The following is a 72,089-nucleotide window of genomic DNA, read 5'->3' as shown; positions in this document are numbered from 1 at the left end:
GATGAGCCACCTAATGCAGACAGGGAAGGCAATCCACTTTTCTGTAGCGAGTCAGTGGACCACAGGACACATTCCTCTCTGAGATACATTATCAATTTGGTGGCCCCTCCCTGTCCTGCTGCTACTGATGCTGCCAGCATATCTATTCCTCCCAGCTTCACCTCATCATTCAGCAGCTACGGCAATAAAGCCGGTGCATTTCCCTCCCATTTCCTTTCTATAGGTGGCTTTCTCTCTCTTTATAATGTTGTATTGTTCCCACAGCAGTCAATCCTGAACATGTGGAGCTCTTCCTAAACTCAAACTGAAAGGTCAAAAGTGAAAACAGTAGTTTGACCTTTATATTGTGTGTGACACTCAAAGGCTAGAGAGTGACCACCATGGACCACAATATCCCATTGTAAACATGATACAATACTACGTCCGTCTTGCTACAGTAGTGAGTGTCTCCATTAAATAATGTTACTAAAGGTCACTAAGAGGAATGAGGTTTGCTGCTGTTGTCCAAGGAGGGCTGATCGATACGGTAATGAGAAAACAGAAGCACGTGCATAGGCATTCAGGAGCTAGCACTGCTGAAACCCACAGAATAATATTGGGTGAATCTCAATTGCAGGTTCCTCACCTCGAACCGTCTCCTCCAATTAGTTTGGCAAAGGAGGCGAGAGGACACAAGCAATCAAGGTAATACAACTGAAATTGACCCATGGGGCCCCCAGGCCTAGAGGACACTGGTCTGACTGACACCGTCCCATCACCTGGCTAGCAGCCTTCTTTAACAGGGATTCCTCCTTGAGTCCTTTACTATGGAGCCAGTGCCACCTCTGATGCTGAATCCTAATGGAGCTACCCAGGGGAGGAGAGACCAAACGCAGGCCCGATAGAACAAGATATGCACTACATTCCCAAGTTCATGCCTCGTGGATTTAAATGGGATTTCATTAAATGTAAAGTAGAGAATGATAACTTTTACTACTCCCACTGACAGGATTTTTACAAGCAGCCATTTTGCACTAATGACTTGGATATGAAATAGTGACCCTGACAGTAATGTAGTTTAAGTAGCACTGCTGTGGTAACACACAGGTCAAATCACCTTCAAATCAATGATGGATAATTCCTCTGTTTGGGCCCATACACAGCCAGTAGATTTCACAACAAGCAAAACCACAAAAACAGTGTGACATGGGCATGTCATTCTGTGCTATGGAGCAGGGACAGGGAGTAGCTAGCTACTGTGTGTTGCACTTTTGACATGAAAATGGGACAAATGAGGGATGTAGCCTGTGAGCGCACAGCATCATGATGAGACAACAACAGTAATGTGTTAGTGTCAGCATTACACTGCCCACTGTTGACTGTGTGTCTGTAGGATCCATCTGTTTAAGGGGCATGGCTGATGGCTGGCGAACACTGAGCCTAGTGGAGTGAGACCTGATCTGGTGTCAAAAGGAGTGCTTGGAAGGGAAGGTGTGTGTGTGTGTGTTTTGGATGCTGGCTCGTAAAGCTAAAGCGTATGGTGCTGTTTATCTGGACTCACAGTAAGAACCAGGTCTGAGTCACTATTACTGGACCGGATGCCATTGCAATACGGCAATACATGGACTGTGTTTCTACTGTATAATGAAAGAGACAATTTGTTAAGACCGTACAGTAACAGACCTACGGGGCAGCTAAAATAGCCTGGGACCTCAGATATCCATCACACATCAACCTAGCACTTTACAATTCTGGTTAAGGGTATAAAATGGAACTGGCAGTGTCACAAGTAAGGTTAACTATGGCTGTTGCAATATAGGTCTTGGAAGAAAGAGCACAGTATACTTTCAGGGGGTGCATTTAGGCCTCCATAGGAAATATATGTAGACAAAATGGCAAATATGAAACCGTTTATCAGTGACGGACAACCCCTGTGTTGCAGCTACAGTACTGGATATGAGTTAAACAGGATCAATGAATCATGTGAGATTGAACATCATCCATACTTCTCCCTCTGTGTTGGGCAATGTATCATTAGCATAACTGCCACTGTACATGGCGGCGTGTTTCAGCTCCGCCCAGCAGAAGGAGAACACACCCAGCCTTCCCCTCCCTTCCCAGCCGTCACACTGTTAAATGCCCGATGTACTGCATAATTATACATGACACGATATTCAATCACATCATTTCATCTCACACTCTCAAACCAGAAGCAGGTCGTTTCAGAGGATAATTAGGAATTTGTCATTTTCAAGGTGTGGAAAGTCATTAATAGAAACGTCTGCCAGGTCCCAAGATCATTGCAAACCCCTTATGAATCGTTGTAGCCGCGTGCAATGTTTGGACCTATTTGTGTAATGGCTGAAGTCAGTAAATAAAGCCACAGCATCTTACCCTTCCCTATTGAGGTTTGGACCTATTGGTGTAATCAATGGCTACCTACTGTACGGTCAGAAAGCGTCAGTGCCTTTCAAGGGATGAATACAGTTGTATTGCCTCACCCTTCTCTGTTGTCGTCCTCGTCCAGGTTAGAGAGGAGCTGTGACCCGGCCAGGGAGAGGTCCAGGTGGGCCAGAGGAAGGTCCCTGTAGCCGAAGCTGACCAGCTGGACAGGAGCCATGCAGGACGGGTTCGTCTGCTGCACACCATGCTCCTCCACTGGGTCTGGCTGGGAGATGATCTCCAGGTCTGATAGGCCTCCAGCCTGCTGCTCCACCACGTCACTTAACACACGGGAAGAGAAGAAGACTGTGTTAGCCCACTGAGCTCATGCCTCTTTACCTTTTACCTCCACTGGGTCTGGCTTCACCCTCTACCGCCAGGTCCGACAACCCAACCGCCTGCTCCAACATATACCTAAAAACAATGTTGTGGGTCGCTGGAGATCCAGATCCTATATCAAAGTCTGAAAATCAAAACTATGAGATGATGGTGTTCATGTGTTACTTTAAAACAAACAAAACAGGGAAATAAAGCCCATTGAAGTGCTGTAGAGAAACACCAACTTGAATGAGATTGGGGATAAACAACACACCTTGCATCAATGAGGTCTGATTCAAACACAGCACAGTGATCAGAGTAGTGGTAGAGCCAGAGCACCATGACAAAGGGAACAAACTGAGCATATCCAATTATTTGACATGGATTACTGTCTGATATGCATGACTACCTCTGTTGGGGTGGAACAAAAGTTGAAATGATACAAACACAGAATGTTATTGAAAAAGCTCTGCTCTGTCGCTCAATAGAACAAATATCAACATTATTCTGTCTCACTCCTGCCAAGTGTTATCATTTCATTTTTCTGGCACATATATTTTTATCAAACAGGCAGACTGAACTTAAAGACGTTAAATCGGTAATTACACTCTTAGAAAAAAAGGTGCTATCTAGAACCTAAAAGGGTTCTTTGGCTGTCCCCATAGGAGAACCCTTTGAAGAACCCTTTTTGGTTCCAGGTAGAACCCTTTTGAGTTCCATGTAGAACCCTTTCCACAGAGGGTTCTACATGGAACCCAAAAGAGTTCTACCTGGAAACAAAAGGGGTTCTCCTATGGGGACAGCCAAATAACTCTTTTGGAACCCTTTTTTCTAAGAGTTTACGTCAACTGATTTTGCAAACACACACTGAGGGAGCACAAAGCACAAAACCTGATCCTGTCATTTCATTCTCCTCTGTAGTACAGTTACACACCTCTATACAGCCTTGTCAGCACCTCCAGAGTATGTATACATACTGTAATATATCAGAAGTGTCTATTGTGGGCCAGGCCTCTAGCAGCATCACACAGCCCATCCACAAGCCTCAGTTGTGCCCTGTGGTGCATATTTTTAGACCAGAGCAGATGCGGATGTATCATGTCTGCTGTGACGTCACTCCTCTCCTCTACGCTCACAAGCCTTCCATTGTCAGATGAGTGGATCGGAACTCTTACAAACATGAAGTTAGGAACGAGAGAAGATGAGGAGGAGTAGGAAGAGAAGAGGGAGAAGATGAGGAGGAGAAGGGAGAAGAGGAGGAGAAGAGGAGGAGGAGAAGGGAGAGAAGTGGGAGAAAGAGGAGGAGAAGGGAGGGAGGTGGGAGAAGAGGAGGAGGGAGAAGGGCGAGAAGTGGGAGAAGAGGAGGAGGAGAAGGGAGAGAAGTGGGAGAAGAGGAGGAGGAGAAGGGAGAGAAGAGGGAGAAGAGGAGGAGGAGAAGGGAGAGAAGTGGGAGAAAATGAGGATGAGAAGGGAGAGAATAGGGAGAAGAGGAGGAGGAGAAGGGAGAGAAGTGGGGAGAAGAGGAGGAGGAGTAGGAAGAGAAGTGGGAGAAGATGAGGATGAGAAGGAAGAGAAGTGGGAGAAGAGGAGGAGGAGGAGAAGGGAGAGAAGAGGGAGAAGAGGAGGAGGAGAAGGGAGAGAAGAGGGAGGTTGTAAACAGTCTCCCACTGATTCACAGTCAGTGATTGTCCTCTCTCTCTCTCTCTCTCTCTCTCTCTCTCTCTCTCTCTCTCTCTCTCTCTCTCTCTCTCTCTCTCTCTCTCTCTCTCTCTCTCTCTCTCTTTCTCTCTCTGCATGTCAGAGATTTGCTCTCCACTGTGCAGTGCTGTCATGTGCTGTGCTGTAGCTGTGCTACACTGTGCTGTACTGTGCTCTGCTGCTCTGTGCTGTGCCTTTAGGTTGTGTAATTATGAGACTTCACAGGGCTGTGGGGTCTAGGTTTAGAAGGTCAGACAGTGCTCCAGTTGTACTCTAGCTCAGTCATCCTTCTCCACCTCTTCCTCCCCCTCCTCCTCCTCCTCCTCCTCATCTCATCCTCCCTCTCTACCTGCTCCTCCACCTCATCTTCCTCCACATCCTCCCCACCTCCTCCTCCTCCTCCTCCACCTCATCTTCCACCACATCCTCCCCAACCTCCTCCTCCTCCTCCTCCACCACTTCCTCCTCCTCCACCTCCTCCCCCACCTTCTTCTCTTCCTCCTCCTCCTCCTCCTCCTCCTCCTCCACCTCCACTTCCAACTCCTCAAGGCTAAGTAAAACAATATAGACCTCCTACACAATGAAAGGAAACCATCTTGTAGTTCCATTATAAGTGTTAAGAGATAAGTCAACAGTAATGGCCTGTTGATAGGATCAGGGTTGACTCTGTGCAGTTGGAGGGCAGTGCCCATCACCATCACTAGGACCAGGTTGTGCAGTAAAGTGGTTGTGTTGTGGGGAGTCAGTGGCTCGGAGGCACCCAGGGCCTATCTGATCTCTACAGTGACTCACTAACCTTCACAAGGACGATGGACTGGGAGCAGACCACACCCGGAGTGGGTCCTACTGTATGTGCACGAATAAACAAACAAACACAAACAGACTGAATACACACACATGCGCACACACACTCGCACCACTGAACACACACACACTAACACACACACATACACAAATTGAACCCACATAGGCTGCACCCATGCATACTGTGCATGGTAGCATATCCAGGTGTTGTTCTTCTCTCACACATTCACATAAGAAATTGTTAAAGCGGTTAACAAGGATTTCTAAGGAAATGCTCACGATAAGCCTAACGGATAACAGTGTCTGTCTTGTGAAACAGAGAGGTTACATGGTACACACTTAATAAGTGGAGAAAGCTCTCTCTCTCTCTCTCTCTCTCTCTCTCTCTCTCTCTCTCTCTCTCTCTCTCTCTCCTCTCTCTCTCTCTCTCTCTCTCTCGCTCTCTCTCTCTCTCTCTCTCTCTCTCTCTCTCTCTCTCTCTCTCTCTTTCTCTCTCTCTCTCTCTCTCTCTCTCTCTCTCTCTCTCTCTCTCTCTCTCTCTCACGAGCCTCGCACTCACCATCCTTAGCTGAACCCCCATCTGAAATGTTAATGTGGTCTGTTTGAAGGCAAGCATTATGACTAATCCCTACTTAATATGCTCCCCTCCAACATTGTTTTCTTTTTTACACAAGTACACAGAGACCTCCGGGAAGAAATACTAGTCAGGTAGTGACTCTTTTACCTCAGAGTAAGGAGTTGGTGAAATGGTGCTGCCAGCAGTAGAGAAAATATACAGACAGAATATAGACAGATATATACCATCTCGTCTTGGATCAAAACACTACTTGAACCCAGTAGGCTTAAATGATAGTGACCCTGAGAGTTTCCCGATGTGGGTTTCTGTACATGATACAATGACCTTATCAAAAGGGGGAGAAAAAATACAATAAATACTACTGAAGCAAAGTACTTTTAGCATATGTTTTCGTTTCAGTCTCCTCCATCTTCTCTAACCAAAGCTAATTGTATGGATTTATTTTCTATTGATAATGTAAAATTAACAGCCGTACAGAAAGACTCAAGTGAAGGCGAAATTACAGAGGGATTATCAAGGTATTAGAAATCCAGGGCTTAAAAACAAAGGTGTCATTGTACACTGATGATTCATGTTTTCTCTTAAATCCACAATTTGGATCCCTCCACAGCCTCATTGAGGATCTAGATACATTTTCTAACCTCTCTGGATTACAACCAAATTATGATGTGTACAATATTGCGTATTGGATCACTAAAAAATACAACTTTTACATTACCGTGTAGTTTACCAATAAAATGGTCTGATGGTGATGTGTATATACTCGGTATACATATCCCGAAATAAATAAATGATCTCATTCCAATTTTTTTTTTATAGAAAGTTAGCAAGAATTTAGTAATATCCCAGTTTACCTATTTGCTTTTGGTCTTGCCTACATTTACATTTTACATTTTAGTCATTTAGCAGACGCTCTTATCCAGAGCGACTTACAGTTAGTGAATGCATACATGTATTTATTTATTTTATTTTTTATTTTTTTATACTGGCCCCCGTGGGAAACGAACCCACATCCCTACCGGCCAAACCATCCCTACCTTGGACGACGCTGGACCAATTGTGCGCCTACACCTAGTGAACAGTTTTTTAAATTATATGAGAAAAAAATATTCAATTTTATTTGGAACGGCAAGCCAGACAAAATTAAACAGTTGCAATTTCAATTTAATCCACCAGAAATTACAGAACAAATAATGCAACAAATATTGTGGTTAAACTCAAATATACTAACTGATAAAAAAAAACATCATGTTTTGAAAACTTTTTTTAAAAAGGTATAATCTTTGTAAATTATATCATAGGTAGGACTGGTGGAGTTACAGTGGGGAAAAAAGTATTTAGTCAGCCACCAATTGTGCAAGTTCTCCCACTTGATGAGAGAGGCCTGTAATTTTCATCATAGGTACACGTCAACTATGACAGACAAATTGAGAAAAAATAATCCAGAAAATCACATTGTAGGATTTTTTATGAATTAATTTGCAAATTATGGTGGAAAATAAGTATTTGGTCACTTACAAACAAGCAAGATTTCTGGTTCTCACAGACCTGTAACTTCTTCTTTAAGAGGCTCCTCTGTCCTCCACTCGTTACCTGTATTAATGGCACCTGTTTGAACTTGTTATCAGTATAAAAGACACCTGTCCACAACCTCAAACAGTCACACTCCAAACTCCACTATGGCCAAGACCAAAGAGCTGTCAAAGGACACCAGAAACAAAATTGTAGACCTGCACCAGGCTGGAAAGACTGAATCTGCAATAGGTAAGCAGCTTGGTTTGAAGAAATCAACTGTGGGAGCAATTATTAGGAAATGGAAGACATACAAGACCACTGATAATCTCCCTCGATCTGGGGCTCCACGCAAGATCTCACCCCATGGGGTCAAAATGATCACAAGAACGGTGAACAAAAATCCCAGAACCACACGGGGGGACCTAGTGAATGACCTGCAGAGAGCTGGGACCAAAGTAACAAAGCCTACCATCAGTAACACACTATGCCGCCAGGGACTCAAATCCTGCAGTGCAAGACGTGTCCCCCTGCTTAAGCCAGTACATGTCCAGGCCCGTCTGAAGTTTGCTAGAGTGCATTTAGATGATCCAGAAGAGGATTGGGAGAATGTCATATGGTCAGATGAAACCATATGACCAGTAAGAATTCCGGCTCTCACAGAACTGTTAGTTTTTCTTTAAGAAGCCCTCCTGTTCTCCACTCATTACCTGTATTAACTGCACCTGTTTGAACTCATTACCTGTATAAAAGACACCTGTCCACACACTCAATCAAACAGACTCCAACCTCTCCACAATGGCCAAGACCAGAGAGCTATGTAAGGACATCAGGGATAAAAGTGTAGACCTGCACAAGGCTGGGAGAGGTTGGAGTCTGTTTGATTGAGTGTGTGGACAGGTGTCTTTTATACATGTAACGAGTTCAAACAGGTGCAGTTAAAACAGGTAATGAGTGGAGAACAGGAGGGCTTCTTAAAGAAAAACTAACAGTTCTGTGAGAGCCGGAATTCTTACTGGTTGGTAGGTGATCAAATACTTATGTCATGCAATAAAATGCAAATTAATTACTTAAAAATCATACAATGTGATTTTCTGGATTTTTGTTTTAGATTCCGTCTCTCACAGTTGAAGTGTACCTATGATAAAAATTACAGACCTCTACATGCTTTGTAAGTAGGAAAACCTGCAAAATCGGCAGTGTATCAAATACTTGTTCTCCCCACTGTATATATATATACAGTACCAGTCAAAGGTTTGGACACACCTACTCATTCAAGTGTTTTTCTTTATTTTTACTATTTTCTACATTGTAAAATAATAGTGAAGACATCAAAACTATGAAATAACACATATGGCATCATATAGTAACCAAAAAAGTGTTAAACAAAATATATATATATATATTTGAGATTCTTCATAGTAGCCACCCTTTGCCTTGATGACAGCTTTGCACACTCTTGGCATTCTCTCAACCAGCTTCATGAATTAGTCACCTGGAATGCATTTCAATTAACAGGTGTGCCTTGTTAAAAGTTAATTTGTGGAATTTCTTTCCTTCTTAATGCGTTTGAGACAACCAGTTGAGTTGTGACAAGGTAGGGGTGGTATACAGAAGATAGCCCTATTTGGTAAAAGACCAAGTCCATATTATGGCAAGAACAGCTCAAATAAGCAAATAGAAACGACAGTCCATCATTACCTTAAGACATGAAGGTCAGTCAATACCGAAAATGTGCAGTTGCAAAAACCATCAAGCGCTGTGATGAAACTGGCTCTCATGAGGACTGCCACAGGAAAGGAAGACCAAGAGTTACCTTTGCTGCAGAGGATAAGTTCATTAGAGTTAACTGCACCTCAGATTGCAGCCCAAATAAATGCTTCACAGAGTTCAAGTAACAGACACATCTCAACATCAACTGTTCAGAGGAGACTGCATGAATCAGGCCTTCATGGTTGAATTGCTGCAGAGAAACCACTACTAAAGGACACCAATAAGAAGAAGAGACTTGCTTGGGCCAAGAAACACAAGCAATGGAAATTAAACCAGTGGAAATTTGTCCTTTGGGTCTGATGAGTCCAAATTTTAGATTTTTGGTTCCAACCGCCATGTCTTTGTGAGATGCAGAGTAGGTGAATGGATGATCTCTGCATGTGTGGTTTCCACCATGAAGAATGGAGGAGGAGGTGTGGGTGCTTTGCTGGTGACACTGTCTGTGATTTATTTAGAATTCAAGGCACACTTAACCAGCATGGCTACCACAGCATTCTGCAGCGATGTGCCATCCCATCTGGTTTGCGCTTGGTGGGACTATCATTTGTTTTTCAACAGGACAATGACCCAACACACCTCCAGGCTTTGTAAGGGCTATTTGACCAAGAAGGAGAGTGATGGAGTGCTGCATCAGATGGCCTTCACAATCACCCAACCTCAACCCAATTTAGGTGTTTTGGGATGAGTTGGACCGCAGAGTGAAGGAAAAGCAGCCAACATGTGCTCAGCATATGTGAGAACTCCTTCAAGACTGTTGGAAAAGCATTCCAGGTGAAGCAAAACAATATATGGGGGATTGGAAGTGATGCAGACAATTACATTGATGGAAGCTCCAATCTATCTGCAATATAAAAATATAAAAATAAAAATATACTACTATTCCACTATAAGTGAGACCAAGTAAGCTCAAGGAACTATAAATGCCACAGTCAAGTTGAGGCCTAAAGACATAAGCCTCCTCTTCAGCCTCCTTGTTCCTCTCACCCAACACTACACGTCTCCATTAGACCAGACCTGTCCTGGCCTCTCACCATCCCTCCTGATCAACACAGCCATCTGCAATCAGTCATGGCAGACACAAGCTGTTCAGAGCCCCCACACCGCATCATCTCATCCCAGCACAACTGCATGCAAAGCAGGGACCCAGTGTTGTGGCTAGCTGCCAATGGAAGTATATGGACAGTAGTGGCCCAAGACTCCTGTTGTCCTGTGTGGCTCAGTTGTTAAGAGATTGTGAGTTAAATTCCCGCAGGGATCACATTTGTGTACTACAAAGTCACACAGCAGAAAAGCTCAGAAGGATACTTTATATACATGCATACAGTATATAGGACTCACTCTAATACAATGGAAAAAGCCATGGCACTCTGCAGAGGTTATGTGTGCTATTCAGTGGGAAAGACAAGTAGAGTCTCCCTTGGGGCATTGGGACACATGCACACAGCCTGCCCCTTCAGCCAAATGATGGAATTAGAAGTGTTATGGGCAAGGTAGAAAAGGCCATTATTCATGTTGCATAATTGGCAGTACACTGACCATACAGAAGGTCATGCAACTCAGAGCAACTACAAGGAAGATCATCGCACCACTTGCTATGTACCGTTGTTTGTGTAAGTTGGACAGACACATCAGTGTTTCATACAGTGGAGGCTGCTGAGGGGAGGACGGCTCATAATAATGACTGGAACGGAGCGAATGGAATGGCATCAAACACATGGAAACCATGTGTTTGATGTATTTGATACCATTCCACTAATTCCGCTCCAACCCTTACCACGAGCCCGTCCTCCCCAATTAAGGTGCCACCAACCTCCTGTGGTTTCATAATCCAGAAAAGCAACACCAATCCATATTCTACCGTACTTGGTTTGGTTGGACTAGGCTATGTCCTTAAAGTACCCAGGCTGTGGAAAGCTCTGCAGAGCTAAACACACCCAACCTGGCCAAGTACAAAAAAATGAAGAAGCAGCAGTCTGATTCTAACCACCAGCTGCTGCGGAGAACATTGGAGAAGCTAGCCATCAACATGAGTTAGTGTTAAAGGCTCCACCATATCTAACAGTGTGTTCCAGCTGTACAGCATCTCTAGATACTTGATGTACATCTCACTCCATCCATCCCATGTACATGCACACTCCACTCCATTCAACCCACCCACAAAGACACACAAATCTGCTTCCTAAACCTTCCTTCACCTCTTCCTCTTAGGCTTTGTCTTGATGCCTTTCCTAATATTACAGTATTTGCTAGCCTATGGGTACACTCCATCAGCCTTGACTTTTTCCAGGAAATCTCCATAATGATAAATGAGTCTGGGTTTCAGGAAGCTGTAGGCATGGCATATTTCAGACAGGCACCGTGTGACCAGTCTCATCTGACCTTTACAGATACCAGGACTGGGAGACACACTGATGATGAGAGACCCTCCGAGAGCTGCTGTGCTGTACTGTCAGCAGAGGAAAGGTCTCGGCTCTTTACAGTCGGACTAAACTGTGGTGTGTTTGAGGTTAACTGAGGCAGTAAACTAAAGAGTGCATAGAAAAATGATTAGTGAAATGGGAATGGGCTGCATTATGATATAGAAAATACACACATACAGTACGTGTCTCTTGATTTGTAATATGTTAAACGATATAACTTCCAGAAATGATTTTCTAGGTATAAAATCATCAGGAATGAAAGAAAGTACAGTTTCAGTCCAGACATTTGCAAAAATGCCAACCACCTATGAAATAGCACCCTCTTCACAACAACAACAAAAACTAATTGTTCGGGCTACTAAACCTAGATGCATGTAATGGAGATTTCTAACAGATTCCTTGTTATCTTCTGTAATAGATGTAGTCTAATAGATCAACTGACCCAAGCATCCATCCATCCCTGTGTTACTGTTCTGCTTTGAAAATACCCAACTACAGGAATATGACCCTGCTCAGACAGACACCATGTGCTTGTCAACCTCAGCATGCTGAACAACAGAGGCAGAGCCCTCCAACCTCCCCACCCTCCTGTTGGCATTGAATAAACAACAGGGTAAACAGCGACATGGAGAGAAAGATGAATGGTGCTGTCCTGCAACGAGAACCCGGAATCTTAAACAACTGAGCCCAAAGATAGGCTACAGCCCTACTCCACTAACTGAGCAAGACAGAGTGACAGAACAGAATTGGACCGACAGGGCACAGAATAAATCCATTCCCCTGGCTGGCTGTCACACTGACGGACAGAGAACAGTGAAGGAGGGCTTTTCGTGTACCATTAATTTTTTACGCATTTGGATAATGAGCATGGCTAGTTACATACAGCCTGCTGAAGACTAATAATTAAGTCACTGCATCAGCAATTGTTAATTAGTCTGGTATGTTTCTGCAAGGAAATGTTGAACTATCTTGTTTCTATCTCTTTATCACTCTCTCTCTCTCTCACACACACATAGAGTGGGGAAAATAGTATTTAGTCAGCCACCAATTGTGCAAGTTCTCCCACTTAAAAAGATGAGAGAGGCCTGTAATTTTCATCATAGGTACACGTCAACTATGACAGACAAATTGAGGAAAAAAAATCCAGAAAATCACATTGTAGGATTTGTTATGAATTTATTTGCAAATTATGGTGGAAAATAAGTATTTGGTCACTTACAAACAAGCAAGATTTCTGGCTCTCACAGACCTGTAACTTCTTCTTTAAGAGGCTCCTCTGTCCTCCACTTGTTACCTGTATTAATGGCACCTGTTTGAACTTGTTATCAGTATAAAAGACACCTGTCCACAACCTCAAACAGTCACACTCCAAACTCCACTATGGCCAATACCAAAGAGCTGTCAAAGGGCACCAGAAACAAAATTGTAGACCTGCACCAGGCTGGGAAGACTGAATCTGCAATAGGTAAGCAGCTTGGTTTGAAGAAATCAACTGTGGGAGCAATTATTAGGAAATGGAAGACATACAAGACCACTGATAATCTCCCTCGATCTGGGGCTCCATGCAAGATCTCACCCCGTGGGGTCAAAAGGATCACAAGAACGGTGAGCAAAAATCCCAGAACCACACGGGGGGACCTAGTGAATGACCTGCAGAGAGCTGGGACCAAAGTAACAAAGCCTACCATCAGTAACACACTACACCGCCAGGGACTCAAATCCTGCAGTGCCAGACGTGTCCCCTGCTTAAGCCAGTACATGTCCAGGCCCGTCTGAAGTTTGCTAGAGTGCATTTGGATGATCCAGAAGAGGATTGGGAGAATGTCATATGGTCAGATGAAACCAAAATAGAACTTTTTGGTAAAAACTCAACTCGTCGTTTGGAGGACAAAGAATGCTGAGTTGCATCCAAAGGACACCATACCTACTGTGAAGCATGGGGGTGGAAACATCATGCTTTGGGGCTGTTTTTCTACAAAGGGACCAGGACGACTGATCCGTGTAAAGGAAAGAATGAATGTATCGTGAGATTCTGAGTGAAAACCTCCTTCCATCAGCAAGGGCATTGAAGATGAAACGTGGCTGGGTCTTTCAGCATGACAATGATCCCAAACACACTGCCCGGGCAATGAAGGAGTGGCTTCGTAAGAAGCATTTCAAGGTCCTGGAGTGGCCTAGCCAGTCTCCAGATCTCAACCCCATAGAAAATCTTTGGAGGGAGTTGAAAGTCCGTGTTGCCCAGCGACAGCCCCAAAACATCACTGCTCTAGAGGAGATCTGCATGGAGGAATGGGCCAAAATACCAGCAACAGTGTGTGAAAACCTTGTGAAGACTTACAGAAAACGTTTGACCTGTGTCATTGCCAACAAAGGGTATATAACAAAGTATTGAGAAACGTTTTGTTATTGACCAAATACTTATTTTCCACCATAATTTGCAAATAAATTCATTAAAAATCCTACAATGTGATTTTCTGGAGAAAAAAATTCTCATTTTGTCTGTCATAGTTGACGTGTACCTATGATGAAAATTACAGGCCTCTCTCATCTTTTTAAGTGGGTGAACTTGCACAATTGGTGGCTGACTAAATACTTTTTTCCCCACTGTATACAGTTGAAGTCGGAAGTTTACATACACTTAGGTTGGAATAATTAAAACTCGTTTTTCAACCACTCCACAAATTTCTTGTTAACAAACTATAGTTTTGGCAAGTCGGTTAGGACATCTACTTTGTGCATGACACAAGTCATTTTTCCAACAATTGTTTACAGACAGATTATTTCACTTATAATTCACTGTTTCACAATTCCAGTGGGTCAGAAGTTTACATACACTAAGTTGACTGTGCCTTTAAACAGCTTGGAACATTTCAGAAAATGATGAAATGGCTTTAGAAGCTTCTGATAGGCTAATTGACATCATTTTTGTCAATTGGAAGTGTACCTGTGGATGTATTTCAAGGCCTACCTTCAAACTCAGTGCCTCTTTGCATAACATCATGGGAAAATCAAAATAAATCAGCCAAGACCTCAGAAAAAAATGTGTAGACCTCCACAAGTCTGGTTCATCATTGGGAGCAATTTCCAAACACCTGAAGGTACCACGTTCATCTGTACAAACAATAGTACGCAAGTATAAACACCATGGGACCACGCAGCCGCCATACCACTCAGGAAGGAGACGCATTCTGCTCCTAGAGATGAACGTACTTTCGTGTGAAAAGTGCAAATCAATCCCAGAACAAGAGCAAAGGACCTTGTGAAGATGCTGGAGAAAACAGGTACAAAAGTATCTATATCCACAGTAAAACGAGTCCTATATCAACATAACCTGAAAGGCCGCTCAGCAAGGAAGAAGCCACTGCTCCAAAACCGCCATATAAAAGCCAGACTACGGTTTGCAACTGCACATGGGGACAAAGATCGTACTTTTTGGAGAAATGTCCTCTGGTCTGATGAAACAAAAATAGAACTGTTTGGCCATAATTACCATCGTTATGTTTGGAGGAAAAAGGGGAAGGCTTGCAAGACGAAGAACACCATCCCAACCGTGAAGCACGGGGGTGGCAGCATCATGCTGTGGGGGTGCTTTGCTGCAGGAGGGACTGGTGCACTTCACAAAATAGATCATGGCATCATGAGGAAGGGAAATTATGTGGATATATTGAAGCATCATCTCAAGACATCAGTCAGGAAGTTAAAGCTTGGTCGCAAATGGGTCTTCCAAATGGACAATGACCCCAAGCATACTTCCAAAGTTGTGGCAAAATGGCTTAAGGACAACAAAGTCAAGGTATTGGAGTGGCCATCACAAAGCCCTGACCTCAATTCTGTAGAAAATGTGTGGGCAGAACTGAAAAAGCGTTTGCGAGCAAGGAGGCCTACAAACCTGACTCTGTTACACCAGCTCTGTCAGGAGGAATGGGCCAAAATTCACCCAACTTATTGTAGGAAGCTTGTGGAAGGCTACCCGAAACGTTTGACCCAAGTTAAACAATTTAAAGGCAATGCTACCAAATACTAATTGAGTGTATGTCAACTTCTGACCCACTGGGAATGTGATGAAATAAATAAAAGCTGAAATAAATCATTCTCTATACTATTATTCTGACATTTCACATTCCTAAAGTAAAGTGGTGATCCTAACTGACCTAATACAGGGACTTTTTACTAGGATTAAATGTCAGGAATTGTGAAAAACTGAGTTTAAATGTATTTGGCTAAGGTGTATGTAAACTTCCGATTTCAACTGTACGCACACACTGGCACACACACACACATTCTCTCTCACACACTCTCATCAATAAATCAACCAATCAAAAGACTTGAGGATAGCAAGAAAAAATGGCAAGGTAAGAGGAATTTGTGAAAGAGTGGCGAGACTGTGCAGAATTCCAAATGAGCTGACCGATGAGGTGTCCCTCTGCAATATCATTGACCTCTGCCTCTGTCTGTAACATGGCCGCTGTTGTTTTCTCTCTCTCTCTCTTTCTCTATCTCCCTCTCTTACTCTCCCTCTCTCTCTCACTCTATCTCCCTCTCTCTCCCTCTATCTCTCTCTCTCTCTCTCTCTCTCTCTCTCTCTCTCTCTCTCTCTCTCTCTCTCTCTCTCTCTCTCTCTCTCGCTCTCTTTCTTTATTTCTCTCTCTCTCTCTCTCGCTCTCTTTCTTTATTTCTCTCTCTCTTTCTTTCTCTCTCTCTCTCTCTCACTTTCTTTCTGTGTGTGTGTCTGTCTGTGTGTGTGTGTGTGTGTGCGCGTGTGTGTGTCAGTGTGTTTGCGTGCGTGTGTGTACAATACCATATTTGTTATTCAGGAAGAGAGGTGACAGGAGGTCAGAGAAGTCTGTGGGAGACGTCTTACTGAGCACAGATCATGTTCTTGGGGAGAGAGACATCTTACTGAGCACAGGTCATGTTCTGGGGGGAGAGAGAGATCTTACTGAGCATAGGTCATGTTCTGGGGGGAGGGAGATCTTCCTGAGCACAGGTCATGTTCTGGGGGGGAGATCTTACTGAGCACATGTCATGTTCTGGGGGGGAGATCTTACTGAGCACAGGTCATGTTCTGGGGGGGGGGGGGGGGGGGGGGGGGAGAGGAGATACACACACACACTGGGTGGTGTAATGTACTATACTTACTGCGGGTTAGCCATGTTGGTGGATGGTTAAGGAGAGAGGAAGAGGAGGAGGTTATGATCTTCACAGAGTTCTCAGTCAGGCTATGCCTCTCTTAGCTCCTGAGTTCACCACACCAGATAGACTCTGCTGGACTCATGTTGAACCTGGGGATTGCATTAAATATCAATTACACCTGACATGTATTACAACCATATTACATCCTTATTACACTAAGATGTTTATGAGTTCAGTAAAACATTGTATAATGGCACCAGTATAATGGCACCAGAAACAGTATGGGGATACTGACACAATGAATAACTATAATTGTAGCTTGAAGAGTAACCTACAGCGGCAATTCTTCAAAGTAAAAGATGATTTATTCTATGTCTATGGTAAGAGCACATCACCTGCACGTCTGGTGGATAATACTCATGAAGAGCTGCTCTCACCATAGAATGAGTCCATTGTTGAGTTATTTCTGTGAAAATCCATTACGCTCGACACAGGACATGCATGAGTGAAAACCTACCCAGGTGCTCGGTCTTTATTTAGATATGATTGTTGACAGACAGTGACACATTATTATGGCAACCCCCTGAGAGTATGGTAGGCTATGTATGAGTCATTCAATAACACTTTAAATGCAAGACATACACTACAGCACCAATACTTTTAAATGGAGAAGATGTGAGAGACATTACAGGTCAAATCTTTCTGTGTTGCCCCTCATTACATTTCAGATGGTGCTGGTGAGAAGGTATATTGAGAGACTTCTTCTAAAGACTACAACAACTGAAGGTTGTCAGCACATCCCAACTTACTGTATTAAGGGTTATGTTGAGCAAATTCTCTTGAATACCCTTTTTCGACCACTGCGTTTGAATGTTGAGAGTTCATAGACTGTGCTTTGCCTGATCAGCACAAAATATCAAGTAGAGATCTGTCCACTGGTCTCTGCATGACCTTAATAAGCTACAGTAGCCTATCAGTTCAGATCCATCTCTCCTCTGATCTTCTGTGGGAATGCTTCTCATATAGCACCCTACTTACTATATAGTGCACTACGTTTAAGTGACCCTATGTACGCCATTTGGAACATGCCCTGGGTCTCACACAGTTCATTGAATTGTAAAGTAGGCTAACGGCCCCCTTACTTCATAATTTAGCTTCATTTTACAAGGCTTTTCTGTTACATCAAATTCAAAGCACAACTCAGCCCCATATCCACGTCAAAACCAAACTGACAGGTAGCCTGACATGCAAATCTTTCCCTCCCTCTTCGGGAACTAATAATAATGTAATCCTACTGGAAATAGTAATTGAAACGGACTAAGCCAAGCATTAATCCACGTTAGGACTATACTTAGTCGCTGTAGTACCTGAATATAGAAGCAGACTGGAGAGACTATAGTAGCCTAGTGCGTAAAGCAGGGTTGTCCCCGTTGTAGTCTACACCCGGGGAGAGCCCCGGCAATGTACAACTAATCTATTATTCAGTTGAACCAAAGAATAACCTTCCTACCTGTCTTGATTTACATTGTTGACAGTCTAATCGAGCCTCCCGTTGGCCGCGTGCTCGTTATAATGTCTCCCTCGGTGATGATCAGCGTGAGTGAGGCTCGTGCTCCAAGCTCGTGGCGATGTGTAGGCTGCTGCCTTCCTGAGCACTTTTACATTGGACAAGCACCCCTGCCGCCGCTGCTGCTTAGAATCCTGAGCAAAACGAAAAGACTGGAGCCGAAATGCAAGCACTATCGTCATTCAGCAAAATCATATTAAGTGTCCCTGACTGACCATCAAATAACCAGCTAACAGCATCATTAGAGAGAGGAGGAAGAAAGGTCAGAACGTTGTGTGTGTTGTGTTGGCTACACCGCTCCAGATTTACTAGTGAGGGTTGAGGGCTTCCCCCGCGATCGCAGAAGGGACTCCTTGCTGCGGAAGGAGCTGTCCAGGTGCTGAAAACGTGATTAACCTCCGGCTTCTCTAGTGCCACGCTGGGATACCTGGCTCTCTCTCCCTCGCAAAACCGAGAATAGTAGCCTAATCCTCGCGAAACGACGTCAAAAACATTGCCGTTTGTTTTCATGCGGAATAGTGGCAGTATCTTAGGCTATAACAGTGTCATTGCTTGCTTCGGTCACGACTCACATGTTTGCTCTCCGTGGATTCTGAAAGGGGGGTTCTAGTTCCAAATCCTGATGATAACCGAATGAAAACTGAGGTTCAGTCACCTCTCTTGAATTGTAGGCCTATAGCTTTATGCCTGGGTTGCCTTTCTCAATCTACATAGGCTTTAGGTTTTTTATCGTTTTCTACATTCAAGATACTATGGGAATATAAATTATCTTTCTACCAATTGGCTTAACAGTTTGTCATTCACCAGGAATGGCCAGTCGATGGTTAGAGCGCACATCAATCAATCTCATAGAGCCTTCGCAGCCTTTTATCAAACACGCCTGCTTGTCAAGGAGCTTAGGCTTTCGGAAATTAAGGAAATGGTCGATATGAAATAATTGTAGTCTATGATAGAGCAATTCTGAACAATTGGGCATGTTATATAAGAAGACTATATATACATTGGAGGCTTACTATTCTATTAATCTTTCATTTAAATGTTAATATCAGTACATGGATACCTAAACCTGAAGAGTCCACGTATGTGACTCTTGTGCTGGGGTTATAGAGAGAGAAAGCAAGAGAGCAAGGAGACATTTCAATGGCAGTCATTTATTGAATTTGAAATAAATCAAACATATATAATTTGGCACACATACAGTTGAAAAGTGCTTGTAACCTTAAACATTTTGCTCATCATATTAAAGCCAGAGAAAACTATTTAAATAACCATTTTAAAAGAATCCCATTAGCTCTACACAGAATGGTTGTGTGGTAACATTAGGTGATATACAGTGCCTTGCAAAAGTATTCATCCCCCTTGGCGTTTTTCCTATATTGTTGCATTACAACCTGTAATTTAAATGGATTTTTATTTGGATTTCATGTAATGGACATACACAAAATAGTCCAAATTGGTGTAGTGAAATGAAAAAAATTACTTGTGCGTGCATATGTATTCACCCCCTTTGCTATGAAGCCCCTAAATAAGATATGGTGCAACCAATTACCTTCAGAAGTCACATAATTACTTAAATAGAGTCCACCTGTGTGCAATCTAAGTGTCACATGATCCATCACATGATCTCAGTCTATATACACCTGTTCTGAAAGGCCCCAGAGTGCAACACCACTAAGCAAGGGGCACCACCAAGCAAGCGGCACCATGAAGACCAGGGAGCTCTCCAAACAGGTCAGGGCCAAAGTTGTGGAGAAGTACAGATCAGGGTTGGGTTATAAAAAAGATCTGAAACTTTGAACATCCCACGGAGCACCATTAAATCCATTATTAAAAAATGGAAAGAATATGGCACCACAACAAACCTGCCAAGATCGGGCCACCCACCAAAACTCACGGACCAGACAAGGAGGGCATTAATCAGAGGCAACAAAGAGAACAAAGATAACCCTGAAGGAGCTGCAAAGCTCCACAGCGGAGATTGGAGTATCTGTCCATAGGACCACTTTAAGCCGTACACTCCACAGAGCTGGGCTTTATGGAAGAGTGGCTAGAAAAAAGCCATTGCTTAAAGAAAAAAAGAAGCAAACACGTTTGGTGTTCGCCAAAAGCCATGTGGGAGACTCCCCAAACATATGGAAGAAGGTACTCTGGTCAGATGAGACTAAAATTGAGCTTTTTGGCCATCAAGGAAAAAGCTATGTCTGGCACAAACCCAACACCTCTCATCACCCCGAGAACACCATCCCCACAGTGAAGCATGGTGGTGGCAGCATCATGCTGTGGGGATGTTTTTCATCGGCAAGGACTGGGAAACTGGTTAGAATTGAAGGAATGATGGATGGCACTAAATACAGGGACATTCTTGAGGGAAACCTGTTTCAGTCTTCCAGAGATTTGAGACTGGGACGGAGGTTCACCTTCCAGCGGGACAATGACCCTAAGCATACTGCTAAATCAACACTTGAGTGGTTTAAGGGGAAACATTTAAATGTCTTGGAATGGCCTAGTCAAAGCCCAGACCTCAATCCAATTGAGAATCTGTGGTATGACTTAAAGATCGCTGTACACCAGCAGAACCCATCCAACTTGAAGGAGCTGGAGCAGTTTTGCCTTGAAGAATGGGCAAAAATCCCAGTGGCTAGATGTGCCAAGCTTATAGAGACATACCCCAAGAGACTTGCAGCTGTAATTGCTGCAAAAGGTGACTCTACAAAGTATTGCCTTTGGGGGGGGGGTGAATAGTTATGCACGCTCAAGTTTTGTTTTTTTGTCTTATTTCTTGTTTGTTTCACAAGAAAATATATTTTGCATCTTGAAAGTGGTAGGCATGTTGTGTAAATCAAATGATCCAAACCCCCCAAATTGCAGGTTGTAAGGCAACAAAGTAGGAAAAATGCCAAGGGGGGTGAATACTTTCGCAAGCCACTGTATACTGAACTGTGTTGTCTAATGAACATAATGAAAGTGTATAAGGTGACAATGTTCCTAAAATATATCTGCTATAAAGCAAAGTTAGTTATCCAGATGAAAACCTTAGCAGAGTGTATAGTATTATTTGGGAAAAGTTAGGTCACAGAAAACTATGAACAGTGATCTTCCATTTCCCCCATTAAAGAGTATCAGGAGAATAGCCTGTATGCTATGCTGCAAAGTTCTACCTTACCATAGCTTATTCTAAACAAAAAACAGAAGTAAGCAATCAAACCCATTTAGCCAAACACATAGGTTGGTAAAATTGCACATTCATCTCCAAAGAACTGTTTTGAACTTCCACATCTTTTTTCATATGTTCATACCTTCAGAAAACAAAACAAATACTGTCATAAGGAATGTCTTCAGAATTATAATATGTTCGTAAATTCAATGAATGAAGCAGAATATTGTACAGAATCCCGACTACAAAACTATGTTTGTACATGGTATGTTTATCACACAAATCATATAATAGCGGGAATACCCTGTTGGAGAGTGGAACACGTAAAATAATAACATGAATTTTAAAACCATCAGTTCCAATGAAGCAAGAAATATGACCTTACAAGGTAGTATGAAGAACGACACAGCAGAGAGAAAGATTATGTCTAAACCACGGAATCCATTTGAGTAAATAGAACTAGTGAGGCAATTCCACGTTAACAGAATGACAGCACCAACAGCACAAAGCCTCTTTCTGTTACCAAACTTTGCATCTGCACTGTTCTTCAAGTAAATGTTTTTGTAAATTTTTCTGTGGAATTTGTCAAAAGTCATCCTTGTGCATAGAGTTGTATGGTTTGTTAAACTTTGCAATCATTGGTTTTTGTTTGACATACATTTTCAAGTGAAAAATCTGAGTCTCAGCATCACTCTATTACCATGGAATTGCCCAGTGTGTGAAATAGTCTTCTAAAAGGTAGTAGGAACAGGCCTTGATTTAATTGCATTTCAAAAAGGTTTTCTCCATATCTAACACTAAAAGAGGGGCATGTGTCAAAGCACATACAGGAGAAAACATTGAAATCAAGACAAACGAAATTTTTCTCAAAGGTTCAAAACATGTTTCTTTCCTTATCTTCCTAAATAAAAAGTGCCTGATCGGTATTCTCAACAATTATTTATAATAATTAATAACAATTATATTTGTTAATTGGGTAACAAAAGTGTTGGTAACTTTTCACCACAAGGTATAAGAAACCATCTGGTCAAGATTATTAGTTAGTTTCAGTTATATGTTTTGAATATGTGCATAACATTTGGGGAGTAATCGGGATAATATATACATGTTTTACATGGGGAAGTCCACTGTATTATTTTGTAACAGAGGACTGAGATGAATGGACAGTATTTTCTTCTCTGATTCCCATCAGCACCTTGTTAAACTCACTAACATATCAGCAATATTTCCTATTCAAGTTCCAAACTGATCAATGCATGATCAAGTAAGTATTTGCTTCTATCGCAGCAGATAAAACATTGCAATTCCCCCCCAAAATTGACAAACTTAAAACTTTACATTGGGAAAAGTTGAACACAACTGAAAGAAAGACATCTACATGCTGTAATCCACTTCAAACACCATCACATACCACCATCGCTGAGAGATAACAAGAATGTTGTTGATCCTGATCGCTAGTCTGAACTAGACACCAGGGTTGTATTCATTAGGGCGCACAGTTTCAAAACATTTTGTGACGTAAAACGGGTGTTTCTTATTGGGCCAGTTAAGATAGTACCTCTCCGCTTCGTACGGTTTTCTTCTGTGTCGTACCTAATCAATAGGAACCTGAAGTGAACAAAACAAACTGCAGTTTGAATGTAAATACGACCATCGACTCCTCAGCCAAGGTGAACTAGGGTCATAACAGTGGTGTATCCATGCTGCAGACTGTCCGTATCCGTGTCACACAGAGTATAGTCCTCCTTCACGATACGATCACACCCGATCTCCCCGTTACCAAAGAAGCCAAACAGTGGGATGTTGGGGAACACCTTGCGGAAGGTGTCAGCCTCCACGTTACGCTGGTTGTTGTAATAGTTGTGTCCGCGGCCCACGCAGGCGAACATGAAGCCCAGGGTGTTCCTCTCGGGGAGGTTGGCGGCTTTCAGCCTCCGGATGGTGGCCTCGGCTTCCTTGGGGCTGCTCACGTCCTGCTCCAGGAGAACACTGGCCCCCTGGACCCTGGGACCGCTCAGAGCCAGACCCACCACGCCGTACGACCCCTGGCCACAGCTACAGAGAAAGACAGACCACAGTCACATAGCTGTATAGTAATAAACTGAGCTAAACCCTAACCCTGGGACCGCTCAGGGCCAGACCTACCCCGTCACACGTTCCCCAGCAACAGTTACAGAGAAAGACGGAGGGACAGACAAAAACAAAGTCACAGCTGCATAGTAAGAGTAGGGATTCCCAAACTTTTCATGTCGAGGCCCTCTGAATATGATGAGCATCCGGCTGAGGACCCCCACCACCTTAAAAAACATGTTTTGCCGCTGGGTAGATTACTAGAAGGTCGCAATAAAATGACCCCCTGTTTGGGAACTCCTGACCTTTCTCAGCATTGAAAAGAACAGTACATGTTACAGATCATTCAGGTACTCACCACTCTCTTTCAGGGGAGAAGACATTCTCCACGTGGCCCCCAGCGATGAGAGCCTTGCTGCGTGCCAAAGGCTCCAGGACCTGGTTGAGGAAGCGGGCCGCTCCAGGTTTGTAGGCCTCATAGCCAAACAGCAGCACCACACGCAGATCAGGGTTATTTACCAGCCCTGAGGGGACAGGATGACAACAAAGAGAGTTCAGAGAGATAATCATATTATGGTGGACAGTTGGCTAGAGCCAAGGATGTGTTTAGCATACTGTAGACATGTTTGTTGCCATCTCTTTTCTGTAAATATTGGTATTTATCACTCACACTCATACACTAATCCTAGTATCAACTTTACACTGCAGGGTTTGTATTGGGCTAGAACAAGACCTGCACTGACACTTGAAAATACAAGACAGTACTGACCAGCTTAATGGTTGACTGTGGTACCCTTATGTGGGAGAGCGGAGCAAGGTATATTTCTGAACTGGTCATCATAACTTCCACTCCCAGTCGGTCACACCAACCTGCTTCCTCCAGGTGTGACTCTGAGATGGTGCGCTTGCAGAAGTGAAAGGGGCGGATGTCCACTCCCTCCATCCTAGGGAACATGATAGCGTAGCCAGCCTCTCCTTCTTGGAACTCCTTCGGTGGACCCGAGTGGGAGCCACTGGGAGTTACTGTGGGGGAAGATGAAAAGACACTCAGCAACTCTTGGGAGGAATAAAAAATATCTATGTTTTATGGTTAAAACCAACACGTTTTGGTAAATGCCTTCTTCAGGGTTACTGTGGGAAAAGGTAAACGGACAAATCATACTGTCAACCAATGTCCTATTTCCTTATATTGGTCATTTATCACTTGTATGATGTACATTTAAAGTAGTTAGCTAGCTAACCTTAATGCATTTTAACATATTGCATTGCTTTCCACCTCTCTGGTTCTCTGAGCACTCAATCTATGTGACTAAACACCATTTAACAAATAACAAATCAATATTACCCAGCTAGATTTTTAGTTCACGAGCAGAGATACTATCTGCATACTTGGTTGATGAAGTGTCACTTCTCTCTAGGTTAGTGAATATATAGAGGAATACAGAGCACAGATCCTGTTGTCAGTCCTGGAAGACTAGGCTATCGATCGACATAAGAGTCCCCATGCTTCCCTTCCTAGCTCCAAAGCAGAGCAGAGCACCTTATGCTATTAAGGCAGGGGGAGATTAATGTGGACCATCCCCTGTTGACAGGTGACACATTCATCTGTGATATTATTAATCTGTGAATTATGGCACAAGAGCTAGCTATCGGAGGTTAGTGTTGAAGGAAAATGACGTGTTATAACATATTATAATACATTAAGTAGTTACCACACGGTGTTCTGGTTATTAGGGATTAGGAAGGGAAATATGAAAATACTGTGGTTCTTACAGACGACGCCAGGAGTAGCGATGCCCATGATGTCACATCCATTGGGGAACAGCCTGTTCAGTTCCTCCACTGAGTTTGGACTGTGGTGGGTCTTGCGTGCTGCAAGAGGGGATACAGGTTAAAACATGCCTTACATTTAGATTGTTACTGACCGAGTCTCTAGTATAAGCAGCAGGTTTCACAACTTGGCCTACAACTTTTAACAACTTACAAGTGTTTAGTAACATAAACTAAATGGAAGTTAGCTAGTAGATAAGAGGCCACTGTACTTTTTACTTCTCGGACCTGGATTAATACAGTGTGCTTTATTACAGAGTAGTAAATGTAACATCTTACCCTTTTTCTGCTTGTAACAAGAGTCTTGTCCACTGACGGTCTCGCTGTCCACCATAACCAAGACTGTTTTGGGCAGCAGGTATACATTCTGCAAACATTAAGAGAGAAGTGTTTCTACAGTGTTCAATAATGTCTGACTCCACATCCTGCACACAGACTGTCTTCCACTGTTACACTGTAGGTGCCAGGCTATAACTTTACTGTGTTCTACTAGCCAACAGCATACAGAAAGATATGCATTATGTAGAACAAACATGCCTCTGGCTAATCTCGGTTAACCCAGAACTAAAGTCTTGCATAATTGGTCAGATGCTCGATTAAGTTCTGGGTCTGTACATGTTAAGAGAAGCGATGCTAGAACGAGGAGTGGAACCGGATTGAGGAGATCCACCCTCTCTCTTTGCAAGTTACGTGCAAATATATGGGCCAAATGTCCCCTCCCCTTCCAAAATTAGAAGAATGCTAACACCTGCGAAATCTTGATTTGTCCAAATATAAAACCAGTGAGGAAAAACCCAAGCACCGGAACTATTGCTGCTCGTTATCAATCAGTGCTCATAGTGTAATGACAGATCTACGGTACCATTTACAGTTGAAGTTTACATACACCTTAGCCAAGTACATTTAAACTCCGTTTTTCACAATTCCAATGACAGATCTACGTACCATTTATGTTTATGTAGTCTGTACACGAGAGATTACTCTCTGGCATGCAATCATGTCTGTTCTATTCATGACACTTCTATCAATAACTTATGAATGTCCTCCTGAAAGAGACCCTGTTGTAATTTCTTGTGTATTTTCAGTAGTCAAACTGACCTCCACTTCTTCAGCCAGGCTGTGGCAGAGAGCATGGCCGTCATAGTTGGACGGTCCAGAGGCAGACACCCACGTCAACTTCTGCTGGACCCTCAGTACTCTCCGTGCACAGTTCATCCACAGTCTGCAAACACTGCACAATAAGGAAGACAGTCGTCGTTAGCTCTCACTCATCCTGGCATGACAAGGAAGTTGTCTAAAGAACATGATACCTACGACCAGTCTAGGGATAACTAGCTAACGTTAGCTAGATTCCAAGCTTTCTTAGTTAGCTAATTTATCAGTCAGACACTAATCTGTAATACAATAATTATTACTAACATAAACTGTTGTGCTACATGTTAGCTAACTAGCGTTTGCTAGTCTCACATGGCTGCACGCCTATTTTGCAAACAAAGCGTATACAGTTGACATACACATTTAGTGTAGATTGCTAGTTAGCTACATATCTTCAGCTCCAGTCCTGTTTAGAACTTGAAACGTGCATTGTTGATAAAACACTGTGCTGGCTAACGTTAGCTAGCTAGCTGACTGTGGCTAATCGGTCAGTGTTAATAGGAATCCTTGGGACGTCCCTACCCTAAACCCTAACAGGGGGGATATGGACGTCCCAAGGAATCCAGATAGCACACACCGTGGCTAATCTACCTAGCTAACTATCTAACGTTAGCTAGCTAGCTAGTCACTTACCACGCAATTTGGAGCAGCGATTTGGTTGGTACAAACGTCAAAATTCTCTCCACTACTTCTGCCACATTACTGAGTATATATTCTGCCGTGCTTTCATCTGAAACGCCAGAAAAATCTGTATTTCCATCCATATTTCCTTCTCAAGATCTTGGCAGCTAGCTACGGACTTGTCTTTTGACCTTTCGCTAATGTAAATTGCATAGCTAAATATCGAAAGCAGTTTTCGGGAGAAAATACACTATTACTGCCACCTAGTGGTGAGTACACTTTATCTGCCTAGAATGTACATAGTATATATCTATATTTTGTGCCATATATTCATGGTTTAAATCAGGGGTGTCAAACGTACGGCCCGCGGGCCGGATTAGGCCCGCAAACGGGTTTAATCCGGCCCGCGAGATGATTTAGGAAAAAAAAAATATATAAATTTTGTTTTTGTTTTTTGTAAAGTATAAAAATGCGCTGCAATTTTTCAATAAAATAAACTGCTGTTCCAATTGCGTCCACTGGATGGCGCAATAGCAATTGTGTTAAGCAAGCAAACTGTTTATACCAGGGCAGAGCAAGTAGGTCAAGCACGTGCAGCCAATGAGCTACTTTGTTTTGCCCGCGATATTTATTACGGCTTCTACTTTTAACATTATGTGCTTTGGCACCCTCATTGCCCCAATATGTCTCTGTCAAAAAAGAGAAAAGTGGACGCAGAGTGCAGAGTGTTCCAAGAAAAATGGTCATCCTATTAATTCACGGAATTGAATGGGAAAGCTGTATGTTTGGTGTGTTCAGAGCATGTTGCAGTGCTGAAAGAATATAACCTTCGTCGCCACTATGTGAGTCTTCATGCCGACAAATATGACAACTTTCAAGGACAGCGGAGATGAGAGAAGGTGAATGAACTGTTGGCGGGTCTGAAGAAACAGCAGTCTGTGTTTACTCACAGCCGAGACATCAGTGACGCTGCAGTGAAAGCTAGCTACCTCATTGCTAATGAAATCGCAGTGGCTTCAAAACCATTTAGTGAGGGTGAATTTGTAAAAACATGCATGATGAAGGCAGCGGAGATTGTGTGCCCTGAAAAGCGGCAGGCTTTTGCAAATATCAGCCTGACAAGAAACACAGTTGCAGACAGGATTTCCGATCTTTCAGTGGATTTGGACAGCCAGTTGAAGCAAAAAGTAAAGTCATTTATTGTGTTTTCGGTTGCAATTGATGAAAGCACGGACATTACAGATGTTGCACAACTGGCCATTTTCATCCGCGGAGTTGATGACTCATTGACCGTCACCGAGGAGTTCGTGGAGTTGGTGCCGATGACAGATACAACGACAGCAGCTGATATTTTTACCGCACTCGTCGGCGCGCTGGACAGGGTCGGAGTGGACTGGTCCCGCGCTGTCAGCCTGGCTACAGATGGTGCGCCCTCAATGATCGGGAAAAAAGCAGGCGTTGTGACAAAGTTCAGAGAGAAAGTGCAATCTGCAAATGGAGGATGTGATTTTTTTACTTTTCACTGTATTTTGCACCAGGAGGCTTTGTGTTGCAAGTCATTAAAGATGGATAACGTCATGAAGGTGGTCATCCAAACTGTTAATTTCATCCGATCCAGAAGCCGGAATCACCGCCAGTTTGACAGCCTTCTCAGAGAGAAAGACCACATCTATGGCCTGCCATACCACACTGAGGTAAGATGGTTAAGCCAAGGTGCTGTGCTGAGGCGTTTCTTTGATTTACGAGAAGAAATTGAACAGTTCATGGAAGAAAAGGGCAAACCAGTGTTAGAATTTCATTCCGCAGAATGGATGCAGGACCTTGCATTTATGGTGGATGTTACAGAGCACCTGAATAACTTGAACAAACAGCTGCAAGGGCGCAACAAAGTTGTCACGCAGTATTATGACAGCATACGTTCTTTCAAGTTGAAGCTGTCATTGTGGGAGACGCAACTTGCCGGTGGTGATGCAGCTCACTTCCCCTGTCTGAAAAATGTGTGCGCGACCCAACATGTGGCAGACATGAAGCGGTTCAAATATAAAATAACGGGACTGTTACGGGAGTTTGAGCAACGCTTTCAGATTTATGTTTATATGTTTTTATGTTGATGTGCTATTGTTTTTAATTGATTTTATTTTATTTGTATATTTAACCTATTCTTGACTCTGTGGTTCTTGCACTTGTTTGGGGAACAGGATTTCATTATTTTTATCTACATTTCTGCCTGAGAAATGACACCCTGATATAGTTATGTGATCTGTGAAACAGTTCTGTTAATCACTGAGGCATTGTGTGTTTGTGTGTTCTTTTTCTTTAGAATTTTCAAATAAACTTGACGTGTTTTATGATTAATAGTGATGTTGTGCTTTTGGACACTGTCCTCAGGCTCCAGCTTTATGTTTATATGTTTTTATGTTGATGTGCTATTGTTTTTAATTGATTTTATTTTATTTGTATATTTAACCTATTCTTGACTCTGTGGTTCTTGCACTTGTTTGGGGAACAGGATTTCATTATTTTTATCTACATTTCTGCCTGAGAAATGACACCCTGATATAGTTATGTGATCTGTGAAACAGTTCTGTTAATCACTGAGGCATTGTGTGTTTGTGTGTTCTTTGTCCTCAGAACTTTCAAATAACTTGAGGTGTTTTATGATTAATAGTGATGTTGTGCTTTTGGACACTGTCCTCAGGCTCCAGCTTTATGTTTATATGTTTTTATGTTGATGTGCTATTGTTTTTAATTGATTTTATTTTATTTGTATATTTAACCTATTCTTGACTCTGTGGTTCTTGCACTTGTTTGGGGAACAGGATTTCATTATTTTTATCTACATTTCTGCCTGAGAAATGACACCCTGATATAGTTCTGTGATCTGTGAAACAGTTCTGTTAATCACTGAGGCATTGTGTGTTTGTGTGTTCTTTTTCTGTAGAATTTTCAAATAAACTTGACGTGTTTTATGATTAATAGTGATGTTGTGCTTGTACTATTTTGGACACACTGTCCTCAGGCTCCAGCTTTATGTTGTATGTTGATTGTATTAAAACAAAGAAAACAATCTGAAGTTGTTGTTTTTAAGTTATATATACCATGATTTTTCCGGTCCGGCCCACTTGGGAATAGATTTTCCTCCATGTGGCCCCTGAGCTAAAATGAGTTTGACACCCCTGGCTTAAATTGTCAGTACATTGGCATTTGAGCAATAATTGTCCTCATAATAACCAACACTTTATTTCTCCAAAGAAGGTTTTTGCAGTTTCTTTATCACAGCAAAATAACACAAAAATAGTAGGCTAAGCATGGCCCTGGAAATATCCGGGGGGGGGGGGGGGTTCTTCTTAAATTAATTGATTCAAGGAGGTACCGCATTGGTTGATTATAATGATTATATGCATTGAAAGTAGTATTAGCCTGTGTTTACACACGCAGCCCATTTCTGATTTTTTGGGCAAAAGAGCTGATCTAATTGGCCAAAAGACCAATTAGTGGAAAAAGGTCAGAAATGGGTTGCCTGTGTAAACGCAGCCTAAGAGAGCGAGATAATGATCATGGTGCAGCAGCATCACACCAACACTAGAGTGTAGTCTTCACACTCTACATCTGTTTCCAGATCTTTCTAAAGGGCATTTAGAAGTCACATACATTTCAACAAAATCACAGTTGACTTAGTGGAGAGTGTACTGTGATTCTGACTGTACCCCTTATCTACAAGTGTAATCACTGTAAAATAATAGCACAGATTACAGATGTCAGCATGTTTGTGGGTTTTTATTTATGTTTTACTTTTGCATGGTATATTACATTCACATAATAAAATGAACAAGAGACACCATCAAATCAAACATGTATGCTATTTGACAAAAAAACATTCCCGCAGCGATGACATTGGACATGAAATGATCTAGGTTGATCTATTTGAGATTAAATGAACACACTGTACCTTCCTCCTCGCTAAACATTATGTCAGTGTACATATTGCACATGCTTACTTTCTTTTAAATATAAGTACTGTATATCACTGAGGCACCAGCACATACATATGAAGAATGTACATAAAGAAACATGGACAATAAATAACTCAAGAACAAGTTACAAAAGCAGAATAAAAAAGTACCCGTTTTAAACCTTGGCTTCGGTTATGGCTTAATTAGTCAACAGTGATCCTGTCCATTATTATAGCTTTAATAAATCAAGTGCACATTTTGTCAACTAAATCTCACTTTAACATGCAAAAATAAATGGTATATGAGTCAAGTGACAGCTCAGCCATATTATGTCTGCTTTGTTTTCTAGCTAACATCCAGTTCAAGTCCATTGTGTTTGTTTTCTCAGCCCTTCTGAGAGCTGAGAAAACAGTCAAGCCCCAGAGATTTCCACAAAGAGGGCAGGGAGGGGCCCTCCATGGCGACGGCAGGTAACTGTTGGTGTGATCATGGTGTGATGCTGGACCAGGTCAGAGCAGGTGAGTAGTGCAGGTTTGTGTGATGATGGACCATGTTGTTACATTATATTGAGGTCCATGAGTGTCTGATCCAACATTTGACTCATGCCAAAGTTCTCATCATTAGCCTGATAGAGTTTGTCTGTCAATATACAGTACCATGAAACATGTTAAATTCATCACTATGTGTGTAACATAAAAAGGAAGCCTGCAGACAATTTATAACATTTGACCACAATGAAATGACTTAATTAACCAAGAGTTTCACAGACCCAATAATATTGAATGAAGATTGTTATAGCTAAAAAGGTAAAAGGTGGTCCCTGTGTATATCCTTAGTCAACCACAATCAGTAGATATTGTAATAATGCACACTCATATCAAGCCTTATCATACATTGTGGGTCAGTTTCACAGACCCAGATTATGCCCAGAATTACTCCTGTACAATGGACAATCTTTCAGTCATAGACTTACAGTGGGGTAAAAAAGTATTTAGTCAGCCACCAATTGTGCAAGTTCTCCCACTTAAAAAGATGAGAGAGGCCTGTAATTTTCATCATAGGTACACGTCAACTATGACAGACAAAACGAGAAAAAAAAATCCTGAAAATCCCATTGTAGGATTTTTAATGAATTTATTTGCAAATGATGGTGGAAAATAAGTATTTGGTCAATAACAAAAAGTTTCTCAATACTTTGTTATATACCCTGTGTTGGCAATGACACAGGTCAAACGTTTTCTGTAAGTCTTCACAAGGTTTTCACACACTGTTGCTGGTATTTTGGCCCATTCCTCCATGCAGATCTCCTCTAGAGCAGTGATGTTTTGGGGCTGTCGCTGGGCAACACGGACTTTCAACTCCCTCCAAAGATTTTCTATGGGGTTGAGATCTGGAGACTGGCTAGGCCACTCCAGGACCTTGAAATGCTACTTATGAAGCCACTCCTTTGTTGCCCGGGCGGTGTGTTTGGGATCATTGTCATGCTGAAAGACCCAGCCACGTTTCATCTTCAATGCCCTTGCTGATGGAAGGAGGTTTTCACTCAAAATCTCACGATACATGGCCCCATTCATTCTTTCCTTTACACGGATCAGTCGTCCTGGTCCCTTTGCAGAAAAACAGCCCCAAAGCATGATGTTTCCACCCCCATGCTTCACAGTAGGTATGGCGTTCTTTGGATGTAACTCAGCATTCTTTGTCCTCCAAACACGACGAGTTGAGTTTTTACCAAAAAGTTCTATTTTGGTTTCATCTGACCATATGACATTCTCCCAATCCTCTTCTGGATCATCCAAATGCACTCTAGCAAACTTCAGACGGGCCTGGACATGTACTGGCTTAAGCAGGGGGACACATCTGGCACTGCAGGATTTGAGTCCCTGGCGGCGTAGTGTGTTACTGATGGTAGGCTTTGTTACTTTGGTCCCAGCTCTCTGCAGGTCATTCACTAGGTCCCACCGTGTGGTTCTGGGATTTTTGCTCACCGTTCTTGTGATCATTTTGACCCCACGGGGTGAGATCTTGCGTGGAGCCCCAGATCGAGGGAGATTATCAGTGGTCTTGTATGTCTTCCATTTCCTAATAATTGCTCCCACAGTTGATTTCTTCAAACCAAGCTGCTTACCTATTGCAGATTCAGTCTTCCCAGCCTGGTGCAGGTCTACAATGTTGTTTCTGGTGTCCTTTGACAGCTCTTTGGTCTTGGCCATAGTGGAGTTTGGAGTGTGACTGTTTGAGGTTGTGGACAGGTGTCTTTTATACTGATAACAAGTTCAAACAGGTGCCATTAATACAGGTAACGAGTGGAGGACAGAGGAGCCTCTTAAAGAAGAAGTTACAGGTCTGTGAGAGCCAGAAATCTTGCTTGTTTGTAGGTGACCAAATACTTATTTTCCACCATAATTTGCAAATAAATTCATTAAAAATCCTACAATGGATTTTTTATTTTTTTATTTGTCTGTCATAGTTGACGTGTACCTATGATGAAAATTACAGGCCTCTCTCATCTTTTTAAGTGGGAGAACTTGCACAATTGGTGGCTGACTAAATAATTTTTTCCCCTACTGTATAGACAGTGATCCAGTTTATGTTATCTAAATCGAATTGCTGTTTATTAAATAACAATTCCAGATGTTGGTTAACTAAACTAAAATAGGCCTACTCTTAAATCCATCTGTAAGTCTGTGAAACCTGCCCTCTTTACCTGCAATGTGAGCATGCATTTCATTATGTGAACATGCATTTAATTTATCTGATGCTCCGCATTAACTACAGTCCAATTATTTCTTCCTGATAAATATTATCCAGTATTTATTTATTTTGGTCTTTGCCTAACTCTTAGGTTTGTGTCAGAGACACACATTAGCCTATATTTCCATCACAGCATCAGACAAATGTCTATGGCCAATGACATGCCAAGACAATAAAAGCATTTAAATTTTGCACCACAAAGGAAGAGCGCCTTGTTTTTTTTATTTATTGAGCACAGTGCTAAATTCACAACACATCCAGTAATAGTTTAATCCTGATTTAACACCACTCTCAGTTCATTGGAAAGAAGACGGTTTTTCTCAAGCTGCCGGTACAGAGGGTCTTTGCAGTCAGAAAGCAGGTTAAGAGAAAATAGAAAAGAATAGAGAGAAGAAAGTGTGTTAGGACAGAAAGATAGAGACTTGTGTCATTCTACAGTGAGGGAAAAAAAGTATTTGATCCTTTGCTGATTTTGTACGTTTGCCCACTGACAAAGAAATGATCAGTCTATAATTTTAATGGTAGGTTTATTTGAACAGTGAGAGACAGAATAACAACAAAAAAATCCAGAAAAACGCATGTCAAAAATGTTATAAATTGATTTGCATTTTAATGAGGGAAATAAGTACAGGGATTTTCTATTGGGTTCAGGTTTGGAGACTGGCTAGGCCACTCCAGGACCTTGAGATGCTTCTTACGGAGCCACTCCTTAGTTGCCCTGGCTGTGTGTTTCGGGTCGTTGTCATGCTGGAAGACCCAGCCACGACCCATCTTCAATGCTCTTACTGAGGGAAGGAGGTTGTTGGCCAAGATCTCGCGATACATGGCCCCATCCATCCTCCCCTCAATACGGTGCAGTCGTCCTGTCCCCTTTGCAGAAAAGCATCCCCAAAGAATGATGTTTCCACCTCCATGCTTCACGGTTGGGATGGTGTTCTTGGGGTTGTACTCATCCTTCTTCTTCCTCCAAACACGGCGAGTGGAGTTTAGACCAAAAAGCTCTATTTTTGTCTCATCAGACCACATGACCTTCTCCCATTCCTCCTCTGGATCATCCAGATGGTCATTGGCAAACTTCAGACGGGCCTGGACATGCGCTGGCTTGAGCAGGGGGACCTTGCGTGCGCTGCAGAATTTTAATCCATGACTGCGTAGTGTGTTACTAATGGTTTTCTTTGAGACTGTGGTCCCAGCTCTCTTCAGGTCATTGACCAGGTCCTGCCATGTAGTTCTGGGCTGATCCCTCACCTTCCTCATGATCATTGATGCCCCACGAGGTGAGATCTTGCATGGAGCCCCAGACCGAGGAAAATTGACCGTCATCTTGAACTTCTTCCATTTTCTAATAATTGCGCCAACAGTTGTTGCCTTCTCACCAAGCTGCTTGCCTATTGTCCTGTAGCCCATCCCAGCCTTGTGCAGGTCTACAATTTTATCCCTGATGTCCTTACACAGCTCTCTGGTCTTGGCCATTGTGGAGAGGTTGGAGTCTGTTCGATTGAGTGTGTGGACAGGTGTCTTTTATACAGGTAACGAGTTCAAACAGGTGCAGTTAATACAGGTAATGAGTGGAGAACAGGAGGGCTTCTTAAAGAAAAACTAACAGGTCTGTGAGAGCCGGAATTCTTACTGGTTGGTAGGTGATCAAATACTTATGTAATGCAATAAAATGCAAATTAATTACTTAAAAATCATACAATGTGATTTTCTGGATTTTTGTTTTAGATTCCGTCTCTCACAGTTGAAGTGTACCTATGATAAAAATTACAGACCTCTACATGCTTTGTAAGTAGGAAAACCTGCAAAATCGGCAGTGTATCAAATACTTGTTCTCCCCACTATATATATATATATATATATATATATATACATAAAAACATGGGGGATTGGAAGTGATGCAGACAATTACATTGATGGAAGTTACAATCTATCTGCAATATTAAGCTGATCAATCCATGTAATTGAACTCAACTGGTTAAAGAAGTTGAAAGCATGCCTGAGGTTGTTCGAGAGGTTATGGCCGCCGCCCTCTGGACTTCTACAATCCACTGCCTGAGTGGGGTCAAATCCCTGTCCCACTGCACTTCTACACAATATATTTATCTATCACTCTCCCTCTTAATTTCTTGTCTATCCCTGTCAATAAACATTTTGATACTTTTTTTTAAAGAAGAAGCTCTGTGGATGTGCTTTTGTCCAAATGTAAGCACATGTTTAGCTAATACTACTACCATAGTACCATAATGCCAACCAAAGTCTAATCAAAAACAGAAAAACATAGGTTTGTGAAGAGGAGCTTTCGGTTTTATTCAAAGCTGCTCAATAATAAATTAAACACAGAGAAACATTTAAAGACAGGAAATGAAATTAAGAACTACAGAGTAGAAGGGTAAGGATGGCTGACATGGATGGATGGAAAGTTTATTTTACAGAAAGCCAAATGAGTCAGGGTTCTGTACAAAAGATGGTCTATAGGACGGCAGCGGCAGCAGAGGCCCAACGCACGGCGGTGCTGTGGTAAAGAAGAGACGTGGAGACATAGGGGACAGGATGTTGGGCGATACTGCCATATAGTTGTAGTAGAGAGAGGCCTCTCAACCAGCGGGTGGCGTCTGTGATGGTTGTGAGATGATGTAAACAATTTAACTGGAAAAGAATGAGGGGAGAAACATAACGTGTTGGAGGGACAAATAATAGAAAGGCAGGTGACTGATATGACATGCAGGATGGAAACCACAGCATACAGAAGAGAAAGCAGAGCCAGGTACTCAAAAAGGGTTGAGAGGTACACTATTCTGGGGGGTCAATTTAGATGTTTCTAAAAGCTTACAAAAAGGGATTGTGATTGTACAACTTTAATTGTACAATGCGTGTTAGGTTGAGAAAACTATATAGAATCTAACTAAAAAGGCACTAGCAAACTACAAAGGCAAGAGCTATTTGCTGTTGCATGGCAGAAGCGTAAAGTGAGTTGGTATTAGTAGGCACTGAAACTAAAATGTGAGCGGAAAAATCCAAACAGATGAAACAGACAAAACATTTGCTACTAGAGGGAGTAGCAGTAAAATGGTGAGTGGGTGGGGCCTATGCACAACACACAAGCAGACACAAGCAGGTGATAGATTACATGGAGGTCATGTCGTTGAGGGCGTGGTCCAGTTCCTCGCTGATGGCCTTGTACTTCAGTTTCTGTGCATACAACTCATCTATTATGGGTGGAGTGGAGGAGGAGGAGAGGAGTGGAAGAGAACACATCGATGGGGTGATAATGAAGGGTGGGGACAGCAACAGATGATAGACAGAGCAAAGAAAGGAGGTGAAAAGGTAGGAAAAAACAAAGGATTGTCCGAGAACAGAACTGAACGAAATAAAATACAATGTCAAACCAAAAAATAATAGGGTAAAAATAGGATGTGCACAGGCCACTAATGCCCTGTTAGATTGTTTAGACCAAGCAGGAAATTACTAACTGAAACCCTGATGAAGGCACCTTGCTGTCGAAATGTTTGTATCTAATTAAGACATATATTACATCGGAGTGACATAGTGTGTAGCTGCTTTCTTTTCCAGAAGGAAATGACAACATGGTCTCCACCCAAATGATATAGAGCTCCATTGTGAATGCTTTGTCTTTCCACAGCTACAGTAACACAGTCACACCAACAGCAGCATGAGAAATGTCTTTCCCTGGCCTGCATTAGCCTAACAAACACTGACTGTGTGTCAGCCATGGCACTGGCCTAGTCTGCCCAGCACAGAGCTGACTGTGCAGAATGTAGATACAGTATCTGATGACAACACAGAGGAGGTGATGAAAGGTTAGACTTGACAATATTTGCACATTACTCTTTTAAAAATTCTTCAAGCTCTTGTCTTGGTTGTTGATCATTGCTAGACAGCCATTTTCCAGTCTTGCCATAGATTTTCAAGCCGATTTAAGTCAAAACTGTAACTAGGCCACTCAGGAACATTAAATGTCATCTTGGTAAGTAATTCCAGTGTATATTTGGCCTTGTGTTTTAGGTTATTGTCCTGCTGAAAGGTGAATTTGTCTCCCAGTGTCTGTTGGAAAGCAGACTGAACCAGGTTTTCCTCTAGGGTTTTGCCTGTGCTTAGCTCTATTCTGTTTCTTTTTTATCCAAAATTGGTAGTTACACTCTTGTCCCATCGCTGCAACTCCCGTACAGACTCGGGAGAGGCGAAGGTCGAGAGCCATGCGTCCTCCGAAACACAATCCTGCCAAGCCGCATTGCTTCTTGACACACTGCTCGCTTAACCCGGAAGCCAATGTTTTTTTTTTTTTTTTTTTTGGTGGGGGGGTATTTTACCCCCTTTTTCTCCCCAATTTCATGGTATCCAATTGGTAGTTACAGTCTTGTCCCATCGCTGCAACTCCCATACAGACACGGGAGAGGCGAGGGTCGAGAATCTTGCCTCCTCCGAAACACAACCCAACCGAGCCGCACTGCTTCCTGACACAGTGCCCGCTTAACCCGGAAGCCAGCTGCACATTTTTACATTTTTATATTTTAGTCATTTAGCAGACGCTCTTATCCAGAGCGACTTACAGTTAGTGAGTGCATACATTATTATTATAAATTTTTTCATACTGGCCCCCCGTGGGAATTGAACCCACAACCCTGGCATTGCAAACGCCATGCTCTACCAACTGAGTTACATCCCTGCCGGCCATTCCCTCCCCTACCCTGGACGACGCTGGGCCAATTGTGCGCCGCCCCATGGGTCTCCCGGTCACGGCCAGCTACGACAGAGCCTAGATTCGAACCAGGATCTCTAGTGGTACAGCTAGCACTGCGATGCAGTGCCTTAGACCAATGTGTCGGAGGAAACACTGTACAACTGACAACCGTGTCAGCGTGCATGTGCCCGGTCCGCCATAGTAGTTGCTAGAGTGCGATGGGATAAGGACATCCTGGCCGGCCAAACCCTCCCCTAACCCGGACGACGCTGGGCCAATTGTGCGTCACCTCATGGGTTCTCCAGGTTGCGGCCGGCTGCGACACAGCCCGGTATCGAACCCGGATCTGTAGTGACGCCTCAAGCACTGCAACGCCTTAGACCGCTGCGCCACTCAGGAGGCCTGATTCTCCACATTTATCCAATGTAAAAAACACTATTTCAAATTTTGCTACATAAGACCGAATCGAGCCGGTCTGTCACATATGTTCTGTTTTACTATACAACACCTCAGATTTTCACATAGAAAATGCTTCACAATATATGAAATAAAAGAAAAGGTCCATACCCTCCAGATCATCAATGGTCTTCTCAAGCTTGGCCACGGACCTCTCAGCGAACTCAGCACGGGTCTCAGCCTGTAGCACAAGAGGCAGACAAGATGTGATGAATGTCTCCCATCCTCATCACACCAAAACATATGTTCCAACATAGATATAGATATATAATACAATGTCTAGTGTCCTCCACCCTTTCTATGGTCTTACTTTATCGAAGATCCAGTGGCTAACATGCTAACGCTAATGTCCCACTTGGTAAAGTGAATAGGAAACAGGGGCTAATATGCTACGCTAAAGGGAACTCACCTCCTTTAGTTTGTCTGTGAGAACCTTGATCTCCTCCTCGTACTTGTCCTCCTTCTGTGAGTACTGTAGTGACATAGTGGAGCGCAGGTCAGAGAGCCATCATCACAACGCTACCGACATTAACTGGTTCAATGGATAACAGGCAGAAATGAGTGGGCCTACTCAATAGAGTTACCTCACTTTATCTCTATGGCTATACTAGCAGGCAATGGGGATATAACCCCTGACTGCAACAACCTGAGAAGACATACACCTGTCTAAACAGACACCTACCTTCTCTGCCTGAGCCTCAAGAGACTTCAGGTTGTTTGTGACTGTCTTCAACTCTTCCTCTAGCTCAGAGCATTTGCTGGTGTTTTAGGTATGGTTGAAGGAACAGAGGGGAAGGAACAAATGCCAGAGGAGGACCGACGGGAGGGAGAAACAGGAGTTATAACAGGGTAATAAGCGTAATAATAAAGAGTAACAGTAGGTTGTCTCCAAAGCAGTAAATTGTGCTGTATTTTGTGGCTGGTTCCAAAGTTCTTACCCTTCTGACAGCTCAGCGCGCTCCTCTGTACGTTCCAGATCACTCTCAATGATGACCAGCTTACGGGCGACCTGTTTTCACCCATAATAGGACAACACATCAGTATACCACATTGGTGCACCAAGCAATCAAAATGTTCTATGTTTAGTTTTATGTACAGGTCTATATGCTGTCAGTTTCCCACACACGCACGCTCTCATGCACACACACACACACACACACACACACACACACACACACACACACACACACACACACACACACACGAGGACCTCAGAAGTAGCCAATATAATAAAGTAGCAGCCTAAGGAATGTAAGGAAACTCACCTCCTCGTATTTCCTGTCAGCCTCCTCAGCGATGTGCTTGGCCTCCTTCAGCTGGATCTCCTGTAGCTCCATCTTCTCTTCATCCTTCGATGCCCTGTTTTCAATTACCTTCATGCCTCTGGATGAAGGAACAGACAGGGGGGAACATATGTCAGGAATAGGAGGACATTGCAAGTTGTCTGAAGAGATTGAACGGGATCTTAAGCACTTACAAATGTGTCACATATTGTACGAATTGGAATTCATAACATACTATATCATAACGAATTGCAGATGTTTTTTTTTTTTTGCAGGATGCAACATATCATATGAAATGGATGTCGTTGTACACAATTGTGCACAATTTTCAAGGACCTGTTTTTGCTCGGGAGCACTCTAAAACTACTGCCGGAAATTCTACAAAATCTTTATAACACATCATTAACTGAACAATTTTAAGAGTGGAATGATATTACTGTGGTCATGTGGATTGATGTCTGCATGTCATCTATATGCGTTTGGTGTTGATGACTGTGTTTGAGACTGAGACTGACGGGTCTGATGATGTCTGTGTCTACACTCTTAGAAATAATTGTTCCAAAAGGGTTCTGCGGCTGTCCCCATAGGACAGCCCTTTTTGGTTCCAGGTAAAACCCTTTTTGGTTCCATGTAGAACTATTTTGGGTTCCATGTAGATCCCTCTGTGGAAAGGGTTCTACTTGGAATCCAAAAGGGGTTCTTCAAAGGGTTCTCCTATGGGGACAGCCAAATAACCCTTTTTGGTTCTAGATAGCACCTTTTTTTCTAAGAGTGTACTGTATGATACAGAGTCTGAGTCTCTGAGTGCTGCTGCCCACCTCTCGCTCTCATCAGCAGCCTTCTCAGCCTCCTCCAGCTTCGTCAGAGCTGTGGCCAGACGCTCTTGAGCACGATCCAACTCCTCCTCAACCAGCTGGATACGTCTGTTCAGGGAAGCTACATCAGCCTCAGCCTAAGAGAGCACAACATGGAGAAACCACAATGTCAACCTGTTGCACACTCAAACAGTCACACTTTCTTACATAATGCACACCAGATACAGTATCTGGAGAGATGTGTAGTGTAATGGAGGAGGTTGGGGGTCACTTTTGGACACCTCTGTGGGGGGTTTCTTAACACTATAGGGGACTAAGATTTAAATGTGAGGGAAAGGGATAAGGGCCCAGACCATGCTGTAATTCCATCCTAAACTCCAGCATTATATATAACATTACATAAACAAGATTTTATAAACTATACATTTTATATAGGCCTGATTGGTATGTTTGGAATGGCACTGACCAATATAAACATAATAAGATGCCTACACTGTATTCCCAAACAGTTGTACTAGCTCATAAGTAATAAGGTCATAACAGTCAAATGTCGTTATGCAGTTGACCAAACTATAAAGTGTTGAGCTCTGTTGAGATTTATGCCACTTTAATTGAAGAGCGCTCAATATTTTATAGGTAATTTGTGTGGAACGCTCAAAAAGTTTAGGAAGTGTCATGACGTTATCGACGTCATGACGTTCTGGTGGGTGGGTCATCTCTCCCTCAGGAAAGCTGAGTCAGCCATCTTGAATTTGCCGAGATGCGGGGTTGTTTGGGCCGCCCGTGTGGATGTGGAACACAGTTTAATTTGTTTTAATTTGTTTGCAATGCGCACTTTTATGCTGCCCGCTTGAAACCACCACCACCTCCGTTTTTATCATTAGTCTTATTGCCCTCGTTTTCTTAAGCGCCATCTTATCATCACCTCTGATTTGGTAAGTAACTCTGTTTTTTTTTCATTTTTTTTTTTCAATTGAATTTCGATAGTCTTAAATGTGGAACTGGGAATACATTTGTACAATGTGCACAGTGAATATTTGTTGTAAATAGTGTAAAAATCCAAGTAATTGTAACTTTAGAAGTTGTTAAATATGTGCTAAATACGTTACGTTACTTCATCTTACAACGGTGTAACATTATCAGCAGGTTTCCTGGATGAACTACATTTCCCATAATGCATGTTTGCCCGGGACATTGACGGTGGAGGAAGGTCCATGAGTTTTCGCTGTTCGCCGGTAATGCAAGTGCGTACTGTGATTATACTTATTTCAATAAGTGTCTGCCTTACACAGTAAATATTTTACGTTATCGAGCTGTGTGTACGTGTGTGCTAGCGTGAAACGAACAATGCTAAACAACATAATGTGAGTGTGTTATCATTATGCTTACCAGGCCTGTGTATTTCTTCCTAGGCTCAAGTGTGTGGTTGTGAGATCATCTCGAAATCCTTTTAACAGTTCAGGTAGGATGTATTATGAAATAGTGTTACTAATGTAATACATTGCTAAAACCAAGTATAGAGTGTATTTGTTATAATTCATTGGTATTAGATTTAAAAGGTGATCGAATAGCTCCTGATTTGTAATGTCATTAATGCATTTCTTTTGAAGCAATGTTTTTAAAAAATGTACAAGTGAATAGGTTGGTTTACTTTTAAGTTTAAATTTCCCACGTATCTCCTTAAAGTTTTGACCAATGAGCTAACTTGTTAAGTTGTGGCCAATGGGAGAGTGGACTGGTTGCCGGGAAAGAAAAGGGAGGGAAAAGTTGAAAGAAGGGAGAGGAGAGACGTTAGTGGGGTTGGTGAAGGAAAAACGACCAAAGGAAACGATAAAGAGAGAAAAGCAGAGTTTTTTTAAGGGAAATCCTGATTTTATTTCTATAAGAGAGTGTTTATTATTTAGTTAAGAAAGACCAAGTGGAGACTGAAGCTGCCGTCGCATTGTGGAGACATTCGCGACATTCGACATCCTAGAGGTTAGCCTAGCATCGTGCAAGACTTGGAGAGAATTGCTTGTGACGATCAGTTCGGGTTTCCAACAGATGTCTGTTGCTGCTACCGAGTACTGGCTGCATTGATAGCTGTGTTCGCGGTGGATCTTGTGAGGACACCTGCACGGAACTACTATATTTTGCTGAGGCATTATCTACAAGTAGTGAGTAACTACAAATGTGGGGTGGACTTCGGGACTTTATGTATGTCGTCATTTTTTTTATGAGCTCCAACGCGCGCCCAGGGTTTAAGCAAGCTTGCAAATAATTTGGACATGGGGTTGTGGAAAAATCATTGGGGTTTATAATTTGTATTTCTTTTGATGTGATACATTGAACATTTGATTAATATAGATCCTGAACCTTATGTCTGTTGTATTGGTGGAGTCATTTACTGTTTCAGTTTCATTTAATGCATGGGAAAGCATATCCTTACAACAATAACCAAGTCTATAATCATTCTATCTGAAGTTAATACCCTATTTGTCATTCACCCTAGCAAGTTTACAATAGGGATTCTTATTGGAGATGTCCTTCTCACCTAATATCCCATGCTGTTCAGATATTCTAAATAAGGTAATATCGTGAGAGTCAAATTCGAGCCTGGTGAGAGGGTTACACTAATAATTGGTTTTATTTTATGTGTTTCCACAGTCATTCTTTTGCTATTTCTCTAAATGTTTTTATCTCAACTGTGGGGTCAACAGTTGATCACTTGAACCCTTTATTAATACTTTGTTAAATACAAAGAACAACAACAGAAATAGCAGATCTATAAGCACACAACTTTGATGCTTTGCTTGTTAATAACTAACTTGCTTATCTTTTAACATTTTCATTTTTACTATAATTAGTGTACAATGAATGTTTTTGATATTTGTGTAATTATTATTGTAATGGATATTTTTTGTCCATGTAGGAACAACGTGATGTAAATATGAGACGGGCCCTCGTCCTTCGTGCACTTCCTGTGTACCTGCGTGAAGATGCCTCCCAAGTTTTTCAGGACCTGTAATGTAAGTGTACTGGCCTCACTATCAATCCCTTTGCTTAGCTATTCAGTCAGCTTAAACATGACATCACTCAAAGAACTCTAGGAGAACCAGAGGGGCATTCCAGAAAGCAGGTTATGTGAAAACCATCAGTATAGCCAATTGTATTTTTTCCAACAACGTAATTTCAAAGTCCGTGTTTCTAGTTTGTCGCCGCATTGAGTATGAGATAAAATGTTTTTATATTTCATTTTCAGCCGATTTTAAATAAAACAAAATAGCCTAAAATAAAACATTGAACAACATTCAACCACTTCCTTAAAGGCTAATATAAAATAAAGTGATGTTAAATTCAAAATGAAAAGACGACTGCATCTGAAACTCTGTCAGTGATTTATATAACAGCCGCAGCCAGAAAATGTCTGCTTCCTGTTTTCTCCCGTTGCCATGGTGAATAACCGTATCGGAGCTCCATTGATGATGGCTTTTTACTAGTCGTCAGGCACAAGCTCAACTCCGAGTTAACGTACTCTGAGTCAACTTACCTAACTCAGATCAGCTGTTCTGTAACTGAAAACTCAGTTTCACTTCACGGGGTAAGTCAACTCTGAGTTCAGGGTTAGGCTCAGTTTGTTGAACCTCCTTTCTGGAATAGCCCCCAGAACCTGTTTATGAAGTTTCCTTGAGTTGTTATTCTGCAAACTGACATGTAGAAATTACATAAATGAAAAGGTAAGTATAAAGAATTCCACTAAACAAAAAGTATGCTTACAGGTAGGTGTGAAACTAACATAAAATAATAAGCATGTGTAAAGAAAATAGTTTAAACATGTAGCTTAGTTGCAGTCTAAGTGCAAAGTGACCGTAATGTCTAGACATCATTAGCATGATTTGTATCCTTGAGGGGCTGAACTCATTTTTGTATTATTTGTGTTTTATAGTCAGCAGATGGTCCAGACCTCACTGACACTCCGGTGGCTCTCCTGACAGTTGTCACTGATGATACTACTGATGCGGCCCTCTTCAGCCCTGAGAGCATCTGTATTGTCGTGGAAGATGAAATACTTGTGAGTGGTCCCACAAACCTGGCTGACTCATTTCTCCTGCTCTTTGGGTATGTCTATGCACTAGACCTACAGTACCCAAAGAATCTTGAGCTTACATTCACATTTATCCAAAAAGTTGTGATGTGTCTTGAGGACAACAAACCACTGAAAGGCCGTCTACTGACACTGAAGAATGATTTGTTCAATGAGTGAATCACTCAGAATGGACTATTTGTTGAGCTGAGTATTGAGGATGTTTTTAGTTTTTTTCCCCTCTTTACAAATGTAATAATTTGCCTCTTCTACCTCATGTTTAATATGTTACACTGTTTGCCTCTTCTACCTCAGATTTAATACATTGATTGTTAATAGATAAATATCACAACATTGACGTATTGCCAAGCCCAAGTTTTTGTACTGTACTTGTGGGAAACGACTGTTGAATTCATGCACTATACATGTTTAATGTTGTGTGACCTAATGCTTACCTTGATGTTGCCAGTTGAAGTACGGCACAGTAGAAACCAGTACTTTTATTTGAATGTTTTATTTAAAAAAAGTGAGTTGCAGCCTTCAAGGTACAGTAAGTGCCAAAACGTTTTAAATGGCTCCACATTCTAATAGTTGTCATTGCTGTTGAGGATGGATTATAATTAGAATCTTATTGAATTTTATCATGAAGCCTTTGTGAGTTTTTATCATAATGTTTACTGAATAGTGTGATATGGAGACCCAAAATACTGAATCTACCCTCTGTAGCAATGACCACTATCAGAATATGGAACTATTAACACTTAATGTACTTTAAAACACATTTTGTTTTTATGGAGTCATTTCCTTTTCCTTTTTTGTTTTAATTTATGACAAGCACTTTGTTTTGACTGAGCTCCTTTTGATTCGTGCCTTTTTAAAAGCACATTGTGTTGAATAAAAAAAAAAGTTAAATTGTCACTGTGGTGTCACTTTCATGTTTTCTAACATTATTCGCTGATTATAATTGTGTAATGGACCGACATCAGTATTTCAGTTTAGAATTAATTTTGTTTGCATGTCCCACATTATGAGTTGAAGAATATTTAATATTTTGAGTGTATTTCCCACATTTATGAGTTGAAGAATATTTAATATTTTGAGTGTATTTCCCACATTATATGAGTTGAAAAATATTGAAAATTTTGAGTGTATTTCCCACATTATATGAGTTGAAAAATATTGAAAATTTTGAGTGAATTACTCCCTAATTATAAGTTGAGGAATATCAATATTTATAAGATAACATTGAGATAATTTAAGGCAACTGTAAATATAATTTTTATTTTATGTAAACTTAAAACATTTAAAAACATCACTAAAATATTTTTGTGTAATCTGTTACAAAATAATTTTTGAGTTATGTGAACTTATTAGGGTTTACAGTGTACTATGTAAATAGATGTAGCTACAGGAGGCATAGGATGATAGTGTATGATCGACTAGACTGGAGCATGCTGAAACTGCAGCAGCCTTGGCTAATGTGTTTATTTTGGAGCCTGCCTGGCACGTTTTACCATTAAATCATTTCTCACTTTCCCATTTCTTCATCCTTTTACGCGTATCACATGACAGACAAAACTTATATATTTTTTGCACTGTAAAAACATCCATATTCTGTCTATCGTTCTACCAAGCGTGTTGATCAAATGTGTACTAATACTGTCGTCAGGCATGCTGCAGACGAATTGTCTTAAATTATTAGCTAGGGCTTACGGAATCCCTCGCATCCCTCTCCAGACCCAGTTCCTTCTGCAGCCTCTCTGCCGACTCTTCTGCACCGTCTGCCTGCTCTTGTAGTGTTTTTATTTTCCTTTTTACAGCTTCCAGCGACGTTAGCCCGGCCATTTCGCTTGTTTACTGCCTATTTTCTATTGCCTACGCCTTTTTCTAACGGTTCTCGGGCCAGAAACGCGCAACGATGCCGGGATGCGAAAATCTGCTCCCGTCCCTGTGTTTTTTTTCTACAGCTACTGGGGAGGCTGGGACGTGCGCTAAATGACACCGGAAGTAACACATTTCACACATTGCGCAAAATTGTCTCAAAATATCCCGAAATCTTCTGTTAAATAGGTTTTTATTTATTGTATCGTAGTGAGATAATATGACTATGTCATGATGACTTATTGGCCATTAGCCTATAATGCCCCTCCCCCCTTACAGGCTCATGCTAGTGGTGCTGTGATTGCGCATCTTGTTAATTTATTATTGAGGGGGAATTTAACCCATAATAAACGTTTTAAAATAAACATTTAAAATGTCTTTAAAGATATTCATTTCATTTTGAAAGATATCTCATACATGGTGCCAAAAGTAACATGATTATCCCAATTCATAATATTGATAGACCTACAGTGAGGGGAAAAAGTATTTGATCCCCTGCTGATTTTGTACGTTTGCCCACTGACAAAGACATGATCAGTCTATAATTTTAATGGTAGGTTTATTTGAACAGTGAGAGACCAGAACAACGCATGTCAAAAATGTTATAAATTGATTTGCATTTTAATGAGGGAAATAAGTATTTGACCCCTCTGCAAAACATGACTTAGTACTTGGTGGCAAAACCCTTGTTGGCAATCACAGAGGTCAGACGTTGTAGTTGGCCACCAGGTTTGCACACATCTCAGGAGGGATTTTGTTCCACTCCTCTCTGCAGATCTTCTCCAAGTCATTAAGGTTTCGAGGCTGACGTTTGGCAACTCGAACCTTCAGATCCCTCCACAGATTTCCTATGGGATTAAGGTCTGGAGACTGGCTAGGCCACTCCAGGACCTTAATGTCCTTCTTCTTGAGCCACTCCTTTGTTGCCTTGGCCGTGTGTTTTGGGTCATTGTCATGCTGGAATACCCATCCACGACCCATTTTCAATGCCCTGGCTGAGGGAAGGAGGTTCTCACCCAAGATTTGACGGTACATGGCCCCGTCCATCGTCCCTTTGATGCGGTGAAGTTGTCCTGTCCCCTTAGGAGAAAAACACCCCCAAAGCATAATGTTTCCACCTCCATGTTTGACGGTGGGGATGGTGTTCTTGGGGTCATAGGCAGCATTCCTCCTCCTCCAAACACGACGAGTTAAGTTGATGCCAAAGAGCTCGATTTTGGTCTCATCTGACCACAACACTTTCACCCAGTTCTCCTCTGAATCCTTCAGATGTTCATTGGCAAACTTCAGACGACCCTGTATACGTGCTTTATTGAGCAGGGGGACCTTGCGGGCGCTGCAGGATTTCAGTCCTTCACGGCGTAGTGTGTTACCAATTGTTTTCTTGGTGACTATGGTCCCAGCTGCCTTGAGATCATTGACAAGATCCTCCCGTGTAGTTCTGGGCTGATTCCTCACCGTTCTCATTGAGGGGGGGTCAAATACTTATTTCCCTAATTAAAATGCAAATCAATTTATAAAATTTTTGACATGCGTTTTTCAGGATTTTTTTGATGTTATTCTGTCTCTCACTGTTCAAATAAACCTACCATTAAAATTATAGACTGATCATTTCTTTGTCAGTGGGCATTCGTAAAATCAGCAGGGGATCAAATACTTTTTTCCCCTCACTGTATAGGCAACTTAAAGTATTTATTTCTTTGTACAATTTTGTATAAATATTTTTTTACTATAATTACTATCATCATCATTTGGTGTTCTTTCTAAACTGACACAATAAAAATATCTAGATGCATGTTTCCTATAAGAACAAACGTTTATTTATTGGCGTCCCCTACAACATTCTCAATAAAAGGAGAAGTAAACGTTTTCATTTGACGAGTGAATATATAATGTATGGCACCTATAAATCTAAGTTAAAGCTATTTAAAATATTCAAAAACTTCCACCAAACTTTTAACTGAAATTCTAAACAGGCCCCCATTTTAACCCAACAGGTTGCGGGGTGCACATGTTGCACTGCCTAAACCTGTCAGCTGTAACTTGGCCATATAAAGCACACAGCTAAATTTAACCTTCTGCTTGGATCTTCGAGGAGGGTGGCACACAAGGCACATTTTTTAGGCCTACAGTTGGTCTACTCAGTCTTATTTGGTTTCCATGAACACGTGGAATATTGCGCATGGCATGCCTATGGTTTAGCTTAATGAAGACGCAGGTATTAACCATAAACAATTGTGTAGGCTATTCCGAACTGAAATAATAAAATAATCTTAACTTATATGTATATGTATGTTGAGGTTCAATGTTAGCAGATTGTTTGTGGCCCCCCTGACGCCCACTAACACTCCGGACAGGTTTATGCCAACGCGCCTCTTCAAACTTACATCTGTGGCTTTCTTCTCAGCGAGTTCAAGTTTCTCCTGGGCATCCTTAAGAGACTCAGAGTACTTGTCCAACTCATCCTCTGTTCCCTTCAGCTTCTTCTGCAGCGCTACCAGGTCATCCTCAAGCTGATAGTTGGTGGAGAATATCATCAGTCAATTGGGGTGTGCCATGAGCAGCAAAGAAGCACACACAGGAGCGCGAACGCACAGCCAGAAACAGACAAAAAAGGGAAGAAAACAAAAGCCAAGAGTTATGGAAAAAAGGCAAACACTTACAAATGCTTCGTGATATCGTCTTAGTCTTTGGACAAGTATTTACATTTCATTTATTCAATCCACTCACAACACTAGAGTGGCATACGTTAATCAATAGACTACGCTATTCATGTTTTATGGTAAAAAAATATATAATCTAAGGCTATATCACGCATAACGCAGTGATATTAATCGACCAAACAATAAACGTTTTCTAAACCTCCCTGGAGTCCAAGAATAAAACATTGTCACGCCGCAAAAACAAATATATTCCCAATACGATTAAATACAACAATCAATACTGATCCTCATACTCTTCATCATCTGAGACTTAATTTAATCAATATCGAGAGAGAGAGAACGCTCCAAAGCACTCCGTGCCCAAACATTTGACGCACAGTGCCAATGGCACCCGTGCGCAATAAGACAGAACACGATTTCTCTATGGATGCCGACCTGTTTGCTCTTGTCCTCCGCTGCCTTTTTGTCTCCCTCAGCTCCCTCAGCTCTGTCCAAGGCATTCTCCTTGTCTAGCTTAAGCATCTGCATCTTCTTCTTGATGGCGTCCATGGCTGCTGTGTTGTTGGGGTGGCCTCACCAACTGACAAAAAACAAACTTTGAGTAAAACCCTGAGAAGCTCCGCGCGTCTGAACCACACTGAACTTGAAGATGTAGTGCAAGCTCGAGCCGACTGTAACTTGTCAAATATGTGCTATAGCAGAGGAGTTACTGGATCCCCATGGATACCAAATGCTTTTTGGGGAAACGACGCCAGCTGCTCTCTTTCGGGGGTCCTGTCTTTTTTATGGCTCTCCTCGGCGATTCGCTGATCCAAGACATTTTACCGTTGATAAGACTATATATGGGTTATGGGCGAGAAGGTGGCACCCCCTCCAAGACGTCTGTTCCTGTTTCAAACACTGTTCTGAGAGGTAGGCTACAGCCAGGGAAGGCAGTTTGGGGAGTTGGGGTCAGTTGAAGCACAAGGAAGTGAAGGTGGACAACAAAAACATGATCTTTGACTGGAATTGCTCATTTAATTCTGGAAGGATTACTTACATTTGCTCAAGACAGCAGTTCAAATAAGGCTTGAGAGAGTAATATTTATAGGAATAAATCATGGCATAGTAATCGTTTTTATGTTACCATTCCTCCGACCAAATTCATGTTTAAAATAATTGCGTCGCCAAGGCCCACACTTAGTTTAGCCATTCACCACCACTCTTGATTATGAATCGTGTCTCCACTATGAACCATAACACCTGAGAGATGGGGTCATGTAACTCTGATCTCCAGAGACAAAATAAGCTATTATTAAAGTTAAAGTTTTTAATAATGCAGTTATTAAAGCAGTAAAGCAGACAAATATAGTCTGAGTGTTTAAGCCCCTGTGAAAAGAGATTGTCCCTGGGAGGAGTGTCATATTATTTGTACTGAAGTGTTCTGTCAGTGATACAACACAGTAGGGAGGAGCATGTCAACAAATCCCACAAGACATTGTTCACAATCTGAAGAGGGGCATCAGATAGCCTTGTATTCAACAGTGGCATATCATCCAGCTTGTCTCGACTCCTCTGTAGCTCATAAGTGCCTTGGAGTTCTTTCAAATTGGCCGCAGGGAAAGATAAGAGTGCTTTGGCATTTCAGCAATCCCCGTCTTCCTCTGTGACAGTTCACTGGTCTAGGGGAGTCAGTCACAGCTGTCACACTTGAACAGTAGAGGAAGAACCAGATACCTCTCCAAACACACTGTGATTGGCTGCATGGTATTAACTTATACCCTCAACTTTACTTTTACCTAAATCATTTCTAGGATACATTTTTATGGGGAAGATAATGAAAAAATAATGTATAGTACTGACATTTACAGTCCATTTTACTTTACAGTACTCATTCGTACAGAACATTGATTTAAACTTTAGGTGATATCATGTGTGTGAGAGGTACTGCTCTTGTAAGCCTATACCCCATAAAGGAGAACAGAACAACAACACAAACAATTAAGTCTTTATATCCCCATATCCTTCTGGGTTGACCCAGCGACATCTACTCAAACAACCTCTTCTTCTTGTCCTCGCTGTTCCTCCCATGTTTTCTTGAGGGGTATTTTTAGGAGCATCTTGTTTGCACAAGTTGCACCTGTTACATACTGTACATAGCTCCTAATCCTACACTCTAAAAAATTAGGGGTTCAACAAGGGTTATTCTAAGATCCTCAAAGTTCTTTGAAGAACCTTAAGGTTCTTGGCACTGAGAAATGCCCCCAAAAGGTACTTAGAAGAACCCCATAGGAGGTGGGGTTCATCGAGGAACCTCTGTGTGCAATAATAGTGTTTAACATGATTTATGAATGACTTCCTCATCTCTGTACCCCACACATACAATTATCTGTAAGGTCCCTCAGTCAAGCAGTGAATTTAAAACACAGATTCAACCACAAAGACCAGGGAGATTGTTCAATGCCTCGCAAAGGAGGGCACCTATTGGTAATAAAAAAGAAGCAGACATTGAACATCTCTTTGAGCATGGTGAAGTTATTAATTGGATGGTGTAACAATACACCCCATCACTACAAAGATACAGGCGTCCTTCCTAACTCAGTTGCCGGAGAGGAAGGAAACCGCTCAGGGATTTTACCAATGGTGACTTTAAAACAGTTACAGAGAAAACTGAGGATGGATCAACAACATTGTAGTTACTCCAAAATACTAACCTAAATGATAGAGTGAAAATAAGGGAGCCTGTACAGAATAAAAAATGTGGCAAAGCAATTAACTTTTTGTCCTGAATACAAAATGTTATGTTTGGGTCAAATCCAATACAGTGGGGAAAAAAAGTATTTAGTCAGCCACCAATTGTGCAAGTTCTCCCACTAAAAAAGATGAGAGAGGCCTGTAATTTTCATCATAGGTACACGTAAACTATGACAGACAAAATGAGGAAAAAAAATCCAGAAAATCACATTGTAGGATTTTTTATGAATATATTTGCAAATTATGGTGGAAAATAAGTATTTGGTCAATAACAAAAGTTTCTCAATACTTTGTTATATACCCTTTGTTGGCAATGACACAGGTCAAACGTTTTCTGTAAGTCTTCACAAGGTTTTCACACACTGTTGCTGGTATTTTGGCCCATTCCTCCATGCAGATCTCCTCTAGAGCAGTGATGTTTTGGGGCTGTCGCTGGGCAACACGGACTTTCAACTCCCTCCAAAGATTGTCTATGGAGTTGAGATCTGGAGACTGGCTAGGCCACTCCAGGTCCTTGAAATGCTTCTTACGAAGCCACTCCTTCGTTGCCCGGGCGGTGTGTTTGGGATCATTGTCATGCTGAAAGACCCAGCCACGTTTCATCTTCAATGCCCTTGCTGATGGAAGGAGGTTTTCACTCAAAATCTCACGATACATGGCCCCATTCATTCTTTCCTTTACACGGATCAGTCGTCCTGGTCCCTTTGCAGAAAAACAGCCCCAAAGCATGATGTTTCCACCCCCATGCTTCACAGTAGGTATGGTGTTCTTTGGATGCAACTCAGCATTCTTTGTCCTCCAAACACGACGAGTTGAGTTTTTACCAAAAAGTTCTATTTTGGTTTCATCTGACCATATGACATTCTCCCAATCCTCTTCTGGATCATCCAAATGCACTCTAGCAAAATTCAAACGGGCCTGGACATGTACTGGCTTAAGCAGGGGGACACGTCTGGCACTGCAGGATATGAGTCCCTGGCGGCGTAGTGTGTTACTGATGGTAGGCTTTGTTACTTTGGTCCCAGCTCTCTGCAGGTCATTCACTAGGTCCCCCCGTGTGGTTCTGGGATTTTTGCTCACCGTTCTTGTGCTGATAACAAGTTCAAACAGGTGCCATTAATACAGGTAACGAGTGGAGGACAGAGGAGCCTCTTTAAGAAGAAGTTACAGGTCTGTGAGAGCCAGAAATCTTGCTTGTTTGTAGGTGATCAAATACTTATTTTCCACCATAACTTGCAAATAAATTCATTAAAAATCCTACAATGTGATTTTCTGGATTTCTTTTCTCAATTTGTCTGTCATAGTTGACGTGTACCTATGATGAAAATTACAGGCCTCTCTCATCTTTTTAAGTGGGAGAACTTGCACAATTGGTGGCTGACTAAATACTTTTTTCCCCCACTGTACAACACATAACTGAGCACCACTCTCAATATTTTCAAGCAAAGTGGTGGCTGCATCATGTTATTGGCATGCTTAAAATCTTTAAGAACTGGGGAGTTTTTCAGGATAAAAAAGTAACGGAATGTAGCTAAGCACAGGAAAAATCCTTGAGGAAAAATCCTTGAGGAAAAATCCTAGAGGAATCCTATAATCTTTTAAAGAATAATGTGCAAATGTTGCACAATCCAGGTGTGGAAAGCTCTTACAGACTTACCCAGAAAGACTCACAGCTGTAATGGCTGCCAAAGGTGCTTCTACAAAGTATTGACTGAGTGGTGTGAATACTTATGTAAACGAGATATTCATGCTTTTCATTTTCAATAGATTTGCTAAAATATCTAAAAACATGTTTTCACTTTGCCATTATGCAGTATTATGTGTAGATGGGTGAGAAAATAAATCAATTTAGAAAATAATGCTGTAACACAACAAAATGTGGAATAAGTCAAGGGGTATGAATACTTTCTGAAGGCACTGTATGTACTTTGAAGCAGACTAAAGCACTAGATGAATAGTTTGCAGTGCTCTCTAATGTTCTCCCTGGGGTGTCTGCCTATCTCTTTTTATGGCAGGCACTAGACAGGCAGCTCTCTTATTAGCCTGGGCTTTGTCCAACTGCTGCCAGGCACAGCATGCTGCTCATACACACAGATCAAAGACCACAGAGACTTCTCATACACAGATATCAGATAGACTCAGAGCAGAAGCCATGCTATCCCAGGACATTCTGGGCTAATGGAGACAGATACTAGACACAGATACACTAACACAGTACCTGGCCAACTCATAATGGTTTAAAAAGTCTAGAAAAGCATCTAGGGCCTCTGATAGCCTGGTCCCAGATCTGTTTGTGCTGTATAGCCTTCTCCTAAACAGCTCTGGGACCAGGCTGGGCCAAAACAAAGTACACTGCTAAAAATAAATAAAGGGAACACTAAAATAACACATCCTAGATCTGAATGAATTAAATAATCTTATTAAATTCTTTTTTCTTTACATAGTTGAATGTGCTGACAACAAAATCACACAAAAATTATCAATGGAAATCAAATGTATCAACCCATGGAGGTCTGGATTTGGAGTCACCCTCAAAATTAAAGTGGAAAACCACACTACAGGCTGATCCAACTCTGATGTAATGTCCTTAAAACAAGTCAAAATGAGGCTCAGTAGTGTGTGTGGCCTCCACGTGCCTGTATGACCTCCCTACAACGCCTGGGCATGCTCCTGATGAGGTGGCGGATGGTCTCCTGAGGGATCTCCTCCCAGACCTGGACTAAAGCATCCGCCAACTCCTGGACAGTCTGTGGTGCAACGTGGCGTTGGTGGATGGAGCGAGACATGATGTCCCAGATGTGCTCAATTGGATTCAGGTCTGGGGAACAGGCGGGCCAGTCCATAGCATCAATGCCTTCCTCTTGCAGGAACTGCTGACACACTCCAGCCACATGAGGTCTAGCATTGTCTTGCATTAGGAGGAACCAACCGCACCAGCATATGGTTAATGGCAGTCAGGTTACCTCTGGCGAGCACATGGAGGGCTGTGCGGCCCCCCAAAGAAATGCCACCCCACACCATGACTGACCCACCGCCAAACCGGTCATGCTGGAGGATGTTGCAGGCAGCAGAACGTTCTCCACGGCGTCTCCAGACTCTGTCATGTCTGTCACATGTGCTCAGTGTGAACCTGCTTTCATCTGTGAAGAGCACAGGGCGCCAGTGGCGAATTTGCCAATCTTGGTGTTCTCTGGCAAATGCCAAACGTCCTGAACGGTGTTGGGCTGTAAGCACAACCCCCACCTGTGGACGTCAGGCCCTCATACCACCCTCATGGAGTCTGTTTCTGACCGTTTGAGCAGACACATGCACATTTGTGGCCTGCTGGAGGTCATTTTGCAGGGCTCTGGCAGTGCTCCTCCTGCTCCTCCTTGCACAAAGGCGGAGGTAGCGGTCCTGCTGCTGGGTTGTTGCCCTCCTACGGCCTCCTCCACGTCTCCTGATGTATTGGCCTGTCTCCTGGTAGCGCCTCCATGCTCTGGACACTACGCTGACAGACACAGCAAACCTTCTTGCCACAGCTCGCATTGATGTGCCATCCTGGATGAGCTGCACTACCTGAGCCACTTGTGTGGGTTGTAGACTCCGTCTCATGCTACCACTAGAGTGAAAGCACCGCCAGCATTCAAAAGTGACCAAAACATCAGCCAGGAAGCATAGGAACTGAGAAGTGGTCTGTGGTCACCACCTGCAAAACCAGTCCTTTATTGGGGGTGTCTTGCCTATAATTTCCACCTGTTGTCTATTCCATTTGCACAACAGCATGTGAAATGTATTGTCAATCAGTGTTGCTTCTTAAGTGGACAGTTTGATTTCACAGAAGTGTGATTGACTTGGAGTTACATTGTGTTGTTTAAGTGTTCCCTTTATTTTTTTTGAGCAGTGTACATGGAATTATATTTACACAGAGTTAACTTATCTGTGTAAATTATATTTAGGTATTCTTACTGGGGAAGTGATAAACCATTTTACTACAGTGGAATTTCATGCCCATGCCTCGCTTCATATTTCAGCTATTCAGTCTCATAAAAATGCTTATCGAGGGCACTGAAGTATCTGACCCTCTGATTCTATGGCCCTCCATTACTGGGAACTTGGGATAACATCAAACTTACTGTATCTCTCTGTCAGTCATGTAATACATGTTCTACCTTGATGCCTCTAAGCCCATCCTAACAGTATACCCCTCAATCCCATACCACTGGTCTGACAATAGCATTGTGGTGAGTAGAGTATTCCCAGAATTCTCAGGGTGGTGGGAAGTATGTGGCCCTGTAACGCGGTCGGTCGTAACGCGGTCGTGGGTGAGTGTCAGCGTAATGGTCTCTGGTAATAACTATGTGAACCCTGCAGACCTCTGGCAGTCCTCTTCATTAACCAGGACTTTCTGGTATTTTGATAAAAAATCTTAGCACAATGGGTCAGGTGAAAAGGGGCTTTTAATGCAATAGACATTGTCTACATTCTCAGAGTATTCGAATTCCACAATGGGATCAATAGCTACATTTCATTCCTTCCAAAAGCTTCCATATGTGCCTGTATTGTAACACATGGGTGCAGAAAGGTTCTTAGAACCCCCCATGTCACTATAGTTTAAGAACTCCTGAGAAAGGCAGATGATTTCATCTTCACAACGTTGAGACTAGTTGAACAATTCCTGTTCATTTTTCACACCAGGTGGGTGCTCCGACAGACAGACACCGACACGCTAGATGATTGTTTGACAACAGCTACCCATCTAATTTACAATGTGGTTTGGGCGGAGCAGAACCTTGCTACCTCTGAGGTCACCCACCCACAGATAACATCCATGTGTGATGTGTATGTGTAGCTCTGGGTGCAGCATTCAAAAGGGTGGCTGCAGCTGGCCTGGGAACATTACGTCATTGGTGTGTCATTTTCCCTCTGCGGCAGCATGTATGCCAAGGAGTTGGGGTTGGAGGGTGGGAGGTTTCTAAGAGTCAGCTTGCCTCAGATGAAAGACAACAGCTGATTCAGAAAGTTTTATTGTGACGACATGTGGCACTATACCTCTTCAAAAAATGTAGCTACACTCCTATTGACTTTCACTTCCCAATATGTTTTAACAGAGAAGTTTCCTTTGAAAACTGAGTGAAGGGAACACATTAAACCACATATAGCCCAGGCTTCTCACACGGCAACAAGACGAGATTTGGAAGGGTGGCCCTGCGAGACTAGACCATATAAAGCTTACAGGCTATTTTATGGGGCTGTACAATTCCAATTGTAAACCAGTAGATTGTGCCATTTTGCCTTCACCTGTCCAGCACCATGAGATCAGCGATTATAGTATTGAGATTCACCCTTCCTGCTAAGAATTCTGGGTACTATCCTGCAGAAGGAGGGAGCAGCTGTGCCAGTGTAATTTACAAATCACCTCCCTCAGACTTTAGAGCGGGCCAGAATTAGTACCTGTCTCAGCTCTAACCAACACCAGCTCAATATAGCACAAGGCTCACTGCTGTCTCAGAAATACCAATCTACCTTACACTCCACTGACAGAGGAGCAGCATAAAAGGGACCCTGCCTGAAGAAGTCTCCTCTAGAGCAGTAATTGTCTCTTGAAACCACAGGATCATGTTCTGTTATTGCGGTAGTAGTGCATGTTTTTATGTGCAGGATGTGATGCTATGATTGATGTGATTATTAAAGCTTTACTACAGTATACATGCCAGTAGTCTGTCACAGGCTTTCACCTCATCTTTAAACAACATGATCCAGGAATCCCAGGCTTATACGTTAGTAGTGCAAAAATACGACTCCTCTGTCATCTGTGACTTGATTTCCAGCTGGCCTGAACCTGAGAATGTAGATTAATCTAGGAGAAGGCTGCTGGAATCAGGCACAATGTTAGCCTGTCCATTCATGATCACATTCCTGTATTCAATAAGACAACTGAAAAACACAACAGGTAAAAACAACACAATTCTGCAGGCCATATTAATTTGAAAACCTTTATTTTCAGTGAATACAAAAAATATGTTTTCTTGTGGCCAGATAAATAGTTTACATAGTGTATGTCATTGTCACTTCATATCGATCTTTCTTGTAGTACTGCACTTTAATTATCATTGAATTCATTATAGGACAAACATACAGGTATGAATAGTTTCTCCCTACCATTGAAATGTGTCACACTACATTAACAGTGACAGCTATATATCTTAATATCCTTATTACATTTATAATTCAAAAAAACTATTCATCGTGGCTTGAAAGAGAAAGAAGAAATGCAATCCAAAAAACTTCTATGATTTACTTGTAACTTACAATAACTGAACAACAGACTCCAATCTGTCATACGTACATAGTTCAGAAGCCTTGGTACATGCCCATGGAATGCAGTACAAAAATGTGTTGTCTTCATATATATCATATACATACGTATACATATACTGATGGTACTTTTTACACAGCGACACATTCGTCTCTGCCCTCAAGGCCATGGGTGCATCAGGCAGAAAGATGGAGACAGAGGTACAGTTTATAGGACAATGCAGTAGTACCTGTGAGGCCTCACGGATCTTGCCGTGTTTTTCATCTCTTGGTAATAGGCTATGACAGGAACAACTAAAAAACCTACTCATTGATACTGACCACACTCCATTATCCAGCTAGATAAGCTGTCACAAGCAGACCAGATGCTGTATGGGCTACAGACTAAGGCACTAATGACATAATACTACAAAGACCAGATGTGTGAACTCAGACATAACTGTACCTCTGTTTGAATTGTAGAGTCCACTGTCACACATCAATACAGAATAACAAATTTCTAACGTGGACCATTTGTAGTTTGTTATGGTTTATTGTCCTTATGTTCAGAATACCAATACCATTCAGTGCGTTGTGTACTGTAGGTGTATTTTCTGTTCCGAAAGTAATAGCAGAACCCCGAAGCCATGCACATGACTGACACCGCAAGAGCAGAACATTACCTCACAATAATTGTTAGTTTGCTAACCGACACTCACTGACTGTCCATAAAACGAATAAAACCAAACACTAGAACCAAACCTGGGTTGTGTTCATTAGGATTTTAAATATTTTTTATGAGCATTTCCTATTGGACAATTCTAGGTAGTCACTCCCGGTTTCAGTCAGTTTTCCTCCTTTTGGTGCCTAATGAACACAACCCTGGCAAAAAGAAGGTAAATATACTTCAATAGTAGCATTTCCCACTACAGTTACATAGAGCACCATTAGAGTAAGCGAGAGACGGATTCAACAGGTGAACAACAAAAGGATGTGATCCACTGTAATGGTCCAACAGGCCCCTATGGAGGGATGGGGGACTTTGCCCCGTGTAAGACAGCAGGGGTAACCATCAGAAGCACAGTACATTGTGCATAGTCCGCTTCGCATTCATTCAAGAGGTCTGGGGTGTTACAATATGAGAGCCATCCATTTCAGTTTGCATTATGAGTTGTAGAGAAATCACACTTTATCAATGAGAATCTTTGTTGTAAAATTTTTCAGATTGCATGGATGTTTTTTAAATTCATCAATCAACTCCTAGTTAAAATCTTAATAAATGATCAAGACCAGCAGTTGTTTCCTACATTATTAGTATTTTTTCCTACAGTATCTGAATGGTTTTCAGAGGTGTAGTGTTTGAGGTTTGAAAAGAGCAAGCAAGAGGAGCTTCATTACATTGCATGTCAGGAGGCTGTGAGGACACCAATCACTGCCCCCTACAGCACCTTCAAAGTATTGCATTATGAATGTCAGCTGTATGGCTCAATATCAACTGTAAACTAATGAAAATAGTAGAGGGAAGCCAGTTAACTGACTGCCCACGGTCCAGGTTATGCAGCGCTAGGAGATCTGTAGTAGTGGGAGGGATGAGACTAGTTAAGCTTACTGTAAATGTCAGAGTATCTTAACTTGCTAAAATTTTATTCTGTAGTAACTCTGCCTCCAAATCACAGACATAACAATAATACATTGTAATGCATCATAAGAGGTTGTAGTAAAGAGGTCTCTAGCTATTAGACCCAAGTTTAAGCGTTTATCAACACGATATATTTCAATCTTCAGTCTAAAAATAGGAGGGTTACTTGGTGTCAAGAGCACATCTATAGAAGGATGTTTTTTAAAGTGTCTACGCAAGCCGAACGGTCAATGCGACAGAAACGGTCACTGTAATGCATCCATTAAATAAGATCCATAAGCTATTCTTCAATATGGTCCACATACCTCAACTGTCTGAATTACTTGCTGTCTGACAAGGAAGCATAAGTGTCAAATTGCCCAATAAGTGTGAATTTCAAATGCTAGTCATATGTATGAAATGCTATCATTTGTGACTTGTCTCATAAATAAGGTAATGAATAGCAATGTGTGTGTAAATGTCTACTGAACTGTATGCTCCAAACATATCACATTATCTCTTCTTCCTTTATGAAAGAAAGTCCGGTCAAAAGGTTTTAAGACCATGCTTACATCTAGAAACATCCCCTTAGTTTGGAGATTCAATGTCAACACTGGTACCTAATCACATCAAATTCAGAGCTCCATAGATAAAGACATTCAAAGTATTTAGAAAGTACATTAGGATGCACATTTTCAGCTTGTTCAGCTGTTACAAATCCATTGCTTCCAGAGAATACTTTTTTCCGGTGTAGGTTAACTGGCAGGTATTGCAGGGTAATAGACCGTTACAAGCCAAGTCATGTCATAGTGGTAGTAAACAATTGTTGGTAGTTAAAGACCACTGCAGGTGCAGTAGACAGGGGTTATCCACGGCCCATTCTGGGCTTGGACCCCACTGGTTGAGTGGGCACATTAAAAGGCCAACTTAACCTTGTTGCACACTGAGGAAGTCAATTTGGGCCACCGCTCGTGTGTGTGGTAACATACTACATACACACGCACAGGCACAAATGCACTCAATACGCACACACCTACACACAGCGGCAGCATGGCAGTATCAGCAGGTTATAGGTCAGTTCTCGTCCTCCCGTAGTTCGCTGGGTAAGAACTTGTACTGCTGCTGTCTGATCTGAGCCAGCTTCTTCCTGGCCTCCTCCAGCTCTCTCTCCTTCCTCAACATCTCCTCCTGGGCTGCTATGATCTGAACACAGGATAGAACAGGCACCAGTTAGTACACAACGCCTAGCTAATTAACACTAGGATAGAACAGGCATCAGTTAGTACACAACGCCTAGCTAATTAACACTAGGATAGAACAGGCACCAGTTAGTACACAACGCCTAGCTAATTAACACTAGGATAGAACAGGCATCAGTTGGTACACAATACCTAGCTAATTAACACTAGGATAGAACAGGCACCAGTTAGTACACAATACCTAGCTAATTAACACTAGGATAGAACAGGCATCAGTTAGTACACAATACCTAGCTAATTAACACTAGGATAGAACAGGCATCAGTTGGTACACAATACCTAGCTAATTAACACTAGGATAGAACAGGCATCAGTTAGTACATAACACCTGATTGAAGTCAGCATCATGCAATCTATCTGGACACGAGATAGAACAGGCACCAGTTAGTACACAACACATGATTGAAATCAGCCTGTACAACATGCTGTACAGTGCTGTCAGCTCCTGATAAATGCAATTGGAATGGTTCTTAATGTGTCCACTTACAGAACTGAAAGGCTTGACAAGAGTAAATCCTGTTTGAACAGTCAACATGTGACTGGAGTCTGACAGAGCCCTGAAGTCTCACCTGAGCAATTCCTCCCACAAACTTGGTCTTGACCACCACGTTGTCATCGTCTGCCTTGTCGAACGCTGCCTTCTGGGCCGCTCGCACCAGGTTGTCCGACGCCCTCTTTACTGCGTTACCAGCGGCCTTTGGGAGGACAGTCCATCAATATCATACCACATAACATGTTACCGTACATGTTAAAACTAATACACAATGCTAATCATGAGAATGTGTTTGTAGGGTTATCCTGAATTCCAAATGGACCCCTAGCCCCTACTCCCCCTGCACCCCTGTAGATCTGAAACAATTAGATAGGTGTGTAAGATCTACAGAAGTGCCTAGGGGGAAAGGGCCAATTTGTTATTCATCATTCTAGTACCTGTAGTCTCCTCATGGCCTCAGAGTCCTGGTCAGCCTTAACCTTACAGGCCACTAGGAGCTGGGCTGTGGAGGCTGCCACCTGCTTGGCTGACGAGATCAGCTTCTCCTCGCTGGCTTGGCCCTGGACCGAGGCATTAGCTGCCTCACACAGGTTACTTGTGGCTGCTGCAACCATCCTGGCCTGTAGGACAGAACACAGAGAGAACGGTTCATATACATTTCAAAGATTCATTCCCTTAGAATTATTGACGTGTTAATTCCAGCACTTCCAAAAAAAGGAGTGATAAAGGTTATTTAGAGGCTTTATTTAGATTGTGTGTGTGTGTGTGTGTGTGTGTGTGTGTGTGTGTGTGTGTGTGTGTGTGTGTACTCACCGCTGAGATGAGACCCTGGGACCACTGACCATCATCCACTGCGTTAGCTGGAATAGAGCCCACCTTGCCCTGAGCCACCAGCTCTCTCTGGGCAGCTGAAGCAGATTTGACCAAGGCACTGGTGGCTGCAGCGATGGACTTAGCTGCCTCCAGGATCTGTTCCTCAAAGTCCAGCGTTTCATCTGCTTGCTGAGGGGGAGAAGAGACAGTCACAACTCAGACGTCTCATACGAAGAGACAAAGATAGGCAGCAATCATATTACATGGCAAACATAATGATTTTGATGTTTGAGTTTTAGAGTATAGCTGTTAGTCTTTCAATTTCATACTAGTTCACCGACACAGATCTGATCACAAATCCGTACTGTCTGCACTACAGATAAACTTCTCAGTAACATCTGTTATTTGGGGCAAACTAAACGAAATAAGAACACAAACACTCACAACTATTCTATGCCAAGTTATTCAGTCTGTCATTCCAAGATTAGACCAGTCCCTCACACACACAGTCTGTAGACAGGGCGGGACACTGTAGGAATATGTTTGATATATAGTTGAATTGAATAACAACCTAATATATCAAACATATCAGACAGAGGCCTGCAGAGAAGACTTCCAGGGGTTATACTCTGATCAGAGGAGTACTGCTACTGTATATAGGGACAGACAGGCTACAACTACAGGACAGGAGGAGGGAGAGAGAGAGAGAGAGGGTGAGAGTGAGAGTGATTGAGAGTGAGAGAGAGTGAGAAGGAAGGAAGGAGGAACAGAAGGGTTAGAATCATAGACAGCAGGTAGTAAAGTGAGAAAAGGATTGAAAGAGAGGAAAATAATGAAGGGAAGGAGGGAGGGAGAGCAGGGAGGGAATGAGGGAGAGAGGGAATGAGGGAGAGAGGGAATGAGGGAGAGCAGGGAGGGAATGAGGGAGAGCAGGGAGGGAATGAGGGAGAGAGGGAAGGAGGAAGGGGTGAGCAGAAGGTCAAAGCCATAGAGAATAGAGTAGGGGGTTCCTCCTGAACAATGTAAATGATATCAGCTACAGACAGACTGATAGACTGGTAGACAGACCAAAGTACATACAGACGGGGTACAAACATGAATAAATCCAGAGACAGAGGTTGCCACTACTTTCACTGTATGTGAGGAGAGACAATACAAGTATTAGACATTCAAATAGTGAATAGAGCATCAGCCCATGGATCCAACACTAACTCACAGCGACTGATGAGACACTGTCTTTTAACAGACAGTCAAACACATAATGACAAACACACCAACAACAGACGGAAACAAGCACCAAGACAAAATTACTGACAGGATTGTCATTCTTGCTGCAACTTATGCATCCCACTTATGTTATTAGTGTGGAATTTGGGGGTTAAAAATATCCATGTGGCTTGTGAGGTGTATTGTGGGTGGTGTAGTCTCCTACCTTGGGCTTGGCTCTGGGTTTCAGCTGCTCCAGTTTCTTAGCCGCTGCTTCGATGGAAGCTGCCGCTCCCAACAGTTCTGTCTCTGCTATCACCGTGGGGTCCTCTGGGTCCACCCACTCTGTGCCTGAAACACACACCCACACACCGTGAGTTACCACACACACACACACCGTGAGTTACCACACACACACCGTGAGTTACCACGCACACACACACACCGTGAGTTACCACGCACACACACACACCGTGAGTTACCACACACACACCGTGAGTTACCACACACACACACACACCGTGAGTAACCACACACACACACACACCGTGAGTTACCACACACACCGTGAGTTACCACGCACACACACTGTGAGTTACCACGCACACACACACACACACTGTGAGTTACCACGCACACACACTGTGAGTTACCACGCACACACACACACCGTGAGTTACCACACACACACACACCGTGAGTTACCACACACACACACCGTGAGTTACCACACACACACACACCATGAGTTACCACACACACACACACACACACCATGAGTTACCACACACACACACACCGTGAGTTACCACACACACACACCGTGAGTTACCACTCACAAACACACAGCAGTGTATGAACAGAGCATACCTCACAATATGGAGACCACATAGAGACAGAACACATGCCAAGGCATGCACAGCACATTAAGTGTGTTTAAGATTGTATCGCATTTATCTTATCAGTGACATAATATGCAAATGAAGAGCATCCACTGCAATGAACATGGTGATGAGCATTTCTGTCTTTTTGGTGAGATGGAAACTGAAATGAAGAGCATGATGGATGGATGGATGGATGGGGATCTTTTTAGACTGTAACGGGCCTGTAAAGAGTGACAATTCAAGAATGAATGGCAATGGAATGGCCGGCCCTGAATCACAACTGGTTACATTCTTAACTTACCTCCATCTGTGGCAAAGAAGGCAGGAACATAATGTTAATAGAACACTCTGGAGATATACAGTATATCTGCTAAATGATCATTACTGTACTATATTATGAACAAGGTGTACAGTAGTTCAGTGAAGTGTCTTCTCTCACCTTTCATGGCCTCAGCAGTCTGGATGAGTTCAGTAACAGCCCCCGCAACACGTTTAGAGTAGAACACCAGCTGCTGCTTCTGCTCTGCTGTAGGCCTCTGGAGGACCTGGAGACACAGAGTAGAGGTGGTTCAGGAAAACATCACCATGATCACTATTACTCTTTGAATTTTTTTGAATTGAATTTATTTAGGGTAACAGACATATACAACAAAATGTACAATGTGGACCCAGCGGATATCACTTGAAAGTATTAATTAAAACGCTTGTTTCCAAAGTGGTCCTTGATGGTAAAAACAATAACACATAATGATTAAAAGGCAAGACAAAATGACAAACAAATATAATACATTCATTTATATTGACATCCTAAAAAGTGGCACTATTCACTGCACTTTTCCCTAACCTTAAAAATCAACCATATTAATTTCACATTAAAACAATCTATTCATTGCACAGCATACCTATCATTCAAATTTGGACAAACTTGTCCAAATGAAAACCTTTGCCTGCTTTTTAAAGCTATAAAGGTGCTCCTCGCAGTACTGTTTACTCTTAAGATTTTACAAGACATAACACTAGCTCTGGTATTGTAACTGTGTTGGTTATTGACCATATCAAGGTGGTTTTTCATATAACCTGGCGCACAATCATTTAAGATATCAAACATATGATTAAGTTTAAGTTGGTCCACTCTGGACCCCAAAGGCAACAAGCCCACCTCCAGGAACTCCTGTACCCCTATGTGGGTTCTAGGGGGGACAGTATATACCTGATAACATTATTTTGCATGACCTGCATTCTCTTTTTCAGCTTTTTTGATAGCCCACTATACAAAGCAGAGCAGGCATTATCAAAATGACACTGAATCAAGGTTGACACAAGCAGTTTCTTAACTTTGATGTTAAGATATCTAGTGTTACGATATAACAATTTCAATTTGTTCCCCATTTTATAAATAATTTTCGCAGCAATCAGGTCTCCAGAAAGGGATTGACCTAGGGACACACCAAGATAAGTTACACTTGTTTTAGATTCAATCTCCTTGCCTGCACAGTTTACCTTTATCTTGTCAGCCTTTAGCAATCTACGTTTTCAATCTATTGTCAGTCAACCAATCTCTAACAAAATGCAATTCCTTACTCAGGGTCTCCTCTATGTAAACTGTATCCTTCCCTGATACCAGTATGGCTGAGTCATCAGCATAAAGCAGGAGTTTGCACTTTACTGTATCTGGCATATCATTAACGTATATAAGAAATAAGAGAGGCCCTAAAATGTATCCCTGCGGTACTCCACAGGATATTTCTTTGGCCTCCGACAGAACATCACCAACATTACATACTTGTGTTCTGTTGGTCAGATAAGACCTAAACCATTTCTGTGTTACATCATTTAGACACATGCATTTCAGTTTCATCAGGAGAATATCATGGTCCACAGTTTCAAAAGCTTTCTGCAAGTCTAACATGGCCATACCGGTTTGTTCCCCTTCTCACTTTCCTGCTTGATGTGGTCAAAAAGGTGGATAAGGCAAGTATCAGTGGAATGAGCTGTTCTAAAGCCAGATTGGAGTTCATAAAGAAGTTTGCACTCGAGAAGGTATCGCTCAAGTTGATTAAAAACGAATCTCTCAACAACTTTGGATAAGGTGCTGAGGATCGACACAGGCCTATAGCTTCCTACATTTGTTTTTACTACTCTTCTTGTGGACACACACACATCTACACACGCACCCACAACCACACATGCACCCACACACACACCCACACACAACCTACCAGTAGTACATGCTCCAGTAGAACGATGTAACCTGTGGTGCACTCTGTCCCGTAGAGCAGCGCTCTGCTCCGTACGTCCTTGTTCACCTCCTGGTGGTAGGCTGCTTGCTGAGGGACACAGAGACACAGTGTTAGGAGTCAGATGTTCCACTTTCTAGGTGGTCAGTATGGATGAGATGAGCAGTAATATCAATAGTATCTGTTCTTCCTCTTGGGCCAGTAACATCTATAACGTTTAGGTACTAGGGATGATCAGAACCTTACATGTAGTCAGCATGTCGGAGATGGCCATGCTGGTCAGGGTTTAAGTATAAAGGATAGAAGGGTAGAGGACAGGGTGTAGTATCTGCCCTAGTAAGGAGTATGGATCAGAACCTTGCATGTGGTCAACATGTCGAAGATGGCCTTGCGACTCAGGTTAGCTGTGGAGATCACATCCTCCTGTCGTGCAGAGTTCCCAGCCGCCACTGCTTTGGCTGTTGCCGTGGTGATGCCCTTGGTCATGCGGATGAACTCTTCAGGCGTGGTCGACTTCTCCGGGATGTCTTTAGACTGGAACACCTGAAGAAATACAACACAACAACATTCAATATTTCTTAAAAACCTCATCGATTTTAGTCAATGATTTAATATATTAAACAGCTCTCCAAATAATCTTGAATTGTACAGCTATGTGCAGTAACACCCAATAGGGTAATGTCCTATAATGACCAAACACACAACAGGCATACTAATGTGTCCCAATGCAGCGACACTGGTTGTTGAGTTTGAACTCTGGTTTATCTTATTGATCCCATGGTAACAGCCTTGTTTAATTAAGGCTCTAATTGTAGTAGCTGCACTAGGAGGCTGTCCTGAGGGGATACTGATAAAGCTTAGAGTTAGAACCACAAACTAATGGAGATGGGTGGTCCTCTGTCACTCACTAAAGATAAGGATAGCAGGGAAAACACAGGGCCTTGGCCGTTATAGAGTTCAGAGCCCATCTAGTGACTAGCAGCTAAACCGTTATGGTGCAATCAACGCATCGGACTGTTGATGATTCAATGTGTCAACGCTTTTATAGTATGTAACTAATAAAACATTTACAGCTTAGCTTGAGGACACGTTTAGGCCACAAAGTGTAACAGAGAGCATGTTCATTGTCATCTGTCTTAATCAAGTCATTGATTAAGTAAATAACATTATAGATGACTGCTTACCGTGAGCTCCTGTTTGATGCATTCAATGGTGGCCTCCAGGGCTCTGGTCCCCCGCGTGGCCTCGTCCTCCACAGCCTTCACCGTCTTCAGCAGGGACGTCACGTTGGTCACCATCACCTGGTGGGTTACCAGAGGGGGGGACAATGGGGTGACGGGTCCAAGGATGTCAGTGGGAGAGACAGATAGGTCCACCGGTGTGGGAGTCAATGGGTGAGACAGCACTGGGGGGCATCAGAGAGACATCTTGCCTTTGGTGGGCAGAGAGATTAACCTTTTTTTCTGTTAACAGTTTGCATGTGCTGTGGTATTATGTACGTAAAACACCATATGGAACTGAAAGACAGGGGGAGCACAACACCCATCAAAAGGAACCACAGCACTGCAGCTTGAGCTGAAATTAATATGAGCCATACTCTAACTGTTATCTACCGTCTGTCTGCTTCAGGGCTTGGAGACTGTCCAAAAGCAGGTTAAAAGGACTGCCCTGGATAACTATGACTGCGTCCAAAATGGCATCCTATTCCCTATATAGTGCACTACTTTTAACCAGGGCACCAAGCAGAGCACTATATAGGGAATAGGGTACCATTAGGGACACACCCCATCAGTCTGTTAAACTACATTTCCACCACATGCGGTTGGTAGCAGCTAACAGTGATTTTAGATCTCACTGCCTTTCCATTTGACTGGGTCATTGACTAGCACTGGATGAGATTAGAGCATGGTGTTAGCATATAAGAGGTATCTAGGATGTTGATTAATGGCTAGGCCTAAAGGAAGGGAAGGACATCTGCTGCTATGGCACACAACGACAACATGCCTTCATCTAGTGTACTGGAAGCGCTCACCAGAACACCCTTTACGCACATATCAGACTGAGGAGACATCCCGTTCACTTCTGCCATGTTTCTGGGGGACAACTGAGCGTAGATCACAAGATTTCATCTTACAAGATTTTATTTCATAGCACTAGACATAGTTCAAACCGAATGGGACGGTTGCCCGAACACAGATTAAGCCTAGTCCCGGACTAAAAAGCACTCTGTCAAAAAGAAGATATATAATAACTCCAGCATTTTCAATAGAAAAGCTACAGCCAGGAGGGATGATGACGCAACAATGCCTGTTAGAGACAGTGGCTTTAGAGTAAAGTCCTCTATGGGTCTCACTGTGTATCCTACCTTGGCAGCACTCTTCAGCTGGTACATGGACGGGTCGTCTGCAGCCTTGCCCGCAGCACACTTAGTGGCTCCTATAAGGTCAGCCAGGGCTTTGGCCACATCTTTCACAGCGTTGATCAGAACCACCTATACAGAACACACACATATCATCAGATTTATAAGGACACAACCAGGGGTTGAGTCCATCCCAGGTTGGGTACATCAATAGGTCCCCTTAAATAGCTACAGTACTTCCTACTTTTAATAGCAGTCTCTTTGAAGAAAGGAAAGTTGCAGTATTTATTAATTAATTAAAAACAGTCTAAAATGGTACAGTAATTGTTCACTAAGGATTATTCTGGGGACAGAAGATGTCACCTAAAATGAATAAATAGGTCACCTGTGTCTCTGAGTCGTCAGAGCCGATGCTGGCGGCGCCCAGTTTGACCACTTCAGTGAGCTGTGTGATGGTCTTAGCTGACGACTGGGCAGCTTGGGCTAGTTTGTCCTGACCGGACGCTGCTCCAGACACCAACATCTTAGTGTCCTCCACCAGAGCCTTCGCTGTCTTCAAGATGTTCTCCCTGGGAGGGGGTGCGGGGAGAGGGAGGAGAGACAGACACAGACAAAGAGAGACCGAAAGAGAGAGCGAGAAAGATAGAAGGCGGTCAAATCTCTAAAATTCTACAGGTGTTACCATGGCTCATGGCTATCCATTAAGTTTAAAAAAATTTCCCCAATGGTCTTATTAATACCATCCTGCTATGAGATGACCCTCCACCAACACAAAGATCTCAAAACTCTTTTAACCCATTCAAAATGATAGCTCTTAACACTAGAACTGCTAAAGCAGTCATTTTGATTACTCATTATCTTTTATGTTTTTTTTACTCTACCATTGTTTAACTCTTGCCCCCTCCTTCCTCGACTTATCCTAAAGAAGGCTATATAACACACCACCATTGTTAGAAACCTAATATCACAAACAGAACTGGAGTTATAACCAGTTTTAGGAGTCAATTGATAATCCCCCCGACTGTGCCCAGTTGATAATCCCCCCGACAATTGCCTCGAACCTGAACCTAAACCGAAACTAATTTCACACATATAACAGATGAAATAAATTAAGTAAAGTATGATGGGGAGAATGGGTGAGTTGATGAACGAGGGGAAGCGAAATAAGCATAATTATGTAATCACCAATTGTGAATGAAGAACAGGGCGGGCCATTCTATTGTATTGATCCATTCTAATTATAGGTCTAATCTTAAAATGGTATGTACCCTATATATCAGTTCACCCAATCAAAGCAGTTTTATCAATCTACTCTGGCCTACTTGGATTAGGCTACACAGCGAGGCCGTTCATAATTGTACATGCTGAACGGCTTTCAATCTCTGGGAAAATATCCACATCGGGCAGCAGGCACGAGGTTCGGCGAACGTGGTGATGAGGCTTGTGGAACCTTACGTTGGCAAGGGGAGAAATGTCACCATGGACAATTTCTTCACTTCAATGCCATTGGCGAACAAGTTGCTTGCAAAGAAAACAAGTCTGGCAGGCACCATGAACAAAGTGAGACCGGAGCTCCCTCCCTCTGCGCAAAATAAGGCGGTTGTACTCAACAACAGTGCAGAAGAATGACAAGACAACGGGACACAATCAAGAGAAAACCGGATACTATTACACACTACAATGAAACAATGGTTTGTCAAGGTGTGTCAAGCATGTGAAAGTTATGAAAATTGTGACAACTGTTAGGACAAGGGAAAACAGCTAAACGAAATCCAACTGATGCCATTGCGTGACGATGCACACAAGCTCGAGCTGACAATAATTGTCTATTGTTGACTGCTGTCAAATCAACACATATTCATTATTGCTGTTATGCCAAGTTTCACTATTTATCAAGACCACTTGGCGTTTATAATGACGTTTAGACTACTGATGTTTTCATCATTTGACCGCGCGTCTTTTGACCTTACGTCTTGGTGGTATTTTGTATTTTATTTTGTCTTTATAAAAATAAGCTGTTACCATGTTCCAACGCATATGCTTTCTGTTTCATACAGTACCAGTCAAAAGTTTGGAAACACCTACTCATTCAAGGGTTTTTCTTTATTTTTACTATTTTCTAAATTGTAGAAAGCAGCACTACATCACTCTCCTTCTTGGTCAAATAGCCCTTACACAGCCTGGAGGTGTGTTTTGGGCCATTATCCTGTTGAAAAACAAATGATAGTCCCACTAAGTGCAAACCAGATGGGATGGCGTATCGCTGCGGTAGCCATGCTGGTTAAGTGTGCCTTGAATTCTAAATAAATCACTGACAGTGTCACCAGCAAAGCACCCCCACACCATCACACCTCCTCTTCTCCATGCTTCACGGTGGGAACCACACATGCAGAGATCATCCGTTCACCTACTCTGCGTCTCACAAAGACACGGTGGTTAGAACCTAAAATCTCACATTTGGACTCATTAGATCAAAGGACAGATTTCCACCGGTATAATGTCCATTGCTCGTGTTTCTTGGCCCAAGCAAGTCTCTTCTTATTGGTGACCTTTAGTAGTGGTTTCTTTACAGCAATTCCACCATGAAGGCCTGA

The 72,089-nt window shown here is 42.4% G+C and overlaps 3 protein-coding genes and 1 long non-coding RNA gene across 11 annotated transcripts in view; 1 reads left to right on the top strand and 3 right to left on the bottom strand.

Annotated features, from left to right (window-relative positions):
- Positions 1–21,628: 21,628 nt before the first annotated feature.
- Positions 21,629–27,235, bottom strand: LOC311114792 (F-box only protein 22-like). Its single transcript, XM_084190033.1, has 7 exons — positions 27,066–27,235; positions 26,376–26,508; positions 25,557–25,644; positions 25,221–25,319; positions 24,318–24,470; positions 23,806–23,971; positions 21,629–23,432 (listed from the first exon to the last, which is right to left on the bottom strand). The coding sequence occupies exons 1-7, from the start codon at positions 27,194–27,196 to the stop codon at positions 23,039–23,041; spliced, it is 1,164 nt and encodes a 387-aa protein (XP_084046159.1). The 5' UTR covers positions 27,197–27,235; the 3' UTR covers positions 21,629–23,038.
- Positions 27,236–31,562: 4,327 nt separating this feature from the next.
- LOC311114788 (tropomyosin alpha-1 chain) lies at positions 31,563–50,166 on the bottom strand (the record flags this gene model as incomplete). Of its 5 annotated transcripts, none has more annotated exons than XM_084190027.1 (9): positions 31,563–31,645; positions 39,024–39,093; positions 39,322–39,384; positions 39,595–39,670; positions 39,851–39,921; positions 40,178–40,295; positions 41,014–41,147; positions 49,342–49,467; positions 50,053–50,166. In XM_084190027.1, 9 exons carry the CDS (start codon positions 50,164–50,166, stop codon positions 31,563–31,565), a joined length of 855 nt encoding a protein of 284 aa, XP_084046153.1. The 5 variants fall into 5 exon arrangements, with proteins under 5 accessions (XP_084046153.1, XP_084046155.1, XP_084046152.1 ...); XM_084190026.1 differs by lacking the exon at positions 31,563–31,645 and adding an exon at positions 36,881–36,963; XM_084190029.1 differs by lacking the exons at positions 49,342–49,467; positions 50,053–50,166 and adding an exon at positions 46,787–46,918.
- LOC311114789 lies at positions 41,510–45,991 on the top strand. Of its 4 annotated transcripts, none has more exons than XR_014611145.1 (6): positions 41,510–41,945; positions 42,157–42,263; positions 42,423–42,472; positions 43,054–43,166; positions 43,922–44,018; positions 44,936–45,991. It is a non-coding gene; the product is annotated as an uncharacterized lncRNA (long non-coding RNA). The 4 variants fall into 4 exon arrangements; XR_014611146.1 differs by having other exon boundaries at positions 42,154–42,254; XR_014611147.1 differs by having other exon boundaries at positions 42,154–42,263.
- A 9,931-nt stretch (positions 50,167–60,097) lies between the features above and the next one.
- LOC311114787 (talin-2-like) overlaps positions 60,098–72,089 on the bottom strand; it is a 116,326-nt gene continuing 104,334 nt past the window's right edge. Inside the window, exons 48-58 of the mRNA XM_084190025.1 lie at positions 69,881–70,064; positions 69,502–69,627; positions 68,321–68,437; positions 67,494–67,679; positions 67,119–67,226; positions 65,339–65,444; positions 64,242–64,366; positions 62,810–62,998; positions 62,434–62,616; positions 62,073–62,198; positions 60,098–61,447 (exon numbers count right to left, since the gene is read on the bottom strand). Of these exons, the coding sequence (XP_084046151.1) occupies positions 61,319–61,447; positions 62,073–62,198; positions 62,434–62,616; positions 62,810–62,998; positions 64,242–64,366; positions 65,339–65,444; positions 67,119–67,226; positions 67,494–67,679; positions 68,321–68,437; positions 69,502–69,627; positions 69,881–70,064 (1,579 nt within the window). The 3' untranslated portion in view covers positions 60,098–61,318. The remainder of the gene's footprint in view (positions 61,448–62,072; positions 62,199–62,433; positions 62,617–62,809; positions 62,999–64,241; positions 64,367–65,338; positions 65,445–67,118; positions 67,227–67,493; positions 67,680–68,320; positions 68,438–69,501; positions 69,628–69,880; positions 70,065–72,089) is intronic.

This window comes from Coregonus lavaretus, assembly GCF_964263955.1.
Source record: "Coregonus lavaretus genome assembly, contig: HAP1_SCAFFOLD_467, whole genome shotgun sequence".
Taxonomy (NCBI): Eukaryota; Metazoa; Chordata; class Actinopteri; order Salmoniformes; family Salmonidae; genus Coregonus; species Coregonus lavaretus.
This window is presented reverse-complemented; position numbering and strand designations above follow the sequence as displayed.

Coding starts and splice junctions, on each gene's coding strand:
- LOC311114792 (XM_084190033.1), bottom strand. CDS start 27,196: ATGGATGGAAATACAGATTTTTCTGGCGTTTCAGATGAAAGCACGGCA. Junction 25,645..26,375: donor GCCTGGCTGAAGAAGTGGAG/GTCAGTTTGACT, acceptor TAATGTTTGCAG/AATGTATACCTGCTGCCCAA. Junction 25,320..25,556: donor TTGTTACAAGCAGAAAAAGG/GTAAGATGTTAC, acceptor CCCCTCTTGCAG/CACGCAAGACCCACCACAGT.